We start from the raw sequence: 72,089 nt of genomic DNA, 5'->3' as shown, positions 1-72,089 counted from the left end.
GAATTAACAACACTGTTTATTATCATGTCCTTGGTTTAGGTCCACTGAAATAGATTAATGCAATGTAAGTAATAAATATACTATAGGAACACCGACTCACATAAAAGGCATTAGAACTCAGATGACATCTTACACGTGTGAACATTTAGACACAATCATTACTACCATCCATGTGTAAACTTTTAAACATAACTATTATAATTTCCATGCGAGTATATTAGAACAATCAAATTACTTTTAATACCATCAACTTTACCAAGATATGACAATATAGTTTTATATTTATATATATCCGACCACTATGCAATTATGATGAGCATACTAGAGATATTACAACATGCCAACAATTCATAAAATATGCTATAACTGGACTCGTATAAAATATTTCATCCTTAATTAAAGATCAAATTAAGCTATCCAATTTTACTCATACTATCATGCCAACCATGTTATCAACTAAGTTTTAAATTTTTGTCACTTGTTAAGATACATAATTACTGAACATGCGTGCTACTATCGCCATATGAAACATTATAAATTTACATTACTAAAGCTCATGAATTAACCAAACAATTGTATGAAATTTTAACATAGAATGCACATTTTAAATGTTTTGATTCACGTTGCAACTTTCGAAGATCACGAATAAATAACCGTTCGATTAAAACTTTATTCATTTTACTTTTATAAAACATGGTGAGTTCAAAACACATGGAAAAATAATTAGGTTTAAAGCACAAGAATTCCATTTTTAAAGAATCTTACAACTTAGTTGGTCCAAACAAACATGTGACAACAATTGGTCTAAAACTTGGGTCAGTTTGCAAAACTTATTATTTAATATTGAAACATCAAGATTTTTCGTGGCTTATGAATTTTGAAAACATATGCGACTCTTTTGATCGATGGAGTTGGAATTATGTGAAAATTATTAATACTATTTAAATGAGGATTTTTACAAAATCGTTGGTCAAACGTCACTGCACAGGAACCTCTTAACCACAACTCACTAAAATATTTATTACTCCGAGTCTGTATATCCTATAAGCGTGAAACAAACGCCAAACGATCACTAACTCCCAAGACTATCTCTCATAAAATTTCCATCCATAGGCAATAAACAGAAAAGAAATGGCAGTAAGGTCAAATTAAGAGTAACATCAACTAAACGAGTTTCAGCACTATGTTATTCATTTTCTATGTCCCAATTCTTACAACTATACTATCGATACTAATCCATCCTAACTTAAATCTCACGCGGTACTTACGTAACCATCTATCCCATAGAATCCCTTCGCATCGCGATCTACTCCGTACATCTAAATCACGATTGCTATGACTATAAATATGCAATTCAATAGTGTTGCTAACTACTATCACAAGACTATACTAGCATGGCTTCGGGATCACATAACCGCATATTACTGAGTCATAGTAGTACTATCACCACATCATTCATACAAAATACTTACCGTAGCGTTGTCCTGCATAATGGTTAGAATATATGGGTCTCAAAGTATATATCAACTCGATTATGCGATAATCAACGTATCAATCAGTTAATACTTAGGCAACGATATATGAATTTCATGTTCCACCTCAAGCAACCATTCTACCTTTTCTCTCGTATACACTCATGGTTTCCGGTCAACTGAGAGGGCCACTGGTTCGGTGTGAGGGGGCCCCTAACTCATACCTTACCTTAGTGTGCTCCACAGTTCTATCCCGGTGTTCATTTTATTTAGACTCTTCCTATTTTCATTGGGCTCATTTGTTTAGGCCTGAGGATCGTTCGCTCTGATACCACTTTGTAACACCCCGGTTTATAAAAGAGGCCTTCGTCAAGACATTCCTTAATAAACCGGATCATTACCATCTCGCTTACTAAGGTAGTGAATAACAAATTAAACTCCAAGGCAATTTATATAATATTTTAACTTAATTATTACAAATCCTCTTTTCAACTCAAATTACAAGAACTGACATAAATAAAAGTGAAAGTCTTCTAGATGATGATCTAGCTACTAAGTCGTCTGATCCAGTGTCTCACGCCCATCAAGCTCCCGTCCTATCTCTTAAACCTGTCAAGTCTGCTCCCCATAAAACGGTTCATCACAGGTGTTCACGAATACACAGGGTCAACCACGAGGTTGAGTAGGGAAAACAATAAAACAGTAAATATGATATGCATGATACTCCGACACCTCCATCTCCATCTCAACTCGTATCTCGTATTTTATATCTCATATCTCGTATCTCATAACTCGTTTATCATAACTCATTTCTCATAACGCATAACCCGGAACGCCCAGCCATACCGATCCCCGGTAGACATACCCATATCGATCGTAGCCGATCTGCCAGCTCAACAGCTGAGGACACCAGGGCAAGTCCTGCAGAACCCGCCTGGGCCTTATCACAACATCACATCGTATCTCAACATCGTCACCACCACATCCTCCTCCAACTCCAATGCATATGAAATGCTCAACAGTAATTAATGCAATGCAATATGTATATAAATCACTGAACTGATAAATCATAAAGTCATGCCAGTTACCCGATGTTGTGATATCATACTCAATACGATCAATTCAGTCAATCACTTTCCCGTATATATAAATCATAACGTAAATCAACAACCAGAAATCAAGTCAACACAATTCGATCAATAACGATAATAGGACAAGTGTATTTCCTTACCTCAAAGTGCCAGCAATTCCAATTAAGCAGTTTAAGCAGTCCCGAAAATAAAGTAATGAATTTGATCATTGATCCTTCACGAATTCGTCACCTAAAACAATTATAATATTTATAATTACTAACTACTAAATATAGAAATCTCCCAAAGTAGAAGCTTTCCCGAAATACATTCCCGACACCAATTTATGCCCAACTGGTAACTAAAATAACCCGATTAGTATTTGACCCAACTTCCCAAAATAGAAAGTTACTAAAAATAGAATTTCCTAAAATGGACTTTCCCGATATAGTGGCTTTTCCATTTAGCCATCCCAACTCAAAACCCGACTTGAATTATTTAACCGACTCGGGAATTTAAATTAAATAATTATTTAGATGACTCGGGAATAATTCATTTAAATGACTCGGGAATAAATTAAATAACTAATAAGATAATTAAAAGATTAACGAATTATACGATTAAGAAAACCCGAATCAAACATTTGAACAACTCACAACCCGACTTAAACCCGTCTTTAATTATTTAAATAACTCGGAAGCAAATTAATTAATTAAGAATACGATAACTTAAATAATAAAGAAACGAATCAAACCCGCTAAGTACCACGCCCCAACCACGGTTTCCAACCCATTTCCCGACTCCACACGCCACCTAACCACCGTGACAACCATCAGCCGTGTCCCCCACTTCGACCCAGCCACCAACGACCACCGCCAGTAGGGTCGACTCCCGTCGGCGAGTCCAACCATTGTCGCCTTTTGGTCTGGTTCACCACCACGCCTCACCAAACACCTCTCGTTCCCAACCTGCCACCACCGCAACTTTCCACAAAACACTATTCTATCACCACCATTCTGTTCGCCGCCAACCCACGCACACAGACACCACAACACCACCGTTTCGACCTCCCCCTAGTCCACGGTGGTGCCACCCAAAACTTACCCGTCTCAAACTCCCCTGAAACCCGTGTGTAAACCCGTTTGCCACCCCCTGTCAATGCCGTCTTTAACCGTCACCAACACCACCTATAACCACCCTAACCACCACCACTACACTCGTCACTTACCCCACTACTCCTATACCCCATCCACAACCACCATGAACACCTCCCTTAGACACGACACAACAAACAACCACGACATAAATACAAAAACAGAGGAAAATGGGGGTTGCTCTTACCTTTTCTGCCGCCACTACCGCCACCAGGGCCACCCTAGGTCGTCGCCAATCACCCCCTAGCTCTTCCTTGCAGTGCCCTCAATCACCCACGGCTACTCTCTCTCTCTCTCTCTATGCGTGAGGGTTGAGATTTGGGCTGATGAAAGAGGGAGGCGTGAGGGAGGCGGGTTGAGGGAAGGATTAGGGTAGTGATTAGGTTAATTAGGTTTAAGGTTAGGGTAATTAGGGTTAAATGGGCTTTAGGGTTTAATTGGGCTGAACAGTTAATGGGCCAGCTCAATGGGTCAGCTCACATTTCGAATTCCATATAAAACCCGTCTTAATTAACTTACGATAGCTCAACGTCATTATCGACTCAACAATTAACCCGATATAATTAGTAATATAAATGTATAATAATTAATATATAATAATATCCGTTTAATTTATTATATAAAAATACGGGGTATTACAGTCTTCCCCCCTTAAAATGAACTTCGTCCCGAAGTTCGCTCCTATACTCAAACCTCAAAAGGGTATTGTATATCGTACTTACGGACGTCACGCATTTCTAACATGGTTAACACACACTTTTGACACATTAATTAAACATAATAAATACGGAATGTTACACATAATGTTCACATCCTATGGGTATGTCAGGTTCGATCATACCATATTGCCCATGCTGCCATAAATACCATCTGTTTTGTAGTATTTGTAAAAATGATTCAAGTGATGTTTTTATGTACCTGAAGGATTATGACATATTCAGGTGAGATGTGACTTGAACCAGTGTATTTGTGTAGACAACGAACTCAAGGTGACAAAGCGCGTGACGTTGATGGCGCCAAAGTTGTCGGGTCCAGGCGATCGACTCAACCACAACGGGTTAGCTCCATAACGATGGCAACTTGGTCATTTTCTTGATAATTGTAATGGCGGAGCTTCGAGATATTATTTTTAGCAACAATTGTCTTCACCGGAGGCTATTATGGAGGCTGCTATATTTGGAGAGGACTATAAGAATCTTGTTATTTTTGACCAAGTAATGTAATAGTAGTAGAATTTGCAGATGAGTGATGGCATTATATATGGTGTTGCGTAATACTCCATAGAAGATAATTGAATGGTTTACAGTAAGAGTATAACAAGTCAAAAGATATAGGAATAAATGCTTGTTCACTTGTTATAGTACCATTTTTGATAAAATGAGGTCCTTTAGTCCTTAAACAATTATTGTATGATTATTGTATTTTGTATATAACATAATGTATCTAGTACTCGCTTAGACCCATATGTATTTTCCAAAATACAAAATATGTACGATTTAATGAGTAGAAATATAAATATTAAGAACCACGTATAATGATGTGTATCTAGCAAACTAAAAGAGTGCATCTATCTTACTTGTGATGTGTATCTAGCTTACATGTGATGTGTATCTAGCAAGGTAAAGGAGTGTATCTAGTTTGCTAGAGATGTGTATCTAGCAAGGTAAAGAAGTGTATCTAACTTGTTAGAGACGTGTATCTAGTAAGGTAGAGGTATGTATCTAGAAAGGTAAAGACGTGTATCTAGCTAGCTTTCAAGGTAAAGGTCGGCCAACGGAGGTGTATAAAATAGCGTATAAAAATATCGAATCTGGCTTGTCAAAGTTTTTGCTATAGTAGATAGTAAGCATTCTAAGGAGTAACTTCTATGTTAGTTTATTTGCAGCGGCTTCATTTTTGTCTAAAATTGCCGCTCACTCGTTCTTTTAGTATTGGGTATGTTACAATTTCCATTCTTCTTTAATTGTGCAGGAATCTGTCTGGACTTGTGCTGATGAATTATCTAAGGGTGTTCTCAAATTGAACATGGATTAAACCGACTATAAATTAGTATAAATTGTCATTGTTAATCGGGCTTCCTAGAAATGAATTATAAAGCAAACTGAAACTTATGGCGACACTAATATTTAACCGAAATTTTCAATAGCTCTAAAAAGCTTTATTAGTGCTAGATATAAGATCTAAGCAATTTAACATCTAAACCTTTTGAAGATTAAAAGAGAGTATTGAATAATACATTTATCGCCATCATATATACATTTCTGCATGAACTGAGATTAATACAAACTGTATGAACCACCTCACATACAAACGATATTACTACCGGATACACATTGTATTACTACCGGATACACAAATCGATTTGTGTATCCCGTAGTAATACCATGTGTATCTGGAGTGATATTTTGTGTATCTACCGCCATCAATACCATTACGACACCACAAATTCATCGCTTTCACACAACGGCCACCTCAAACGGCACCGGAGCCATTGGTGAACAACTTCAACGGCGCTGAAGATATCAGTAGACACCTCAAATGACTCCAGCAACATCTACGAGCTTCCCCATCCACAATCAGCAACCTTGTCAGAACCACAACAAACATCATCTCGTCACTGCCACCATCGCCGCCCGATCAAAATCAACACCACCTAGTCAACCGGAATCCCCACAAACACCAGTCCCGTCGAATTTCTTCTTCTCAGATGACCATTCCATTTTACCTAAATACTCACCATTAGTTCGACATTTCACCATCTATGCCACCAGATCGTCGCCTATTGACTTGTCGGGGAATGGAATGCACTAATATATGTGGTCGATGATGGCAAGCCGGAGTGGCGGCCAGATGAGGAGAATGAAAAATGGGTGAAAGAGAAAGGGATGAAGAGCCATCGCCATATCCGACGACACTCTCTTTAACTACCGTCGACAATCAGTCCTCGGTTGTCGGAGTCGCGGATGTCTGTTCATGACACGAGTAATTAGATAGCAGTGTATGGTGATGTGAGGATGAGTTTGTGTTATATGATATCTCAGTTGCTATCGGTAATAGAATTGATGTGCCGGCGACAAGTGCGGCGTGCTCCGGCAAGGTTGTGCACGCCGGCAGCCTGGGATGGGTGGGGGATGCAATAGGATAAGAGAGAAAGTTGGAGTTAGGTTGTGTGGGAGGATTAACAGAAGTAATTGGTGTGTCAAATTGGTACCGTAGATTGTCTTAATCCAAGGGTTGTTAATGAGTTCGTAAGTTCGCACCGAACTTTAGGTTCGCACAGGATCCTATTTGACTCAACTCTCATTCCGTCTCCAACAACTAGTTTCTATTCAATTGCTGCCAAATATCGAGCTGGAAAAAACGGCTACATTTGTATTTCGTAACCCTCTTGTTATTGATCGTGACATTGTAATTTCGTACCCATTTATATGATAAATGTACCCATTTATCTTTAATCATGATTTGTACCTATTTTATTATCCTTTTAAACCATCTCTCAAGAGACCTACTCTATATAGTATAGGTTATGAAGTGCTTGTAAATAATGAATTATTTCTTTTACATAAATAGTTTTTAAAAATGTAAATTGAATTTTGAAAATTAAAAGTAAAAGATTTGAAATTGATGATTTAATTTATATTTGTGAAAGGAAATTGAGATTATTACCTCGAAAGACCAAGAGAAGACGGTCCAGTAGATTCCTATGCTGCTTATTGTCGCTACGTTAATAAGGTAACAAAATGAATCCTTGTTATATGCATCATCAATTTTGTTTTATATTATGGTCGGGCATGATGATTGTGAATTTTGTTTGTTGATTTGATATATAGTAGTAAGGTAGTTAAGGTCGAACCACAAGGAAATCACGGATTAAGTACTAGTTTGATCTCAAGTTACAAGTCAGTTGCGCAAATCAAAAGATTGATTAATAATAAGTTAAGTAATTTAACTAAACTAATAACTAACTAAAGTAAACAAGTAATGAAATAGTTATTAAAATAACGGTTTTTCTAACCTATGCCCGCTAGGCATAGGATAAGAAAACAAAAAAAATGAAGGAATTAATTGATATTTTTAAATTGGAATATTCTATTTACTTTTACTTTCCTTTAAAATAAATACAATTAATTCTTTCCTTTTTTTTGTTTTCTTATCCTATGTCTAGTGGGCATTGGTTAGAAAAACCTTTAAAATTATAAAGAAAAGGCCTAGGGTCCGATTTTCTCCACCAATACACCTCGTTTACGACCGTAAATCCCGTTAAGAAGTCATTGGGTAATGTTTTGGGGGGGAACGCCTTTAAGTCGTCTAACACCTCAAATGCATCATTCCTGCATTAAACATCAAATAGCAGAAGTAACAACATTCTAACATAAAAGGCATGTAATCATCAATATATATCTATCTATATTAATAAAGAAAATTTTTTTCGAGCGATTAGAGAGAGTCCAAATTTTACGAACTACCTAATTGTTTTTAAATACAAAATATATTTAGGGATAGTTACACAAGATAAGAAATTCTTTTATTGAATCGCACCCAAATACTGCTAATACTAATCAGCGGTGGTAGAGTGTAATCTGGATAGGTTTCTCAACAATATTTTACGTAGAAAATTGTGTATGCATGAGTTCTAATTGATGTCGATTACCATGAGCTAACTCTTATCAGTTACTGTATAAATACCCATTGATGATCATTGCTACGTGCATGCACCCAAACTCAAACCAATCTTTCCTACTTTTGTATTTTATGTAAATTGATTTATTTATTTTATTTTGTATGATCTTATTTCTTTCTGTGCGTCATTTTATTCAGACAAATTATTATTATTTATTATAGCATTATTACGTTCTTTATTATCATTGATTGATTTATATTTATATTTTCTAATTAATTTGATTTGCTTTTGTTTTATCGTTTTTGTAGGATGTATTTACGGTCTATGAGGAACTACAAAGTACAGACTATTTTCAAAGACAAATCATACTGACATGAAGACATTGTATGGTAATTGGTAAACTCGAAGATAATAGTTACTACTTTCCATATACATGTAGACATTATTAGCTTTATTTTTACTTTACTTTTAGTATCACAGTACCTCTAACTTATTAGTCATTGTACCTACTTCTTAATCAATAAGTTATACGTTGAAGTTATTAGTTTTTTTTTTAAAGATTAACTCGAAGATGCGGAGTTACTATGATTTTTACATGATATATAGTAGATTTGACTATTTAGGAGTAGAATGCAAGTATAATTCAAATAAATAAGTTAGGACTATTTGATTTGTAGTAATTTTTGTGTGGGCCGACTGTTTAATGCGAAGAGTGTTTTAACGTAAATAATATGAATAATTATTCTGTATTTATTAACAGATTCTGAGATGAATTGTACCATAATATCCTAAAAGATCTTTATGCCCATATAATTAATGGGGTTTTCTATTTCTTCAAATCTCATCCCTTTGATTCTCATTTGTCGGCCCTTCGCATGGTCTCATCTCAAGTCTAAATAATTCAACGATTTATTTCCCATTATTCATTATTATTTGCATAAGGCAAGCACGAAATAGGGTTTGACTGTAAGCTTTTTTTCGGCATCTTGGTCGCTATTATTCAACAAATAAAGAACTTTCTCCGTTACCGTTGTCGATATTATTATATACCTAATGGGGTCATATTAACCCGATCGTGAAGTAGTGTTTGCGTAATCCAACGTGAAAGGCCCAGCTCATCGTCATATTGAGGTTGAAGTTGAAGTCGAGTGTATAATATGGTCATCTATTTCAAGAAGATAGTATAAGGTTAAGTCACTTAAGTGTACTTCGTATAAGATAGTCGTTGAATTCTTAACGAAAAAGCCTATTGTACTGAAAAAGTTATATGCTCAATAATGACATCATTTTACAATTTTTAAAGTTGTGGATCGTGTTTTAGTTTAACATATAGTATATATTATTAATAATTAATGTAACCTCTTACTCCATTTTTTTTTCTATCTTTTAAGTCAATTCAACTTTTAAATAATAATTTTAGATATCGCTTTTAACATTTTCAGTTTTATACCTGATAGAATAGTACAAGTAGGCCCGTGCATCGCACGGGCATTAAATCTAGTATATATATAAAAGAGGCTTTTTTTCAGGCAATTCTAGAGACTCTAATTTTTTTAAACTCAGCTGAAGATAATTATTTTAAGCTAATCAAATAAGAGATATAGTAAATTACAAAAAAGATTGAGTTTTATTTTTGAATCCTATATAAGATAAATCTCCAAAGAGTCATATACAATATATATACACATCGATAACCCCAAATTTACAACTTTTTTAAAACACAATTTTTATTTTTAATAATAAACTCAGCTGAAGATAATTATTTTGAGCTAATCAAATAAGATATATAGTAAATTACAAAAAAGATTGAGTTTTATTTTTGAATCCTATATAAGATAAATCTCCAAAGAGTCATATACAATATATATACACATCGGTAACCCCAAATTTACTAAGCCACAACGAGCTATAATTAACCCTCACAAAATTACCAGTTATTCAAGCTAACTTTTAACAGAACGACTCAGTATCTATGTAACCCCAAACTTACCAACTCATAACCAGCTATAATAACCCTAGACAGATTGCTAAGCTCTGGTTTTTAAATACAAATAGATCGGAATGAGAAGACAACGCCCCGTGCTTACATAGCAAGATACCAGAAGGCATCCCTGAGCAGCGTAATTTAATTTTTGTCCCCTGCATCTCGTCTTCAACCTGCAATCACCACCAGCACCAGCCACTCTTCACACCTGCAAATCCAACTCACAACACCGCTGCTCCTTGCTTCAACATCAACATCATCGCCTGCGTCCTCTATCCAAACTCAACCTTTACAATTTCCTGTCAATTCAATTCAACCATCAATTTGTTTCAACAAATTTTTAGAAACTGGGATCAATTTCAAGCATGAATCAGTAGAAAAAGTAATTACTTTTCGATTTTGATTTTGCAATATTTTTATTTATTTTGTTCTCCCTTATTAATCGTTTTATTCATTTATTTGGTGAACGAATTTGGGTGTTTTGAACAAATTTGGTAAATGAATTCAGATTAGAGACCACGGTTAATGTCGGAACAATATTTTAAGGGTTTACCTCAAAAATTGAATTATTATTCCTATTACTATTAGAATTAAGCAAAGTGATTGATTTATTGAAATTGGAAATGACAGATTTTTTTTAAGGGGAGGAATAATTTTACATATACCAAATTTTGAAGCTTCATTTTCAGTCTTAGAAATGTAAGAAATTGGATCTTGAAATAGGGGAGATAGATAATCAATGTGGCCTGGTTGTGTTAACAACACTTTTTACACATCTCTATATTCCCGCTCTTCTCCCAAATCCACCACTATTCATTTACCAGATTTAATTTGGGGGAAATTGAGTTTTCCAAAGATCGACTCATGTATGAAATTTGAGGAAATATTTATGGATTTTGTACATTAAAGAAATTATGAATGGGTAATGATTAGTTTTGGGGGAAACAGATTTAGGGGAAATAATCTGGATTTTGTACATTGAAGAATATAGACGAGCAATAAACATAAAACTTGGGACCTGATGAGGAGAATATGTGATAGTAGTCAGGTACCGCTGGTTTTATTTGGTGATTTTAACGAAATTCTTAGTGCAACCGAGAAGGAGGGTGGAGCAATAAGGAGGGAGAGCCAGATGGATGCCTTTCGAGAAACCCTTGACGATTGTGCTCTCTATGATTTGGGGTATAGGGGGAACATATTCACATGGCAAAGAGGACGGGAGGTGGCAACGATGGTTCGGGAAAGGCTTGATAGAGCGGTAGCAACAACTGAGTGGGGATACCTTTTCCCTCATACCATTGTGCAACATTACCCTATTTACTCATCTGATCACTCCGCTATCCTTATAAAACAAGAGGAGAGGCAGCGTGGGAGGGTGGGAAGACGGGGCTTCAAGCTTGAGCCTTTTTGGGTCGCTGATGAGCAGTGCAGAGGAGTAGTTCAGGAGGCGTGGGTGGATGAGGGTGCTGGGGAGATAACTGATAAGATAGAGATGTGTGCGGCGAGGTTGGCTAGTTGGGCTAAGGAACGGTTTGGGGATGTTAAAAAGAGAATCCGGGAGAAGGAGGCGGAACTGGAATATTGGCAACGTCAACCCCCGTCGGCGGACATGATAAATCGCTGTAGAGGTATTGTCAAGGAGGTGGATGAGCTGAGAAGACAAGTCGAAACATACTGGTACACCAGGGCCCGGAAATGCGAGTTGCGGGATGGGGACAAAAACACGAGCTACTTCCATCATAAAGCAAAGCAACGAAAAAAGAGGAATACCATTGTGGGAATTGAAAATGAAGATGGGGGTTGGTGTACGGAAGAAGAGGACATTGCGAAAGTGGTAGAGGATTATTTCAGCCGACTGTTTTGCTCCAGTAACCCGTCCAACTTCGATGACGTTTTGGGGTGTATTCCAGAGGTAATTTCTGCTAACATTAACCAGGTGTTAGACAGCCCGATTAGAGATGATGAAGTGAAGAATGCCCTTTTTGGTATGCATCCAAATAAGGCGCCGGGGCCGGATGGGATGCATGCTTTGTTTTATCAGAAATTTTGGGACATCGTGGGCACGGATGTATGCGGGTTTGCTCGTGACTGGTGGGCTGGAAGAGGAGACATGGAGCGAATTAATATGACTAACGTTGTCTTAATTCCGAAGTGCAATTCGCCAAAGAAAATTACGGAGTTTCGCCCCATTAGTCTATGCAATGTCACGTATAAAATCTTGTCAAAAATCCTTGCAAACCGACTTAAACCATTCTTGAACGGGTTTATCTCTGAGAACCAAAGTGCCTTTACACCCGGAAGACTTATCACTGACAACGCCCTTGTCGCGTTCGAAATTTTCCTGCGATGAAACGAAGTGGGGAAGGCAGACACGGGAACATTGCTCTCAAGCTTGATATGAGCAAGGCGTACGACAGGGTGGAATGGGTTTTCCTTGATGAGGTAATGAAAAGAATGGGTTTTTCCTCTAATTGGAGGAATAGGGTGATGAAGTGTGTGTCCACAGTCTCCCATTCGTTTCTCATCAATGGGAAAGCGTCGGGTCTTGTGAAACCGAGCCGAGGATTGCGTCAAGGGGATCCTATCTCCCCCTATCTATTCCTTTTGTGCGCTGATGCTTTCTCATATTTAATAAAGGATGCGGTGGATAAAGGAAAATTGCACGGGTCGAGGGCTTGCCGCGGAGCTCCGAGGATTTCTCACCTTTTCTTTGCGGATGATAGCATACTTTTTGCGAGAGAAAACATGAGGGAATGCTCGACAATAGCTGAAATTATCAGCACATACGAAAGAGCATCGGGACAAAAAATTAATTACTCCAAATCGGAAGTGGTTTTCAGCAAGAAAGTGCTACCATCAACACGGGAAAGCTTGTTGGCTGCGTTGGGGGTCCGCGAGGTCGATAGGCACGAGAAGTATTTGGGCTTGCCTACGGTAATAGGAAGGTCGAAGAAGGTGATATTTGCTAGCCTCAAAGAAAGAATTTGGAAGAAAATGCAGGGATGGAAGGAGAAAATATTGTCAAAAGCCGGGAAGGAGATTCTAATTAAGGCTGTGGTACAGGCCATTCCGACGTATATGATGAGCTTATTCGCTATCCAGACGGGCTTATAGATGAAATGCATTCGATGATGGCCAAGTTCTGGTGGGGAACTACGGAAGGAAAGAGGAAGATCCACTGGTGGCGGTGGGACAGGTTATGTAGGCCGAAGGCTATGGGAGGGATGGGATTCAGAAACCTTCGCGTCTTCAACCAGGCTTTATTGGCGAAACAGGTGTGGAGGCTCATGACCAACCCGGACTCGCTGGCATGAAGAGTGATGAAGGCACGGTATTTCAAACACACTTCAATTCTCGATGCTCGACGGGGTCACGACCCAAGTTTTGCCTGGCGTAGTTTGTGGGGGTCGAAGTCACTGCTACTTGATGGGTTACGGTGGAGAGTGGGGAATGGTGAGTCGATTAAGGTGTGGGAGGACCGCTGGCTACCGGGTGAGAGGGGTGGAAGTGTGTTGCACCCAAACATCGAGGCAAACCCGCTGATGAAAGTTGCAGATTTCATTGATGCTTCAACTGGGACATGGAGAGAGGAGGTCATGGCTCCAATTCTTTCAGAGGAGGAGATCAATTTGGTGCTTGAAATACCTTTAAGTAAGAGGATGCCGGCTGATTTGTTGTTTTGGCGGCCTTCGAGAAATGGGGAGTATTCTGTAAAGTCGGGGTATTGTTTAGGGATGGGACTCAGTGCTCAAGATAATGACCAACCTGTTATGGGAGCAGGGGAGGGATTATGGCGAGGGATCTGGAGTTTGAAAGTGCCTCCAAAGCTCATACATTTCATATGGAGGGCATGTACAGGGATGCTTGCGGTTAAATCGAATCTTTTTCGCCGCCATTGCTATGAAAGGGCGCAGTGTGATTTGTGTGAGATGGAAGAAGAAACGGAGGTTCATGCTCTGTTCAGGTGTCAGTGGACAAGGAGGTTCTAGGTTGAAAGCGGCTTTGATGAGGTTATGGAGGATGCTCCTGTGACGACCTTCGCAGAGTGGGTGATGTGGGCCTTGCAAAAGCTGGTGGGAGAGGAGAAGGGGAGGTTTCTAGCGTTGATATGGGCTTTGTGGACAATCAGAAACCCCACGACTTTTTGAGGAAGAGCCGTGCAATCCAGAGGTGGTGGTCATGGGGTTTACGAGACTGGTTGCGGACTATCAAGGCTATGTGAATGCAGGTTTGGTGAGGGAGAGCAGTGGGGAAGGGGAAAGTACAGGTTTGAACTTGTGGAAGCCACCAGAACAGGGGACGATTAAGTTCAATTCTGATGCAGCGTTTTTAGGGGACATGGATGTGGGGCTTGGCGTGGTGGGGAGAAATTCGAGAGGTGAGGTCGTAGTGGTGGCGAGTAAACGATGTCGAGCACGATGGTCTGTGGAGACGGCTGAAGCAAAGGCTATGATGTTCGGATTGGAAGTGGCGAAGCATTTAGGGGTGAACAATATTGCATTGGAGTCTGACTCTATGGTTGTTGTCCGGGCTGTTCAAAAAGCTGCAGAAATGCGTCACAGTTTTGGTCTATGTGTTAGGGATGTTTGTGAGCTTATAAAATCTTTTGTTTGCAGAGGTGTGAATCATGTAAAACGTGAGGGAAATACGGTTGCGCACTTAGTTGCTAGACTTTGTTCGGCTATAGGTGAGGAACTGATATGTGTAAGTGACTTCCCGCATTCCGTCCTCAGTTTGGCGGAATTGGATTTAATTTAATAGACACTCACGTTTTCCTTCAAAAAAAAGAATATAGATGATGAATGATGAATGATTCGTGTCACAAACTTAAAGGCAACCTACAAAAAATCTAATTTAACAGGTAATAACCAGTCACACATGAGGCCGGTGCAGTAGAAGAAAAATGATTGCCAAAATTAGATTATTATGAGTTAAACTATAGTTGAGATTATTTTGAGAAGATCAGTGATAGTTTGGATTATTCTCATCAATTAACCCTTGAAGTTATGCAAATTCTATCCGATCAAGGTGATAAAGTTATTTGAAGAACTATCACCAAACTTATGGAAATTTTATCCGATCAAGATGATAGAGTTATATTAGTATATATATAAATTTTAAAAGTAAAAAGCTAAAATGATAAGAATTTTAAAACAATTGTAGACCACTCAAACGGGCTGGATGGGTCGGCTGCTGAGGCGGTTCATACATGTTAAACTTGAATATGTGTCAGACTAAATATGGGTGGGCTTATACGGGTCACGGGTCAAGGTAGAATCAGAATACATGTCAAAATATAGATTGGTATGCTATATTTTACTCCCTCCTATTCTATATATTCTTCCCTATTTCCGTATTCGGTTATTCGGGTTTTCTTCCCTATTTCCTTTTTTAGGTTGATTTGTGTGGTTCAAATTCAATGGCATGTGGGGTAGTGTGTATTGTGTGGTCCAAATTTAATTTCTTATTTCTTGTGGCAAAATGAAAGGGGAAGAATATATAGAATATGAGGGAGTATTTGTCAAAAGCAATCATATTCATAATAATAATATTATAATTAATATTACTTACCATACTTATAGCGAAAAATTTATAAAAATTATATTAATTTAATAAAATATATAAACTTAATTTTTCAATTATTTTTGTAATTTAAAATATTTAAAATAATAATAATTTCTAATTATTCTTCAAATATAACATATAACATACTCCGTATAATATATAAGTATTAATATTGAATTAGTTAAGGCCTTTGTTTAACTCATTAATTATTTATTCTACGAAGAAAAACTTACATTTTCCAGATGCAAAAAAAACTACATTTGTACAAGCTCACTTACAAACAGAACACTATTTAGTTACTCGTGCATGACGATTATAACTTTTATATACACAAATCATAAAAAAATGTTAATTTATTTGTATATACTCATATTCTTAAAAAATTATTTCAATGTATTTGTATATACTCACATTCTCACGAGAAAACTAATGTTAAGAAAGTAAACATAGCTTCTCAATTGCGAAGATACAATTAGAGACAAATCAATATTATAACCCGTTCAACGTACGGGCACAAAATCTAGTTAATATAAATTAGCACGAAAACCGTATAAAAAGTAACTAAGGGGAGAGCATAAATATGCATATGATTATGACTCATCACCTATTATAAATGTCTGTTATCTATTTGATAATTATAATCTACTTATATTAGGATAATTTTATTAAAATATAGAGTTATTTGACAAGAATAATCCGAACTATGAGTGGTTTTCTTATAATAATCCCAACTTCATTTAATCTCATAATAAATTGTACCATTAACCTCGTCTTCTAACAATGCACTCGGTAACCTCTTACCGGTTTGTCAGGTCAAAAAAAGAAAATCATTAACACAATCTATTCCCTCAGCACCATCACAAATAAATCACACCCCAAAAACGCATTGTACATCCGATGCATCACCACTTCACAGCCCCCACATCACCGAACCACCTAAACATCACCGTCACCCTATTACATCACACCGATGTCCCTCTTGTAAGAATATTGGGTCCAATACTATTTATGTGGACACACTATTATACAGATTGTATTTGTTTGCTATCGTTTAAGTTTAGCCCAATATAGTGATCCATCTGGATAATATAACACGGGCATATTAATTACGTCTTATAAAGTATGGGCCGGATATCTTAATTGTGTAGATACCCATTAGGTTACTAATGCATGATGGGCGCATTAGATTAAGGAGACTATATATAAGTCACCTGGGTTATGGTTCCTGGTAGCACACAATAACCTAATCTCCCCGCATCCCATCGGAGAGATCCTGTCGGTATGTGTGTCTACTAGAAGACCTAATCTTAAGACCGTCCCTTCAAGGCGGTTCATCCCTACTTTTCGTCATGTAATCAGGTACGCTTCCGCATCTAGTATTTACCGAATAATTTAGTATGAAGTTTATGGTCTCTATTCGGATTAATTATAACAAGTGGTATCAGAGCCACCTTCGTATTAAATTATTTGGATCGTAAATTAGGTTTTTTTTAAGAGTTTCGGTGCCGTTGTGCATTAATCTGGTGTTCGTGTTTTGATTGTTTCCAATTATGGTGTTGGTCGGCCATGATATATTAAATTGAGTAACATGTTCTATCCTAAACTTGATTGCTACGTGTTGCTGCTACTTTAGCTGCATGAATCAAGATTGTGCTCATGGTCAGTACTCACCAATTTCAGAATTCATCATACATGTTATGCTCACCAATTTCAGAATGCATCATACATGTTATGCGCCATATAATAATCTTTATGTGATTATGATAATCTAAAGACACAATTAAGTTGAAACTCTGATTTAACATTTGTAATCAGACACATGTTGTAATTAGACACATGGCCGTAAACTGGGTTGATTTACTTTGCTCTATTCGGTAACTCGGGATAAATCGTTGGCCTGTTTTGACCTGACAATTTGTAAATTGATTGCCACACCCCCTTAATGTTTGATTGGACATATTTAAGTTTTGGTTAATATTGTGTGGGTCATCCCTACAAGTTCTTTATGCTGAAGATACGACCATGTTTGATCGCACTATTTGTATAAGATTTGTTTATGGTCAATGGGTAATTAAGGTAATTATGATTTTCTGTGTTTTGTGGATTCAAATTCCGGTATAAATTTGCAGTCAACCATGTCTTTCAGTCGTTTTGGTATCTTGGGATTGCGGCTTCGATTTGATAATTTGGGAGTTCGATATGGTTTTAATTATCAGTTTATGCCTTCTTTCTGTTTGGACTCCGCTAAATCATTTTGGTTATACGTGGTTGGACTTTATGGTTCGCTTATTAAGTACCCGTAATAATAATCTTCAGATATTATGGTGGATATGGAACTTTTGGTTTGTTTGGTTTATGAATATGGTATTTTTATGTGTCCATAATTTTATAAGGGGATATTTAGGACTTGGACAAGTGAAAATAAGGATATATACTTGTATGGTCTATCAATTTTACAGACTTATATGTCTAAGGAACTATTTTGATATAGTTTTGTATATTATCACTAAAGGTTTAAGTCACTTGTCAATTAAGTACTTGTATTTTCAGATTTAATAATTGGCCAATCGGATTTATAATAATGGGTCTACTATTTTAGGTTGTTTGATCGACACAATAAGTTGCCAAAGTAACCTCTATTGTGTAAGTTGAATGATTTAGAATATTATGACTACAGTGTGTGATTGAGTTTCATGCGGATAATGGTCGGCCCAAAGGAAGGCTATTATTTGGCCGAAATTCAGTCATGCTTGTGGTGGTAAATATGTAACAATTGTAAGGTTTCCATGTGAACTTTAAGTCGGCCCAAAGGAAGGCTTAATGTTTGACAGGAGTTTATTGTTAGTATTTGATCACTACACCAAGATGACCACTTACAAGTTAATTTTATGACCAAAGACTAAAGTTAATGTTGTGCTAGGTGTCTTGTGATGATGGGATGCCAATATTTGAATCTGAAAATCAAGTTAAGAGAGTGTCATTATGTTTATGTTTATGACACTCATAAGGATTATGCCCATAAAGCTTTTAAATTGAATAAATTCAATTCTTTGGACTAGTGTGTGTAATTCATGCGAATAATGGTCAGACCAAAGGAAGGCCATTATTTGGCCGAATCACATATACACGTTAGGTAATAAATATGTGACGATTATTCGGTATTTTCATGTGAATATTGAGTCGGCCCAAAGGAAGGCTTAGTGTTCGACGTGAGTTTATCGTCAATATTTGATTACAATTACTAAAGAGTAATGTCTTTAACTAGTTAATATTTACGTCTAATAACTAATTATTAATTTCGGAAAGACACTTTAATTATTTGAATTTATTCAAAATATAAGGATGTTGTTTTGTTCATTCAGTTTGACATTTATGGTTATTATATCTGTCATTTCAGTTACATTCTCAATTCGAATGAAACTATTTATTAAATGAATGGTATGAGAATGTGAATTTTATCCCTGGTTGCTTTGATCTTACCTTGCTTTAAGAATGTATAATTCTGCTTCTCATAAGGTAAAAGTTATCGTAAGGACTAAAGTATGTAACTTTGAGAAGTATTACATTCAAAATGCATGAGTTTAGTGATTATTCGAATTTAGGGAAATATTTAAGGGCATTGTTTCAGTTAATTCAGTTAAGTTAATTTAGTTAATTAAGAAGCTGCAAAAGTCAAACTCAAAGAAGTAACAAAAAACATAAGGTTAGACTTTTTAGTCATTAATTTGTTAAGAGTTTTGACACATAAGGAAAATCTAGTACCAGTTTTAACACTCGGCGTGTTGGTAAGGTTAATTAAGCTTCTCATTTGGGTTTGTCTAAAGTTAATCTTTGTATCCAATCATGTATGGTGGGTGTATTTGGTTTTTTTTCATCCACATAAGGATAATTATGCAAGTATAACGAAGATGCTACAAGCCAAGTGATGATGAAAGATTCATCTATTTGGGGCATGTTATCATCTGAGTTTCTGACAGTCAACTAACTTAGTTATCATTAATGACTTGTTCCTTTATTTTAATTTGGGAAATACTTTTGGTATGTACCACCTTAGGTGGAATTCAGATATTTTTCGTATGGGCAAATTTGGTTTATTGTCTATTGAGAAATAATCAATTTTGTGTTTTCCTAATTCAAATAATGGTGAATCCATCATTTTTGATAGCTTTTTATAGTTTTGATTGAAATATATTTTAAGTAAACTTGCATTAAAGTTCAGTGGATATAAAGAAGAATTAAGAAATTACAATTTCTCTTCGGTATGACACATTAAAAGGGAAATTAAAGTTTTGTGTCAAAATGAAATTGTTGTCCCCTTTTACTTCGGATATTCAAATTTAAGGGGATAGAGACAAACTAAAGGGAGATTAGATATGAAGTGATTTCAGATGTCTTACTATTAACATATATGGATAAGGTGAACCATTTTATACTTAAATATTAATGGTTTAAATTATTATGTTAATTTGTAGACGGAATTTAGGCATGGATATCTAAATCCCATTTGTGAGAAATTAAAAGTTCTTGACGTTTCAGTGAATTTGACTGAGTAATTTTACTCAGTAAAAGAATAGTTTTGTCATCTTTGATCATAAGTGTTAATACTTTGGCAATTGACTATTAAGGATAACAACGTCAAAGTTATTTTTAAGAATTGCTAGAGATGTTCGATCTTGTATATGATATTACACCATATGAGGATTTCTAATATGGATGGTGTAGTATGCAAACAAATAAGATCCTAAGGCCTGGTAAGGAGTGTGATTATTCATACTCTTTTCCGTATGATTCTAGTTATAAGTTCTTAAGATTGCAGCTATCTCTGGATAAATTTCTAACAATACCATTGACTATTTAATCATAGTGTAAATAATGTACACATCTGGTACGTCCAACTAATTAAGGTTGAGGTTTAAAAGTCATAAGGTTAATGTTGGACTTAAGGATAGTCAATGACTATGGATAATACTTAAAGTTTTAAGGGTAATAAAGTAATGATCCCACAATAAAGCTATTTAAGACGGAAATTAAGGGGTTCATTGAGAATATTGAGTTTGAGTGGAGAAAAGGTAATTGACATTGTTTTTTGTCTCTCTATGCAGGATCATAAGATAAATTCGGTAGAATAAACTCAAATATCTCAATAACCAATTCATTAGAAGATCCACATAATAAGGTATACAACTACATTAATTACATTGTTTTCCTATATGGATAAAAATGGACAACAATGTAGTGACAGACTAACTAGTTGTAATAAGAGTTAAATAATGGAATGATAAAGATGATTTAATCGCCTTTTGCCAAACCATTGAAGGTCCTAACTCATATAAGTGGATTGATGCCATAAAGAAAATAAGTCATTTGATGAATGATGATATTTGTACTTTGTTCCGTTACCTAAAGTTGTGAAATATATTGATTTCAAATATTCATTTGTTACCAAGAAGGGTGTAAAAGGTAATGTGATAATCAGGATCATCGTATCGGTATTGACTATAAGGACTTTTAGGCATATTCGGTTTTTTGGTTATATTGGATGAATGTTAAAGGTTTGTTTTGCAATGGTGACATTGACGAAACTATTCAAAGGTAAGAATAAGAACTTTGATTCATAGATTCAAAATAGAACTTCGCAATAAGGGAATTCATCCAATAAAGCTCAAGTAAGGTTTTCCGTCATAAAGATTACAAATCGCCTTCTTTGTCATCTTATTTGTTTTAGATGAATGGGTAGATGATTGTAGATACTCAAGATTCAGTGGGAGTAAGTAAATATTTCTAGTTAATACCCTTTCAGTTAAGGAGACAAATGAGTCTCAAATGCCCTAAGGAAAATATTCGGAAAAATTCATTAATGCTTAAATTCATGTGTCTCAGGAAATATTTAATGTGTTTAAGTATTTTGGTATATATTTAGCTTGTATGCGTTTGAATATTGCGTACATTCTAAAGTTTGTTGGACAGATAATAAGGCAATACGGATTAGGATCTTGGATCCACTAAGGGCAGCCAAATATATTGTTGGTCATTTATATTTGGAACAAAACATTATTTATAGGAGATCGATTCAGGTTGAGATCATTTGGTATTTCGACTCCTAGTTTGTTATGAACATTTGTCATGAGGCTGCAAATTCGATACGGTATTGAAAGACCACTTAAGTAATTCATGACAAATGTGCAGTTATTATAGTTTCTAATAACATTATAAGTGATGTACTGTTTAAGAAACAATTCATAGTGAAAAGGTGTCAATTATACATGTTGATACAAACTCCATTTCGCGGATCCGCTTATTAAGGAATTACCACCCACGGTCTTTCTTGAGCCAATTGCTCAAATGGGTGTTTCGGTTTTAAGAAAATTCAGTTTAAGTGGGAGTTTGTCATGTTAGACACATTAAAGTTTACGGTTATTAAGTTCTGCAGAAATAAGGTTTTCGGTTTACGGTTTCACTCTGTGTAATTTTGGTTGATCTCACTAAGGTGGACCAGTTGAAAATATGCATATAGGGATCACATTCGGATGCTATTTTCATGCTGCACTCCCATGCTCAATTCATGTCGTTGGTTATATTGACATATGTGACCATTGAGGGTCCTGCTACGACAAATTGGAGCAAAGGCCGCTTTGATCCTATGTTAGTATAATTGATGGACCGAATTGCATAAGACGGTTGAAATGTTGATAGCACTGTTGAGCGCGTAAGGTTATAAAATGAATACAATTTTTTCAGGTGTCACACACTATCTGTATTTGACCCAAGTGGGAGATTGTAAGAATATTGGGTCCAATACTATTTATGTGGACACACTATTATACAGATTGTATTTGTTTGCTATCGTTTAAGTTTAGCCCAATATAGTGATCCATCTGGATAATATAACACGGGCATATTAATTACGTCTTATAAAGTATGGGCCGGATATCTTAATTGTGTAGATACCCATTAGGTTACTAATGCATGATGGGCGCATTAGATTAAGGAGACTATATATAAGTCACCTGGGTTATGGTTCCTGGTAGCACACAATAACCTAATCTCCCCGCATCCCATCAGTAGAGAGATCCTGTCGGTATGTGTGTCTACTAGAAGACCTAATCCTGAAGACCGTCCCTTCAGGCGGTTCATCCCTACTTTTCGTCATGTAATCAGGTACGCTTCCGCATCTAGTATTTACCGAATAATTTAGTATGAAGTTTATGGTCTCTATTCGGATTAATTATAACACCTCTTTCATGACACCTAGGACCACCGTTAACACGACATTATCTCTCTCCCCACCTCACCCCAAACTCCTCCAAATTGAATCCCAATTCTCACCATCACACCCATGTCCCTCCTTCATCTCCAATGTCCCGTCTCCGCTGCCACCACCATCGCCTATTTCACACTCCTCGCAACAACTCTACCACACCTGAACAACAACAAAATGTACAACAAACCTCTAGATCATCAACCCATCAACTGATCAACCCGGTGCTTTCTGAGATTCTACCGTCAATGTGATTCCAGCTAAAATCAAATAAATTTATTTTTTATCTGTCAACTTTTTAATACAGCTGTGAAATAATGTCCAATTCTCAAAAAGAAATACTCCGTAGAAGTAGTTAGTCTTGCTGAAGACGGGTCGGAGCAAGTGACGGGTAATGCCACTCACAAAACGGATAGGGGGGACAAGGTGGGGCACCCCCATATGCTTCCCTCTCTCCTCTATTTGGGTCATTTGTGAGAGAAAATAGTATCCGTCATTCTAAAATGAAGGATACGTGCCGTCTTCAATGAGATTTTGCGCCTTATAAGTCCATTATTCATTCCATTATTCATGTCTTCAAAAAGGAGCCCGACATCACAAGAGAGTAATTATTCCACTTGCTACCTTTTACACTCGTTTCTATTCCTCGTATTAGAACGCGTACCAACTACCAAGCAGACCTTTATTTATGGGTAGGTCTAATGAGGTCTAGGTCTTGAATAAGGACAAAAAAAAACAAAAAAGAAAAAAGAAAAGTAAATAGAAAATGCAGACCATGGGCTAGAATGCGTTCCACCAGTTCCTCCCAAGACCTCCAAAACCACATTTCAGACCTCCTTTTTTTTGTCCACATGTAACTAATTGAGTGGAGGATGATTTTAATTAAAAGAAATCAAAATTATCAAAGTAAACTTTATTTTTTAAAATGTTTTAATTACAGTTTTACATATAATTAAATTTATGAAGTTATACCAATGCTTTTACAATTTTGTGCTTTACAAATAGAGATCACTTTTGATATATTTTGGATATCATTTAGTTACTCCTTTATTGATACATGAAGGTATGTACAAAAAAAAAATGCTAAAAAATAAATAACTTACATATAAATTTAAATCTGTATAAAAATATTGGGGCTAAACTTAATATTTTTTGATTATTTTTTATTTACATGAGATTTTATAATAAAATATATGTGATGTTAAAGTAGGTTAAGCGAGGGCTTGATAAAATAGCAAAATCAAGAACGAGGTCTTGTAAGTAGGTTAAATAATATATATTAATATTTTAATGTTGGAACTAGGTCTAGGTAGGTCTTCAAGAACAACTGATAAACATGGTCTTAGTCAAGCTGGCTTGATGAATTCATAATTTTATACCCACCAACCAAAGTGTTATAATACAAAAAGTAAAATATACTCCCACCCATTTAGATTAAAGATAACGTAAATTTACTTTTTCTCCATATAAAAAGTGGGTTTATATTATCTTTGGTGTTGATAAGAGGGAATAATATAGAAATATGGAGTATACAAATTAGGAAAATACAACTTCGTAAAGCCTAGCCAATCTTATCTATATTAATACAAAAGACAATACTCACTCCTCAGCGCGCCACGTCATTAATGCAGCCTTTTTTTTTGGAAATTCATGTTATGGTGGGACCCGTTAGTGTGTATTTATTTCTTCAGAATTCCATCTTTTCAAATATGCGATAAATTCCGTCTTAGAACAAATTCGATGAAATAATATTATGAAAAAATTCTTTGAATCAATATTATGAAATAATTTTATACATTCCGAATAAATGAAATTAGTAACATATAAGTAGAGAATGAATTACAAATCGGAATAAATGAAATTGAATTACATAATTTTAAAAAAAAAAATTAAATAATAGTAAAATTACATCATTAGGAGAAGGAATTACATTTAATTACGGGATAGAACATAAAACGCGAATGAATTATATACATAATTTTTTAAAACTACATGGTACAATAATTTTTGTTTAAAAAATAAATCATGACGGAGTATTTACTTGGAGTATAAAACTCGGCAACTTAACTAATGTAGTGTATCATGAAATTTTTCAATTTTTAGAATAATTTGCATATGTTAACGTTGATTATTAGATTATATTTCTTTTATCCGGATGTAAAGTTTTTTATGTATGCAATTTTTATTTACAAGAGTAGATTACGTTATTTTATCATAAACCAGTGCATGTGAACACGTGTTTGTAACAAATTTAAACATTAATTATGTAGATCGTTGATTTAGACCAACTGGATAAGTACAATAGAAATGAAAAAAAATATATATACATCCAAAAATATTAATACCGGCCCAAATACGTACCGTGCAATTTTACACGGGTTTAAAACTAGTTACGTTTGAATGTGGACGCTATATTGTTAGAGATATTTTGAGATATCGACACAAATAATTAGAAATATGTTTCATCATTTGTTTACTGTTTCATTTTAGGCTTTTAGATTGTTATATTTTTTTAATAAAGTTTTTATGTGTAATTAGATCATTTGTTAAATTATGTAAACAGTTCTAGACCACACCCAAATGAGAGAGAATCTGCTTCATAAGCACAACTGTACAATGAAGTTTCACTCTATAACGGACTAGAACCCTTTAGATCCGATTTTTTCTAGTGGACCAGACCGGTACTACTTTACAAGATAAATTGAGTTTATTTTTTTATTTAACATAAATACTCTAAACTATTGTCTCCCTTCTCAAAATACTCCGAACTTTAATTTAACTCACAATAAACTATAGTATTAACTCTCTCTTCTCGGATTATACTGAGGTAACCGGCTATCTGTTTAGCAAGTTCTTCCTAGTATCAAACTAAATAAAATAATACAGTACACCGTATTCTACTTGTTAGCAATACTATTATTATGATTTCTATTTGTTTTCTTTTACAGACCTTTTTTCCTGGGTTTCTTTACTTATCACTCTCACTCAATTTCCTCCATCTTCATAATAACAAAACCCTAGTTTCTCTATTTTCCCCCAATTCAATTTCATTTCTTCATCTTCATCCCCAAATCATGTTTATGTCTCCTCCATTCTAACACCATTAATTAACTAACTATCTCTAATTTCCTCAATTATTCTAATTTTCTCTCTCCTAGGATTTGGTTTACTTCACTAAAATTGATACTTGAACAACAATGTCGACAACTAGTAGTACTGTTACTTCACTAACACTCAACATCATCCTCATCCTCGTATTTCTATTACCTCCGTCGCCGGCGACGGAGTATTCCGGCGATTTTCAAGCATTACTCGAGTTCAAAAAGGGGATCTGACATGATCCGACGGGTCAAATCGTCGACTCGTGGAATTCCGCCGCCGTATCAACCGCCGGAGATCTCGATTTGTGTCCTGACGCTTTTCATGGAGTTGCTTGCGATGAGACGTCAAACGCTGTCGTTTCAATTGTACTTGATCGGCTTAATCTTCAAGTTGGGTATAGTATTAGGAGAAACAGTAATGGAGGTAAGTTTGGGGGAAGAAGATGAAGTTGTGGGTCCTACGTAAGGTTTACCTACTACTTCAGGTTTAAAAGGATGCAATTCTATTAAAAGTAGAGGTGTGTAATAGTTGGGTATATTGCTAGTTAAATCATAGGTCGGAGTATTTTGAGAAGAGGGGCAATAGTTTGGAGTATTCATGTTAAATAACCCTATTTTTTTTTTATTTTTTTTCCAATGTGAACCAGACTGGACATAGTAATAAAAAAATGACATAGTTTGACGAGTATGACAACTAGTAGTGTACTAAAATAATATTTAAAAGAATAAAAGAAAATGAATGAATTGGTAGGTACCAGTAGTAGTGGGTAAGTGGACATAGCTTAGTAATATATATAGAGTGCAGGAGTTGTAGGAGTATGAATCAAATTAAAAGTTTACAAATAAATAATAGAGTATATAGAATGTGGAAGAAAGTAGGCCTAAACAAAAGAAATGACCTGATAGTTTACCGGATTTAATAGGTCAAAAATGACTCGGGTATAATCCGAGAGAAGCAGAGTATTAGTACGGTTTATTTTGAGTTAAATTAAAAGACGGATTATTATGAGAAGATGATCATTAGTTTGGATTATTCATGTAAAATAACTCTAAAATATATTTGAACTACTTATATTAAAATAGTTTTATGAAATTTTATTTTAAATATTAATATGTAACTACGTACTACATCATCTTAACATAACACTATAATCAAATAAATTTTTTTTTTTATCTGTCAACTTTTTAATACGGTTGTGAAATAATGTCCAATTCTCAAAAAGAAATAGTACTCCGTAGAAGTCCATTATTCATGTCTTTAAAAAAGAGCCCGACATCACAAAAGAGTAATTATTCCACTTGCTACCTTTTACACTCGTTTCTATTCCTCGTATTAGAACGCGTACCAATCAGACCTTTAGTCAAGCCGGCTTGATGAATTCATAATTTTATACCCACCAACCAAAGTGTTATAATACAAAAAGTAAAATATACTCCCACCCATTTAGATTAAAGATAACATAAATTTACTTTTTCTCCTTATAAAAAGTGGGTTCATATTATTTTTGGTGTTGATAAGAGGGAATAATATGGAAATATGGAGTATACAAATTACGAAAATACAACTTCGTAGAGCCTAGCCAATTACGTTTGAATGTGGACGCTATATTGTTAGAGATATTTTGAGATATCGACACAAATAATTAGAAATATGTTTCATCATTTGTTTACTATTCCATTTTAGGCTTTTAGACTGTTATATTTTTTAATAAAGTTTTTATGTGTAATTAGATCATTTGTTAAATCATGTAAACAGTTCTAGACCACACACAAATGAGAGAGAATCTGCTTCATAAGCACAACTGCACAATGAAGTTTCACTCTATAACCGACCAGAACCCTTTAGATCCGATTTTTTCTGGTGGACCAGACCGCTACTACTTTACAAGGTAAATTGAGTTTATTATTTTTTTTTTTCCAATGTGAACCAGACCGGACATAGTAATAAAAAAATGACAGTTTGACGACTAGTAGTGTACTAAAATAATATTTAAAAGAATAAAAGAAAATGAACGAATTGTTAGGTACCAGTAGTAGTGGGGTAAGTGGACATAGCTTAGTAATATATATAGAGTGCAGGAGTTGTAGGAGTATGAATCAAATTAAGAGTTTACAAATAAATCAATCCAACTTAAGAAGTTATGAATTTCAACCCAAATTTCAACCCCATGAATTTCAACACTAACACTAATTTCAACCCCATGAATTTCAACACTAACACTAATTTCAACCCCATGAATTTCAACCCTAACCTCCCCCTAAGGATGGATTTCCAGTTGGAGAAAGCGGCGAGTGAGGGAAATGTGGTGTTTTTGAAAAACGCGTTCGACTCTGAACTACCTCCCGTATATTTCCTGGCTCAAGCTGATGGGAATGGGTCCATCTTAGACATTGCCGCAGAGAATATGAGGGTGGAGTTTATGAAGGAAGCTGTGAATATTCTGCCGCAATCTATAATTAAAAAACTCCTCCGGATGAGATCCTTTCCAGGCAATACCCTCCTACTTCACCGTGCGGCTTGCAGTAACAACATCGCGGTGATCAAGTGTATTACAGAAATGTACGCATCATTCTCGTGGGATAACGAGGGGGATCATTTCAAGCCGTGGTTAGCGTTAACTGATAATAATCAGACACCGCTGGACTTTGCCATGCATAAACATAGCGCGCATCAGGAATGTATGATTGAGATACTCTTAGCGGATCCCCAACTAGAAAGGTGCACCTTTCGTGATAGACAGGGACACACCCCGATATACTATGCGCTCATAAAAGGTTTGAATCTTGTTGCTGAGAAGATCGTCATGTCTCCCGTCGGTCCCGCTTCTCTTCTCTCCCAACCAGATTTCTCAACCCTTTTTACCAAACACTCAGGTCACTACTATATTCTCCCCTCGGATTTGTTTTTTTTTTTTTTTTTTGGTTCTTGATTATTTAAAAACTTCTTAAATAGGCGAATTTCACCGTACAACTCTAGTATGGGGAAACATTGAAAATAATAAAGAAAATGTGAAACTAAACTACATAAATCTGCCGAGTTAAAGATGTGTGTCAAAAATCAAGATGTGTAGGTAATAATTGGACATTGGTTATTGTAAGATAGTATAATACAATATAATGACTTGATCAATATTGATGAAATAGGATACAATATATAGTAGAGTGTCTTGGAGATCACTCTAACAATCTTCCTAAATATCTTATAGAATATTATGATACCTCATAATATTCACCTAATTAATATATTATTCTAATATACTATACAGCATTTTGGCTCCTCCTTCTCTCTAAAATTTTAGAGATAGAGAAAGTCATTTAATATTTTTAAAAATCTTAGAAAATAAGATTGAGATTTCTTTCTCTCCTTTCTAGGCTTTTTCTGGAAAATGGAAAGCCCAATTTCTATTAGAAAATATTCCCTCATATTCACTATAATCTTCCCTTTCTTAGTGGGTACGAGACTACGAGTATTAAGGCGATAAATAAAATATGAGTAAAAGAACTGGGTGGGGTTTCGGTGATATGAGAGATGAATGAAAAAAAATAAGAGTAAAAGTTTCAAAAAATAAAAAGGTGAAGAAAAATTGAATAAATCATTTTAGGAAATAGGGAAGATTTTGGTGAATAGGAGGGAGTATTATATTGAAAATATTATTATTAGGAAAATATATAGGTAGAATATTATTATTAGAGAATATCGTTAGGAATATTCTTGGAGTATTTCCCAAGATAGTCTCCTAGAAAATGTAATCAGTTTATTAATAATAATTATCTCATTCTATTGTGGCATTGTATCAAAACTCACCTCATTCAGTTCGTTATACCGTCTTACATGGCATCAGACTAAAGTTGATTCTTTCACAAAACTCTTACAATCTCATGTTTACTCCACCGGCTGAAGATGATCGTCTTATTCCATCTCCGACGGGTATCCCGTTTTTAACTACGCCATATGCCCTTTCATTAATTATAGTTCTAAGTATTGTTTTCTTTTTTTCCTTAATAAAGTTAATCTAAGGCAAACCCTTCATTTACCCGTAGCCCCTTTCTTTTGCCCTGCCAATCCCAACTATCATCAGAGCATCCACAATAGAGAGAATGATTTCATCCTCTTATTTTTTTTTCTTTCTATTTTTTGACACCCTATTCCCTCTTTCAGCCACCTTATTTCCCACTATTTACATCCTCTTCATTTCCACTACATCTTTTTTCTTCCACAATAGAGAGGATCGTCTTATATTACTTTTCTTATTATTATATTTATTTTATTTATATTTAATATTATGTGTTACTTTATATTGTTTTAATAATTTACAAATTAATAAAACTAATTTTAAAAAAAGTTTGTGTTGTTAAATTTAATAACCTATAAAATTTATAAAACAAAATATATCAAATTCATAATACAAAGTAAGTTATAAAATTCATAAAACAAAATATATGAAAATTAATACTAAATTGTGATACATATTTTTAATTTATGTTTAAGCCTTGAAATATAGCTATATATGTATAATAACAATTAAAAGTATATTGATTAATTTTGTTTCCATAATAAATAAAAATTATAAATTAAAATATTATCCATATGACAAATAAACATTAGTTTGTGGACACAAGGACCTATATATGTTTCCCTTTCCTATACTTTTCTCTAAAAGTAAAGGAAGCACCCATCTTCCTCTATACAAGAGGACACCCAACATAGTTCGCACAATAGAAAAGATGTCCTCTTAAAGAAAAGAGATGGTTAAGAGAAGACTCAATCCTCTTTATTGTGGGTGCTCTCATTAACCTCTACCAAATCCAATGTCCAACAAAGCCCTCAAACAACCAATCACCGTTCCCATGCCAAACAACACAGTAGGGTTGGTCATTTCGGGTTCGGGTCATGTCGAGTCAACAAACTCTTCGGGACCCATTGGTCAATTTCGGGTCATTATCGGGTCGGGTCGGGTTTGGGTCCGGATACTTTCGGGTATATCGATTTTATTGCATTACATCTATTTTTGACCGTTAAAATTATTTTTTGACCATTGTTTGGTGTAATTACTTCACTAGTAAGTGAAAGGTATCAAACTAAACAGTAAATCACTTTCAATTTGATCAATATTAAACTAAATAATTTCCAGATCATCATTTTGATCAGGTCGGGTAGGTCAATATCGGGTTGGGCCTGGGTCGGTTTCGGGTCACTCATAATCGGGTTGTGTCGGGTTACAGGTCGTCATTCGGTCGGGTCGGTTTCGGGTCGTAAATTTTTCGGGTATTATCAGGTTGGGTTTGCCCGGGCTCGGGTCGAGCCAGACTTGTCGGCTCTACAAATAGGTAAATGAGTAGGATAATGAATGAAATGAAATGGTTAAGGAGCTATTTAATAAATCAACTAATAAACCAATTTAATGGATTTAATTAGTAAGGTCATGATGTAGACTAATCCCCCCTACTACTAAGAGAATAAAAATTCTCTTAGTTTTCCCGCCTAAAGAAACTTCTTAATTGGGCCTATTTTTCTGGATACTACTAACACAACAAGATTTGATGGATTGTAAATTGTGGACCTTATACGTAGCCCACTTTTTCTATCTCATCTATCAAAGTAAAAGTTATTAATAGCCCATAATTTTGGACTCTACATGTTATATTATAAGCTAGATGAGTGAACTTGATTTCGTATAAATTTAAATTTATATTATATTTATATGTTACCTCTTTTGTAAGAAATCATCATTATTTATTATGTAAATTTTTGTCTTAGTAATATGGACTATTTTTTGAAGGATGTAAAAACACTTATGTATTTTCTATTAGAAATAAAAAAGTAAAAACATTATTTTAATAATTCGTAAATTGTCTTTTTCGACGCGAGGAATAGTTTTTACTGCTTTTTGTTTAAAGGTCAATACGCTTTTTAATAAAATTATACAACTAACTTAATAATTGCACTATTAATGTCATAAATTAGTTGCATGTAACGGTATAAAATTATTGTGTTATTTTTAATAGTAAAAAAAAAACTTAACTTAAAATGTCTTCTTATGGTAGTAAACTTTTTTTTTTAAACCTCTTATTAATATTATATTTAGTAGATTATAACATTAAATTAAAAATATACTTCATTTATGCAAATAATTTAATTTATAATATCTCTTTATAAAATAAATCTAAAAAGTACCGTGCTATAGCACGGGAACTACACTAGTGTACAGAATTAATAGGTACAATATCATACTCCCTCCTATTCTACATAACTGTCCCATTGTGAAAATGGCACAAGAATTAAGAAAGTGAGTTTAGACCACACAAAACGGACAATGGGACAGTTATGTGAATAGACGGAAATGGAATTGAATTTGGACCACACAACACTTACCAAAAATAGACAATGGGACAGTTACCCGACTAGACGGAAATGGACAATGGGACGATTATCTGGAATAGGAGGGAGTATAATTTTAACAAAGGAAGGGTAAAAGTGCTACGTGCGGAAGTAGGTCATGAATCATTGATAGGCTATCGCACACTTATGCAAAAATAAATACCCTATACACAATTGAATGTAGTACGTAGGGGTCGAATCCACAGAGAGACGGTAGTTGTTAGTTAATTGTTATGGGGTGAATTTTATCAAGATCGGTTGTCGTATGATCAGTTGGTTGCATAATGGAAGAAAACAATAATGATAAAGAAAAAGTCTAGGGAGGTCGGGTCACACATGCAAATTATGTAAATGCTCAAATTAAACACAGGAGATGATACATCTTTAATTGTTTAGGCTTAAAGACACCCACCTCTCGATATTAGTGTCAACCATAGACCGGGTCCTAGCTAGAGAAACTCTCGTTTATGACTAGGTCGTCCTACTACACATGCTTAGTCTAATCCGACTCCGTGACTCTCGAATTATAGAACGAATTAAAAAATTTAATCTAAAATAGTGATCAATTATCAAAGACTAACAAAATAATGCAAACATGTAAAAGAAACAATGAAACGATATTATAACATCCTAGTTCAACAATTGCAAGAACTACTTAGGCATAGTTTCCCTTATTCCCCAGACAATTAATTACTTATGCATAATGCCATATAATGAAAACTAATCTAACGACATATGCAATGATAAAGATAAACATACTAACTAGTGATGTAAATGGCAAATGAATAACAAAACAATATTGGAAATAAGATTACCTTAACAATTGGGAATGAACTTGGAAATGAAGAACAAAATAGAACAAATGGAAATAACTTGAAATGTAAATTGTATATAACTTGAATTAAAATTGTTTACAACGTAATGGAAATGCTAAAGGGAAATCTAATCTAACCTAAACTAAGAACTAAAATGAGAGTATAAAAGTGGTGTAGAAGGTGTGTAAGAAGTGTGTTTTAGGTCCTGGATCAACACCCTTTATATAGGGGTGAAGGGAGTAACGTAAACATCATAAAAAGAGGTAACCCCGATCGGGGTCGTGGCTTTCTAGCATTTCTCAAGGAATCCAAAGTTGATGTTTAATGCCTTGTTTAATCACCCGGTTAAACTCTTCAACTAGCATCCTAAGTTTCACTAAGCATCCAATGTTCTCACCTTAGTTGGACTTCAAATCTTGGGCTTGACTTTGCATAAGACTTCATTTTGCATTTCTCATTTTAATCCATATCTTTATGCATGCAAATCATGTAACAATTCAAAGTTGGTGCAATGTTTGCTTCACACATAGCCTCGCTTCTAGTTTCTTGCACAAGTGATGGAATAAGTTTCGAAAAGCACAACTTCCTATAAAATGTGACAAAACATGCAAAGACAACTAGAATACAATATTAGCTCATAAAAACACTAAGGTTAGTGCAATAATCATAAATATTAGAGCTAAAGTAGGGGGTCAAAATGTATACAAAATGGACTTATCAATCGTGCTGGCTCACCGTGCCAAAAGAAGAAAATGGCACGGGCCAAGTACGGCAAAGTAGGTTTCGTGTCGTGTCGATAAAATGAAAATGAAGGCTTATGCACGTCCAATGGCCTGTCGTGTCGTGCCGTGCTTATTTCTTTGTACTTTGGGCGTGTCTGGATGACTGGATAGGCCATACCACGTCCGTTTGTTTGAGCTATGCACGGGCTTCGTTCCTTCTTGACACAAGGACGATCAACGACTCATGGCTTGATGTATCATGCTGGGTCGTGTCAATTTCGTGTCATGCTAAAATGAGGCATGTGCCATGGCGGTGCGTGTTAGCCAAGGCCATCGTTTCATGTGGCAATCATATAATTAGATAAAACTTGCGAAAATCGAAAAATTTAGAGGTATATCATCATCGAATTTTGCAAAAAAAAGAATGAAAGTTGACGGTTTAATGACTTCACTAACTAGTAACACTAAACTTGGAAGAGACGGTCTTTCAATAAGTTATTTAGACATCAGTCTTATGTACCTTTTTATTGGTATTTTGTGTTTTTTTTTGTTTTTAATCGCGACATAGTAATTTCGTACCTATTTACATAATAAATGTTCTCATTTTATCTTTAATTATGATTTGTACCTATTTTATTACCTTTAGTAGTACTTTTTCTTAAAATTATAAAATAATCTCTCAATAAACTCAATTTGTGCTCTTATTGAGAGGTCTCTTGAGTCTTGAGGAGACCTACTAAGTAACCGTAATTCACTTGGTCATCCTCTCTTTAGACTTTAGTCCATTGCGGCTGTTTCCATTCACTTTTCTCTTTTTTTTTTTTTTTCCCATTCATTCCTTGTGTAACTACCTCTAGCTCTATATTCCCATGTCATTGGAATTATTTGAGACGCCCTTGTAATGCATCATATGCGTCATTGCCCAATCAATTTAACTGATTTCTTACAAGTCTAAAAATAACGGATTCATCAGATATCTAACTCTATAATAATTGTAAAAACAGATAATGTAGTGAGTTTGTTGAAAAAATGTGGCTATTTGGACAATGATGGAAATACACCATTGCATTCCGTCTTACAATCAACGTCAACACAAGAACTTGCACTACAAAAACTGTTAGCCTATCCTGGCTTGTGTAAGTTTTGCAACAATAGAGGTGAAAGTCCCTTCTTCCTCGCGGTCAAATGTGGCTACGAACAAGTTGTGGATGAGATAATGAGAATTGACGAGCCGCGTTTCCAAATGCTTCGTCGCAATGACGGAACTACTGTGCTTCATAATTTATCCGCCTGCCCAGGTACGTGTTTTTAATTTTATATTGAAGGAGAATTGCTAGTTAACAAAGGAAAACTATAAATGCAATTAGAATTTTATGTTACATGTACAAACCAGGTTCATCTACCTTGCTTCTTGCTCAGTTTAAGATGAGTATTTAATCCGGTGATGGTTGAGACTCAACTATTATATTTATTCCTATTACGCCCCCTCACTCGAATGTCCATTGGGTTTGAAGAGTGGTTAGTGCACATGCCCTCTCATACCATGTGTTGAATATGAATTTCCACTTCGTGAGTTATTGGAGGCTGACAGAATTTAAACCCGTGACATATTGGTCACACTGACTCTGATATCATAATAGATGAACCATATCAACCAAAATCTTAAAATGATGGTTGAGGTTCAACTATTATATTTATTCCTATTATATCTTGCATGCAGAGACAACTGGCGTAATGGTGCTTGAAAAGTATTGGTGGCTTATGAACTTGCAAGATGATAAAAAAAAGACAGCCCTTGACTATGCCAAACAAAAAAACGCTGATTGGCTAGTAAATTTGTTGGCAAACCCTTCTCTTATAAAAAATAAACAAGACTTTGATTGGATGGAGGCATGTAAAAAAGATGAGAGTGAAGCTCTTCTTGCCTTTATTCATAACTGTCAAGACTTACACAGAGTTTGTCTCAAAGGAAAAGACACTCTTCTTCACCATGTGAAACTACCCACTTATGAAGATTACCAATATTTTCTCAAAATTCCGTCGATTGCGAAGCTTAAGAATATGACCGATGATCAGGGTGCAACACCGTTGCACTGTGCACTGAAGAGAAAAGATATGCAGTTTGCTAAGGCACTTCTCTCTGATAATCATGTCAATCGTACCGTTCGAGACCATTTTGATGAAACTACCTCCATGGATTTGCTTGCCAAACTTTGCACGGAACATGCTGACTGGGTATGCTTAACCATCTCACTTACTCCTATTTGTTAAGGGAAAAATGAGGTTAACATTTTTGTATCTAGAATTTAAAGTTTATAGCTAAAAATGTGAATAAATTTTTAAAAAGATGGCGCCGTCTTTACATATATAAGCATTTTAAGTTGACACGAGACTTTACGGCAAGAAACGGAATTGATAAAACAATTTGTCTCATTATAGACGAATTGGCGGCCGAGCCCAGTTCGTGTGGTTTACACGAGCAGTCGTCGTTGATTTTTGTAAACCACATGAAACCAGTCAAGGCCAGTTCACGTTTTCACACGAATGAGAAACTAATCAATTTTTACTGCAAACAATTTGTTGTCTATTTTTGTAAACATTGAAAAGAACTTAGAGTTTTACTCTTGTAGTATCACGATATTATTTGAGCGGAAGTGACAATAATGTCTTCATTCATTTATGATCACTGAATTTGAAACAAATACTTGTAGGAGGGTATGTGCAAGCAAATCAACGTGAATCCATACGTGAGAACAATATATATTCAACCTGGGACTAATCTGGAGCAAATGAGAAACACTCTTTCTGTTATTGCGGCACTTTTAGCAACGATTACATTTGCGGCAGGATTCGCTCTACCAGGTGGCATTAACAGTAATAATGGAGAAGCCCTTCTTTCGAAGAAAGCAGCTTTCTTAGTATTTTTACTGGCAGATGCATATGCTATGTGTACTTCCATGTTAGTCCTCTTCTTCTTGGTATGGTCTATGGTTTCTAAACTCGACATGGCTCAAGTATTGGTCGATAGAAGTGTGTTTATATTGACACAGTCCTTATATGGCACCTTGTTAGCGTTTATAACCGGCGTCTACACTGTAATAGAACACAGTTCCTTGTGGGCAGCTATAGTTATCTTCGTCATGTGTTCGATCATTGGAATCTTGGCAAATAAAACCATTTTGCATCTGGTGATTTCCCTGATAATTTCTGGAACGGACAGAGAATAACAGCATCTTGGACAGGTAAGAAGATCTAACAACTAACAAGAATCGTTTTAACTACCTGACAGCTTTTCATATTTTTTTGTTAATTTTTCATTATACAAGCAACATTTTACCTGTGTTTAATACTTTAATACAAACAAACAAACATTTATACAGTCCAAACAGACAAACATTTATCTATATATCGGATTCCAAACTTTACAAATGCTAAGTTTTTTTTTCCTTAGATATATTCATATATATATTTCCACCGCCACAGCTTCCAATTATTTGTTTACTTTTTATTAAAATATCTATCATAAAAGAAAAAAATATATTATAATTGAGACGGAGGGACAATGAAGATCATATTTTTTCTTTTTATTTGAAGGAACTACTGGAGGATGATGAGAAGACAATGAAGTAGATTACTATACTTGTCATTTTCTCTCTGTCAATAAGGTAACAATCCTTTTCAAGTTTTAAATTTCTTGTTTTATATTGTACTTGGTAGTTGGTTATTATGATTGTGAATCATCGGGGTCTTTTATTAAAGTAGTCATTTTTATCAAAATATTCGCCAAAATAGCAATTTTATCAAAATATTGTCCAAACTAAATATGGTCATTCTAATTACTAAAATAATCATTAAATTATTAAATTGCCTAAGAAAATAATATCAGCCAAAATAATAAGTTGCCATTTTAAGTATACTTTAGTATTTACCATATATATAAATATGTATGTTTAATCGTTTTTTTCTACTAGCAATCCCCCTATTTACTAAATGAATAGGAGTCTCTACATTTTTTCCCGCCTAACATTATAACCTAGCAATTTTTTCATGATACTATTTTTTAATTAATACCCATTTTTATAATATTAGACTATGAATATGTATTTTATTGTATGGTTTTATAATGTTACAAGTAACATAAAAGATCACAAATTGTGTTAATAAACACAATTTGACAAAAGTTGAAAATAATTGACGCTTCTGTTTTTTTGGGTGAAAAAGTGGATTTGAGCTCTAGAAAGACTGCTTCTATTTTTTTTAAAACTGGGTGTTTGGCACAGCTTCTAGTTTTGGGAAGCAAAAACATTTTTTTAATCTTGGCCAAACATGTACTAAGTGTGTGTTTAGCCTGATTTTTAAAAGTATTTTTGAATTAAAAAATACTTTTTGATCAAACACATCATCATTTAAAAGTTAAAGAAAAATTTCTCAAAAGGCAAAAAAACATCTTTTTGACCATAAAAATAGAAGCAACAATTTGATATTTCTGCTTTTGAAAAACACTTTTAGAAAATTAAGCTTCAAAAACAAAAAATCATTTTCAACAAGTTAGGCTCTAAATCTCTCTCGGAAAAAAATCAATTCATTAATAAAACACCAAACGGCACTTGAAAAATATAGGTATAATCGAAAACAATTCTAATATAAACCAAAGGACAAATTTCTCCTGTAAAACTATGGATCTCAAAGTCTTTGTATCGCTCTCTTCATGTAGTTTTTAAGGGGATCCTTCGTTTGATTCATCGATGGAGAAAATTTATCTTCTACTGGCACCATAGATCGCTGACGAATAACGCATATCCATTGTAGAGTCGTATGATGAATCATCAACAAACCACTCTTATCTTAATTCGAATAATAATACTAAACCCTAGAAAGACAGAGACTGGAAAAAACTCCGAAAATAGAGACGGAAAAAAAGATCTCACCAAAAGGGAGACTTTTATTGATTAATTCATAATATTTCATACTAGTAATTGATAAATGAAACTATTTAAGGGCTTACGATATTTATGTTTGTTAACATAAATATGTAAAGCTCCTTCATAGTGTGATATTTACATATTTATGTTTGTTATTAAAGCTCTTTCATAAAAAAAGTTTATTTTCATGCAATAGGTAAAAGTGTAAAACGATGATTAAAATACCGCCTAATAAAAGACCGTGTATAAAATAAATGAGAGGAATAATGTGAATTACACTAAACTGTACTGTTAATTAGACTGTTAGTGTTCTCCTGACTTACTTCGATGTAACACTCTCCTGAACTGGAACATTGTTTTTAAGCATATTAACTAGTTTTTCTATCCGTGAAAATCACGGGTGCGTTTAAAATTAATTATTTAAGGTTATTTATAAGTGTAACTTCATTAATCATTAGTATGAAACATGTTGATATTTTTATTACTGACATCGACACACACAAAATTTTCATCTTAATTATAATTCATGTAGTTTGATGAGAAGCATAACAAAATTTTTAATATCTATTTTTATATAAATTAAGATATTATATGAGTAACAGGGTAAGTAGACGTAATAGTACATGAAGGTAATGTGGAACTACTTAATTGAACATTGAGAAATGTGATATAAAATTAACCGTGTTAATTGAATAGACTATAAGTCAGTTGGCCTATATTTTTTTTACTTTTAATTTGTTTCTCATATATTTTCATTACTATCCGTGTCAGTTTCACATGAACTCCACTTATTGCGAGCCGCCTAATTTTGTTTTGTATTAATTTGTTTTTTTTATTTCATTGCAATGTAATTTTTGTTGTTTCATAGGATAACGTGGTTTTAGAAGAGTATCTTTGATGCTCTTTATGTTATCCTTGTACTATGGTATTTTAATTTACTACGTTATTTGAAAAACTTATGTTTTTTTTTTTTTTTTTACTTTTTAAGCTCTTTTTATATGTAACCAATTCATTGAAACTAACGGGTAAAATTATACAACAATATTGCACAATTAAATTAATATAATGTTGTAACAATAAAATAGTAAAAACTTATTTATATGTTCAATTGTTTTTTTTTTTTTTTTGCTAGATAACTTATTTTAATATAAAATCTTAAAATTAAAATTTAGAATTTACATTGATGTTTAGTTTTTATTTAAGTCTTTAGTTTACTTAAGTTTTTTTTAATGTTTGTGGTGTTCGAGTCTGTATTTAGTTCTACAAATTGTTTAAACCTTTACTTTTTTTTTATTTTTTTAAATAACAAACACTGTGACAGCTAAAATTATGGTGTTATTTAGTATTTTATTTTATTATTTTTCTGTTATTAATTATTTTTCCCTCTTATTAATAATAAATGACTTGGTGATGTAGAGGAGGGTTGTGTAGATAATTGAAAATGTTTATGTGGCATAAAGATAGGTGATTAGTTTACCTTTTTATTATTATATATAGATTAACTACGGAGTAACATGCATCAATGCATTATATTATGCAGGTTGTTCCTAAGTCCAGCTCTTGAATTGGTGGATGTTTGCTTTGATTGAGATTTCAAGTGATGATTATAGTTTAATAACATTATAAAGTTTTCGTGGGTGTGTATCGACATTCCAAATTGTATCAAATTGTTTTGTTTAAAATCCTTTGGTTTTTAGTAACGATTTGGGTTTTCATAGTGTTTTCGCCACCATGACTTTAAATCATAATGAAACTTCATGTTTTGATATATTGAATATATAGATTGGTACTTCACTTTCAAAAGTTACATTGTTATTCATAAGAAATTTTGGTTGTAACCCCCCACATTAAAAAAAGACTTTTATTGTAACGCCCCCGAAAAGCAGACAGGCAGCTCAAAATAGCTCTTTTTATTAATAATAGGCAGCAGCGGAATTACAAGGGCGTCACCGCCGTATTCCCCCTTCGGAGAATACAAGGCTTATACAAAAATAAAGATAAATACATTTTTTAAAGATAAAAACTGATAACTCGATTACATTATTCATCCTATTAGGTCATCTGAAAACCTCACACTTGACCTTCCCCCTTACTTGTACCTGAAAAAGAATGAAAGTAACGGAATCAGCCAACCACAGGCTGAGTATGACTCCGGTCACCTCCACCGGCCCTACTTACCTCCATTTTAATAATTTACTCAATTCACGTCTCACAAGTATAGAAAATAGGTCACATGAATACAGTCGGATAATTTATTAAATAGACATGCACAACCTGTCATTTTATCATAATATGCAAAATATAGATTACCGGTCTACTATTACTGAAATGAGACACATTACGGAGTAAAAACTCCCCGGGCTAAGCCCTCCTCCATGTACACAGGATCCCGAGTCTAAGACCCGTGTAAACCCCCTGGCATTTTTACCAGTAATAATCAGAACCGTAGTTCACATGAGGCAGTGCCCCCTTCCATGTACATAGGTCAAATTTGTAATGTTGTCCCCCTCCCGTAATCGTATCCCGAATGTAACAAATGGCCAAATGAACATTATATAAATAAATGAGCATGAAAACACTATTGTATAAAGGACATAAAATTAACATGTGAATGGTATAACAATAATAACATGGACTCTATTCTCATTATTTCTATAAATATTTACTTATAATATTATCTTATTTCGAAGAAATTACTAATTTCTACGATAAAGGGTCCTGAAATCATACCTTATTATGTATATATGAAATAGTAGAAAAGGCTAGGCGTAGATGAGAAATATATACATACACTCTTGAGTTGACTTCTCTCATTTTATCACATCCTAAGGCATGGTTAATGGCTATTTATAGGCATGCCATGTCGGTTTATCTTCTAGTAATCAAATACAAATTTGCTTCTTGTATCTTACTTGCTAAGAAACACATAAGTTACGAAATCCTACCATAATTGTATCAAGTGGGCACTAGTCATCAACCTTATCTATATATTATTATTATTATTATTATTATTATTATTATTATTATTATTATTATTATTCGGGTTATTACATTCTACCCTCCTTAAAATAAGTTTCGTCCCGAAACTTGAAAATAGAAAATGAAAAAGTTAAAATTTCGTTTTCTCAAAACTAAAGAAAGTTATAAGAATTTCCTTAAATAAAAGTATTTCAATCACATATATGAAACTAGTAAAAAACGTACGTCTTATATAATGGAGCACAAGAATTCCCGCCGCGAACAAGAATTCGAGTAATCCAATTCAAAGACAAACTCAATTAATCTGTTAGTAGGCGCTGAACCTGTTATTAGATATCTTTAATAACAAGTAATAACATCCCAATAACCAGACAAAGGTAAAGAAAACAAAAATTGAAATTTTATTTCAAAGTTTTAGTAAAGGTAAATTTTTTTTTAAATATACAACATAAAATTTTGAAAATATTCCAATGACTGACTCGAACAAAATTGAACTTTTCTAATACGAAAAATAGCTTGAGTATTAAAACTTCGAAAATTTCAAAACAATATTAAAATATAATGAGTGGAAGGATAGAGTAAAATCTTAAAGGTAAAATATCCCGATATTTGTAACGTATAGCACACAAATAAATATGCATATATCTCATGAGACTCTCAAGTAGCAACTTCATGCAAATATGTAAAGTACGCAGAAGAAAAACAATTAGAACACTCAAACTATACATTATTAAAGCAATAAAAGAATTAGTAACAAATCACTTAAACAAGTGATCTGAGACACTTTATATCTACCCCACTCTCTTTTAGTCGGTTTCTATATATGTGTTTGATACGAGTTTTATACTAGACCCAAAAATCTATTACCCCGCTAGACGTATGGCCGAAGGCTCAACACGCGGTCGCAAGGTGGCTCTGATACCATTTTGTAACGCCCCCGAAAAGCAGACAGGCAGCTCAAAATAGCTCTTTTTATTAATAATAGGCAGCAGCGGAATTACAAGGGCGTCACCGCCGTATTCCCCCTTCGGAGAATACAAGGCTTATACAAAAATAAAGATAAATACATTTTTTAAAGATAAAAACTGATAACTCGATTACATTATTCATCCTATTAGGTCATCTGAAAACCTCACACTTGACCTTCCCCCTTACTTGTACCTGAAAAAGAATGAAAGTAACGGAATCGACCAACCACAGTGAGTATGACTCCGGTCACCTCCACCGGCCCTACTTACCTCCATTTTAATAATTTACTCAATTCACGTCTCACAAGTATAGAAAATAGGTCACATGAATACAGTCGGATAATTTATTAAATAGACATGCACAACCTGTCATTTTATCATAATATGCAAAATATAGATTACCGGTCTACTATTACTGAAATGAGACACATTACGGAGTAAAAACTCCCCGGGCTAAGCCCTCCTCCATGTACACGGGATCCCGAGTCTAAGACCCGTGTAAACCCCCGCATTTTTACCGGTAATAATCGAACCGTAGTTCACATGAGGCAGTGCCCCCTTCCATGTACATAGGTCAAATTTGTAATGTTGTCCCCCTCCCGTAATCGTATCCCGAATGTAACAAATGGCCAAATGAACATTATATAAATAAATGAGCATGAAAACACTATTGTATAAAGGACATAAAATTAACATGTGAATGGTATAACAATAATAACATGGACTCTATTCTCATTATTTCTATAAATATTTACTTATAATATTATCTTATTTCGAAGAAATTACTAATTTCTACGATAAAGGGTCCTGAAATCATACCTTATTATGTATATATGAAATAGTAGAAAAGGCTAGGCGTAGATGAGAAATATATACATACACTCTTGAGTTGACTTCTCTCATTTTATCACATCCTAAGGCATGGTTAATGGCTATTTATAGGCATGCCATGTCGGTTTATCTTCTAGTAATCAAATACAAATTTGCTTCTTGTATCTTACTTGCTAAGAAACACATAAGTTACGAAATCCTACCATAATTGTATCAAGTGGGCACTAGTCATCAACCTTATCTATATATTATTATTATTATTATTATTATTATTATTATTATTATTATTCGGGTTATTACATTTATAGAGCAGTTTTTTTGTTTATACCCTCAACAAAACCTCAAATTACCTCAAATTACCCTCAAGTTCCCAAGAATATCGTGTGGAGTATTTTTGGCTTGAGTCCATATTTTATAGACTTTGAGTCTGTCATCCTCGGGTGACTTACTTGGTATACGTGGTTTGAAGGCTATCTCATATACCCGATGGTTTACCTAGAGCGCACCGAAGGTAAGGCTGCGGGTTCCCTCATCACCAAAAAAAAAAAAAAAAAAAAGATCTTAAGCTTAATAACAATTGCTCAAAAAAAAAAACACTTAATAACAAAAATAAGTACTCCGTACAAGGGAATTACTATGATGTCTTAATCTTACATTTTATTACAAACCTAACCTTACTTTTCCTATAGGGAGTCAGGATCTGTCCCACTTTTGTGTCTCACTCCATACACATCTTGACCCTCACTTGTTCAAGGTCACCCAAATTACATTCTTAACAAGTCACGACCCGGTTGATGGCCTTGCTTGGGCATGGTCTAACTAGTACCATAATATTCTTGTTTTAGATTAGAAAAAAAACGATAGGTTTAAAGACACATTTTTTTTTTTTAATTGAGTACTCCGTACTTAGTTAGGAAAACGTTAGTAAACGAATTCAAAGGCTATCACTACTACAGAATTCATCAAGGACATCAGTGGATGGACATCGTATTTTTGAAAAAACAGATGTAATAAGTTTGCACATCGGATTTTTATAAAAGTCTGATGTAATTATATTATATGGACATCGGTTGTTATTTTCAACCCATGTCCATTATAATGGACATCGGATTAAATTAAAACCCATGTCCATATAATCCTTAATTTTGGGCGCAAAATGAAAACAATTCCCCCCGCCCCATATTATTTTCACTATCAGTCTTTTTTTTAGACAAACCCAAACCCAAACACTGTATAGCTTACTCGTTCATCCCTTTCTTCCCTATCTCATGTTCATCCCTTAGCTTCTTCACCCCGATCAAAAACCCAAAATCGTAGCTGCTTCACCGTTCATCCCTTGTTCTCTCATCACCGGCGACATCATCCTTCTTCTCTTCACCGGCGATATCATCAGTCTTCGTTCTCATCACCTCGCGACATCAAACCCTAGCTGCTGCTGCTTCGTTCTTCGCTCTTTATTATTAGGTAATTAATCTTCCCCTATCATTTATATATTTATTCTCGATCATTTTATGGTTTATTTGAATATTTTACTGAAATTGATTTTGATTTGTTTGTAATTTTGACTGAAGAATGAATTATAGGGTTATAATTTAATTGATAATCTAATTGGGGGTTTATTATTATACATTGCTATTATTGTATTACATGCATTTATATTCCTGGTTTATATATGAATGATACTCGTTGTTAGTTGAATTGCTTTGTTTGTTTAAGTGATGAATTTGTGTATAAGCGGATGAGCCATTGTATTAATTATTTTGGCACCGCTTGCTTGAATTTTGCCATTTAGTTTTTTAATAATCATTCGAAAGTTTCAAACTTGACTATTAGATTATCAAACTTATCATTCTAATGTTTAGTTGAATTGGGTCTCTTTTGATGTGGTTGTACGAGCAGATTAGTTGGTAGTTGTGTGAATGTATGGTCTGTGAAAGAATGTATGTGAATGTATGCTCAAATTGGGGGTTTCTATGGTCCAGTGATTAGCATGTGTGATTGTGTAGTGAATGTATGGTCTGTGATTAGCATGTTTGAAAATCAAGCTTACTATTTTCAATCAATACTGTTGTAGCATAAAAAGCATGTAAATAAACAAAGTAAGGAGTAAAAGTAAGGTAGAATGTTAATTAAGGAGTAGAGAGTTAAGTAATTAGGTGAAGTGATGAACTCGAAAATAGTAAGCGATTTTAACCCTCTTCCCCAATATTGCAAGAAATTTTGAAGATGGATATGGATCGCGAATGGATGTTTGTTGATCGTTTGGATTCTAGATATAGGGAAGGGGTGGAATATTTTGTTAGACATGCTATGAATAATGCAGAGAATGTGGAACAACTTTTCTGTCCATGTGTTAAATGTGGGAATAATGGTATGTTGATGCGGTAGAATTGGAAAGTCACCTCCTAATTAATGGTATTGACAAGAGTTATACAAGGTGGATTTGGCATGGGGAGGATGTGCTGCCCACTTTGTGTAGTAATTTAGGGGATGATAGCGACTTTGAGGGAGAGGATTTTGATGAAAATGTTGATCGAGTAGACAATCTTATAAATGATTTGAAAAAATCCGTTGTAGACCCAAGTGAAATTGAGATGTTTGATAGGCTGTTTGGCGATGCAATAAAACCCTTGTACCCTGGTTCAACTTTCACACGCCTATCAGCAACTTTAAAATTGTATAGTTTAAAGGCTAAAAATGGATGGAGTGATAAAAGTTTCACAACTTTGCTTGAGTTTTTGGGTCAGATGTTACCGGAAGGCAATGAACTCCCTAGGCGTACGTATGATGCTAAGAAAATTTGAATGTGAGCTAGCTGTGCAAGATACTGATGACTTCACTAAGGTGGCACTTGGACGAGTATTCAAGACCACAAGTCAGGCATCAGTTTGTCACGGCCAAAAAATTGGAGCAGAAACGTTAAGGGTATGCATTTACGTTCTCATGGAAGGTAAGGATGACACACCATTACCTATACCAACCGAGGAATTTGCTCTCGTTATTCGATGCCCTTGGTTCCTTTGTACTTTGGCCGAAAAATGGAATCACTTTACGCTACGTAAAGGTATGAAAGCCATACAGTTAACCGTCTTTTTTTAGTTCTTGCCACTGAAAGCAAGCTCTAATTATAGGTGTAATTCTTTTTTCCCAGGAATGTCAGAAAAACCTGGAATCAGAGAGAGGGGAGAAGACAGGGGAGAAGATGGGGGAAAAGACTGCGACGACACCTAAACCCAAAAGACGAAAGACATCTGGAACTTCTAATTCCCAGAAAGTTGAAAGTGGTCAAAGTAAGATAAGCGGTGGTGGATCAGTGACAAGATCAAACAACCAGTTGAAAGCGCTTTTGGACCAAAATTACGATTCTAGACGATTACTGGCAAGGGTAGTTAGTGTGATGCGCGATAATCAAGTGACCGATGTTAATTTGAGCGAGACTGTCCTAGGATCCAAGAAAAGGTTGCGCCTCGCCAAGGAAGACATAGCTTCATTGTTGAACATGAATAAGATCTCCCTTGGAGTCATTGACACTTTTCTTGGGTATGTATACTACAATTATTGCATCTCATTATTTAGTTTTGCATTGGTTATTCAATCAGCAACATCTACTGCATTGGTTATTCAATCAGCAACATCCTTTAACTTTTAATCTGCTTCCATGGAAAAGGTTGATTATTTACCGTAAATGTTGGTTATACTTATACGTATATTGTTATAGGTACTTGGATAGCATCTGTGACCAGCAAATGTACGGGTTCTTATGTCCGAGAAATTATTTCACAAATAGGCTATGCCTCGGATAAAGCAAGAACCATACTTTCTAAAAGGATGAAAGACTTGAAAAAGAAATTTTACATCGCTCCATATTACGATGAGTAAGTGCTGATCAACCTTGCCTTTTAAATAAACAAAACTGTCACCATTTATTATTGATTATCATGTAAATAAGTTACAAATTATTTACAGTGATCATTGGATGCTCGTTGTGACTGATGTTGCTGATCATAATCAAGTGCATTGGTTCGACTCACTAGGAAAGTCGAGTCTTAGTCAAAGTTGAGATCTTTAATTAATGCGTAAGTTCATCTTAATAGTTCATTTATTGATATGCACATAAATAAATGTTCAACTGATTAGAACATTAAAAATGACAACTATTATTGGCTGACAATCATTTATTTGAAACCATGTTTATATTTAGATCGGTAAGAGTATACGGCTACAATGGTGGGGAAAGAATGCGTTCTCAAGCACCGCAATGGCTGCAACATAATGTAAGTTGTTGCTTATTATGACGACAAATTCAATGTCCGATCATCAATCACTTTTAATTGACAAAGTCATGTTATTGGTTTAATTCTTGCCGAGTTGTTGTTTTAGTGTGCTCGTCAACAAGGTGTTGTAGAATGCGGGTACTACGTCATGAGGTACATGCTGGAAATCGTCACGCGTTCTAATCCAACAAAAGCTATCAATGAGGTCAGTTTCTACATTATAGCAAAACTCGGTATTTTTTCAAGTAATTATCCTACTTTGACCTGCTGCCTATACGCATTGTGGGCGAACCTGCTGCCAATTCAGTGAGCTAGCTGCTGCACCCTCTTCCCTTAATTATTAGCTTATATGAAGCTGCCCTTGTGAGGCCATGTCTGACTTGCCCATTGTCATTAATATGGATTACAGGTTTTTCAAGACACCGCGCCATATTCACAAGAAGAATTAGATGAGGTTCGGGACTTGTGGGCGAACTATTTTCTCAATATCTAGCCGTAGATAGCTAGCTAGCGTAGTAATGTATTAGGTAGTTGCATTTTCAAAAACTGATTACATGATCTGCAAGACCATATGTTATGTTGGCTGGGATTTGTTATACCCTTTGTTGTTGTTCGTTAGTTGTTGAATTCGGATGACGGAGACGGTTGCGTTGTATGTTGATTGGGATCGGTTTTTATTAATTGAAATCGATCCTTTTGGTTGAATGGCAGTTGGAACGTTTTGTATTAATGTTTTGGCATTCAAATTGGTGTAATGCAATATGAATAGGCCTGCTCTTTTCAAATTTTTTTTTAAAAAAAAAAATAAATATAAAGGACAGCGGATTTATAAAAGTTCGATGTAATTCTAGCTTCAAAGGACATGGGCTTTCTATAAAAATCTGATGTACATCAAACATATGGACATCGGATTAATGTTAAAATCTGATGTTCATTACTCATATGGACATCGGATATTTAAAAATCCGATGTGCATATATTAATGGACATCGGTTTAAAGTCCCATGTCCATTACACCCCATATGGACGGGACTGAACTCTACATCGGCCTATAATCCGATGTCCATGTGTCTAGAAGTCCGATGTCCTTGATGAATTCTGTAGTAGTGTATATCGTAAGGAAAATGAGTTAGCGGCACCCGGTGGCGCCAAATCTCGGCTCCTAGGGCTGTAAATGATCTGAGCTGGCTCGTAGAGCCCTCGGAATCAGCTCGGTCAAAGCTCGGCTCGAAATCGGTCAAAACTGATTTTGAGCCGATTCCGAGCTTAGTAGAGCTCGGAATCGGAAGCTCGTTTAGGCTAGTTTTATTTTTTTATTAGTATTTATTTTGGCTTTTACAATTAGCTTTATTCTCAATAAAATGTTATTTTAGCATTTATAATTATATTTTTGTTATATTCGATCATTATTTTGTATTTGTATTTTCCTGAAAATATTTGTATTTTTAATTTGAATTAAAAGTTTAAGAAATTAAAGAAAATATTGATTGAATAGAGCTCGAGTTGGGCTCGAGTTGAGCTCGAGCCTTATCTGAGCTGATTTCGAGCTTTGATTTTTTAAGCTCGGAAAATTCCGACCCCATTCCGAGCTCAAGCTCAAGTTTCCGAGCCGATTCCGAGCCCACTAGAGCTCGAGCTAACTGAAAATGTAACTGATTTGATAAAATGACGTAAAAGGATATGATAATTATTTAATAGTATAGATTTAAAGGTAAAAATAGAAAATCAAACCAAATTAGGTACCTGAAATCTCAAATGCTACTCTAGGTAGCATTTCATTTCACGTAGCTTATTTGGTCAAATAAGCTACTCGCCAAACGCTTACAGAAAAATAAGGTACCTGAAATTTTGGTCAAATAAGCTACTTTGACTAAATCAGGAACCTGAAATGCCTTGACAAACGGAGCCTTAGAAAAAAAGTTGGAAAATTGTTGAGTGAATAATAATACGAGTAATTGAGATGGTTATTGATTACCTTCTTAATTCATATTGTGAATTAGGAAAAAAATTAACAGATACGTTAATTATAGACCTCATACACATCTAGTAGGTAGCGAGGTATGTAATTATAAATCGTAGTATAACTAGAATAAAAAAAAATGTACTCCTTGACATCCTTCGAGCCTTCGTTTTAAGCAACATCAGTTTGATAGCTTTATGAACAAACGATTACCCAATTACCTCTTCGGGTTTATCAACTAAGTTTATACTATTAGCCCAATCGCTATAGTCCATTTAACGTTTCTACTAGTGGTCCGAATACAAATGAGGACAATACCGTCAACAACTGAAGTACTGGATGTGTTATGTTACAGGTTCAGTTTAACACATACAAACTACGGAGTACATGACAATCTTTTTCATTCGTCTGGTGATAGCGGTCTGCTCGCAGCGGATGTCATATAGAACTATAGAAGTAATAGAACTGAACACGAATGAGAACGATGTCAACAATATTCTATAACCAGACGTGTCCTCGTGATAATAAGGACCTGACTGTCAATTAGTAGATTATACAACTGGTTGTATGTAATTTATATACAACCTTTTCAATGTTGTCGAGTTTTGTTATAAAATTGTCGAGCTTTACTAACAAAATTGTCGAGTTACAATACAAAGTTATTGAGCTTAAGAGGAATAATTATTAAACTCAATAACTTTTTAAATTAGCTCAATAACTTATAAAATAGCTCGACAACTTTGTGTAAATAACTCAACAACTTTGAGGCGGTTGTACAATACTAATATACAACTGGTTGTAAGATAGTATTTGTGCCTGACTGTAAAGCATCCAAACAATGAACAATACCTAATTGCTAGTTTCTAACACCAATTAAGATAAGTGATTAGCACCCGACTGATGAAAATTCGGAATGATGAACATACTTTAATTGCTACGTTTCTAGCACCAATAGAGCTAAACTATTAGCACCCAACCCATGAGGCATTAAACCAACTTCAATTGAGCTACATGATTAGCGCCCGACCCATGAAGGATTCAAACGATCACCATAATCTAATTGCGAGTTTTTAGCACCAATTGGGCTAAATGGTTAGCACCCACCATGAAGCTTCCGAAAGATAAACTTTAATAATGCTTTTTTAACTTAATAACTTGCTAGTTCCTCTCCCAACTATATTATGAATATATAACATAGTATAAAGATCTAAAATGCAAACTTAATTTACTGAAACATGAGCACAGAGATGAACACAAACGGAACAATTTATTCACAAACGAACATGAAACTTACACAGATAAAGCACCAGTCATTGCTGATGCACACATTAAAATAAACCAGCCATAGTTCACAGATTATAAAAAACAAACACTACCAACATCAACCAGCTTCCCAAAACACAGAACCAAACACCGGTACAACAACAAGCTTAGCAACCGCCACGAAGACGGAGGACAAGGTGGAGGGTAGATTCCTTCTGAATATTATAATCAGCCAAAGTGCGCCCATCCTCCAACTGTTTCCCAGCAAAGATCAACCTCTGCTGATCTGGTGGGATTCCCTCCTTGTCCTGAATCTTTGTCTTCACATTGTCAATCGTGTCGCTGCTCTCCACCTCCAAGGTGATGGTCTTGCCAGTCAATGTCTTGACGAAGATCTGCATCCCACCCCTGAGACGCAACACCAGGTGGAGTGTCGACTCCTTCTGAATGTTGTAATCAGCGAGGGTTCGACCGTCCTCTAGCTGCTTTCCTGCGAAGATCAATCTCTGCTGGTCTGGGGGAATTCCTTCCTTATCCTGGATCTTCGTCTTGACATTGTCAATTGTGTCCGAACTCTCGACCTCAAGGGTAATAGTCTTTCCTGTCAACGTCTTGACGAAAATCTGCATACCACCACGCAGACGGAGAACCAAATGCAAGGTAGACTCCTTCTGGATATTGTAGTCTGCAAGAGTGCGACCGTCTTCTAGCTGCTTTCCAGCGAAGATCAATCTCTGCTGGTCTGGGGGAATTCCTTCCTTGTCCTGGATTTTAGTCTTGACATTGTCAATGGTGTCGGAACTTTCGACCTCGAGGGTGATGGTCTTTCCAGTTAGGGTCTTGACGAAGATTTGCATACCACCACGGAGACGGAGGACCAAGTGGAGGGTGGACTCCTTCTGGATATTGTAGTCGGCGAGGGTTCGGCCGTCTTCGAGTTGTTTACCAGCGAAGATCAAACGTTGCTGGTCTGGGGGAATCCCTTCCTTGTCTTGGATTTTGGTTTTGACATTGTCGATTGTGTCGGAGCTCTCGACTTCGAGAGTGATGGTCTTTCCGGTAAGAGTCTTAACGAAGATTTGCATCTGATCATACAAATACAAAAAGCCGTTCAGCAATCGTACCCAACGATGTAGTTAATTAATGAAAATAAAATCAGTTGCAGGAAATTCAACAATCAAACCCTAAACACTACCGTAATTATGCGATTAGGGCGAAATCATCAGCATCTCAAATACAAATCAAATGAAATATAAAATTGAATCTAAATAATCTAGCTATTGCCTTGAGAGATTAATCCTAAACAGATGAAAATTGGCTCAAACACGAAGAGGCGATTAATCAAATAGTTCGAGAATCTAATTCACTAATCTACAAATTAACAACGAAATCTTTTCGATTAGCTCGCTTATTAACAAAACTAGTAACAAAATTTGTTCACTAATACGCTATTGTGCTAATCAATAACGAAAAAAACTCATAATCGGAACATAATGATAAAAATCTCAATCAAAACAATTAACAAACCGTGCGATCAGATGTTATACCGATTAACATAAACCCTAGATCAATACAAAATTAACCGATTCAATTGAACAATAAATTCATATGCCTCAAAATAAATCAATTACCGAATCAGAACACACGATAGAAAAACCGATAATATAATTAGTGATTAAGGTTATACCTTGAATGAGGAAGAGGGGAATAAGCAATTGATTTGAAGAAGACGATTATCTTGTGTTGATGAGAAATAATCAAATTGTGAGGGATGAAATATTTGGAGGAGAAATTGCGAGTATTTAAAGAGATTATATTAGACCTAGTTGTGCTAAGAAACACGTCGCTTTAACCAATTAGAGATTGACACGTCACGGTCCGTAGGACGTGGCTTGACCTGGCCCTCGCGTCTTTCCGATACTTTTCTTGACTCTTGAGTGGTTGATTGATGGAGAGTTTGAGACGGTCGAACAAGTTAACGGAGATGCTCACGGTGTTAATTTGTTCAAAGAGTCAAACTTATAACGGGTTAATTCCGTCACAAACTGAAGACATCTCACAAAAAGATAGAGGGGACAAGGTGGGGCTCCCCCATATGCTCCCTCACTCACCTCTTATGGATATTTTGTGAGAAAAAATGGTATCCGTCACAAACTTGTGACGGATATCGCCGTCTTCAATGAGATTTTGCGTAATTTGTTTGGTGGAAATTAAAAGAATTATCTTTTTTGTGTGTTGAGATTTTATTTTATTTTTTAAAAAAAAAATCTTAAAAATTGAGCCGTGAAACAAGTGTTTCTAGTTAGGAATTTGGTATGGGATCATATTTGTTTGGATAACAGACATGGGTCAGACCGAACATGTAAACTACCAAATGAGTACTTTACATACCAACTTTAAATAATTCAATTGTTTATATATGCATACTTTACCTACCAACTTTTTGGATAAAAATAAAAAAGAGGATTGTTGTAATATTTATATAAGAAAATTTATATAATTAATTATCTAATTAATTTCAACAATTTATTTGAGAGAAGAAGAATGTTTTGTGAACTAAGGGGGAGATAAAAAAATTATGGTGAAATAAATACAAAGTATAATAATTGTGAGGAAAAACCAAAAGACCATTTATTAAATAAAAGAAATAAAAATTAAATGAATAGGTAGATTGATACAAATTTATGAAAGGAAAATAAAGAGTTTGTATTAATTTATTTTTTGTGTTTGCAACTAATTATAATATTTTTTATTTTGTTTGTATTTTATAAGTATGTAACACATGGTATTTAGAGATTACTTTTAGTTAGATAATCAAGTAATTAATATAATTAAATTATTATTAACCAATAGAAAAATTACACGTGGATTAAAAATTAAATGCTTTAAGTAGGCTTTTAACTATATTGTATAGAGATTGACACGTCACGGTTAGTAGGACGGCGTGGCTTGACCTGACCCTCACGTCTTTCCGATACTTTTCTTGAGTGGTTGATTGATGGAGAGTTTGAGACGGTCGAACAAGTTAACGGAGATGCTCACGGTGTTAATTTGTTCAAAGCGTCTTGCTTGTGACGGGCTAATTCTGTCACAAACTGAAAACATCTCACAAAAAGAGAGAGGGGAAAAGGTGGGGCTCCCTCCATATGCTCCCCCACTCACCTCCACCAAATAACATTATACCTCAAGTGGTACAATAACATCATACAACCAAGTTATATCTTATCGAGCTTATGTGTAATTTTTTTGAGCTTTCTTAAAGTTAATTTCTTTTATGTTTAAGTGAGTGAGTTCAGAAATTTTATGGTATAGCTCGACTTCTTTAAGACAAAACTCGAAAACTTTATAATATAGCTCAAGTTCTAGAGCATACAACTGGTTGTAGGATCTATTAATTGCACTCACCTCCTATGGGTATTTTATGAGAAGAAACGGTATCCGTCACAAACTTGTGACGGATATCGCCGTCTTCAATGAGATTTTGTGTAATTTGTTCGGTGGAAATTAAAAGAATTATCTTTTTTGTGTGTTGAGATTTTATTTTATTTTTTACAAAAAAATCTTAAAAATTGAGCCGTCAAGCAAGTGTTTCTAGTTAGGAATTGGGTATGGGATCATATTTGTTTGGACAACAGACACGGGTCAGACCGAACATGTAAACTACCAAATGAGTACTTTACCTACCAACTTTAAATAATTCAATTGTTTATATATGCATACTTTACCTACCAACTTTTTGGATAAAAATAAAAAAGAGGATTGTTGTAATATTTATATAAGAAAATTTATATAATTAATTATCTAATTAATTTCAACAATTTATTTGAGAGAAGAAGAATGTTTTGTGAACTAAGGGGGAGATAAAAAATTTATGGTGAAATAAATACAAAGTATAATAATAATTGTGAGGAAAAACCAAAAGACCATTTATTAAATATAAGAAATAAAAATTAGATGAATAGGTAGATTGATACAAATTTATAAGAGGAAAATAAAGAGTTTGTATTAATTTATTTTTTGTGTTTGCAATTAATTATAATATTTTTTATTTTGTTTGTATTTTATAAGTATGTAACACATGGTATTTAGAGATTACTTTTAGTTAGATAATCAAGTAATTAATATAATTAAATTATTATTAACCAATAGAAAAATTACACGTGGATTAAAAATTAAATGCTTTAAGTAGGCTTTTAACTATATTTTATAGATTGTGCATCATTATTTCTTTGGAATTCATTGGGATAGCGTTAAAGATTCTCACATAAAAGTTCACCAAGAATAAGAGATATAGAGATGACTCTAATTGACAAGAGATATAGAAATGAAATTAGAATGATATCATTGTTGAACAAATACATTTTCTCGTGTATCCTCCCAAAAATTGCTTAAATAAAATTTATTTTAAAAAATATTGAATGCGTATTTATTCTAAAATTTTATTTGTTTAAGTCACATGTCAACTCCTTGCTAATTTGTTGTCAAAAAAAAAAAAAAAAACTTCTTGCTAATAATTTAAGTATATCACTTAGGTGTTTCGTTATACAAAAATCATTCAATAATATTTTTCCCAATACGCTGGAAATCAATTGAATTTACATGGACGATGTTGCAAGATCAACAAATCGACAAGAATTATAAATGTATTATTTGCTGAAAAAGTTTAATAAACTCCTTTGCATTTAAGACAATAAACTTGTAATTTTAGCCTAATTAGTAAGATAAACATAAGTTGTATTTTAACAGAACGCTTTCTACGCATTTTTCATATCGTCTCTAATTGATTAAAGACAATATGTAAAATTCAGTTATAAAATATCATTATTATCCATTCATTTATATATTTTACATGTTTACTTTATTTTATATTTCTTTTTTCATTAGAATATGTTAGGTAATAAGGAATAGAATTAGATGTTCAAGTGTCCAACCTTTTGTTTCTTTGCCGGATAAAAATGGGACCAAGGTTCTTAGAACGCACCAAAACAACACTAAAAACAATATATCAAGTACTGGAATATAAACATATGACATGAAAAAAACAATGAAAATTTGAAGTTACTAAACCAACTTTTAGTTAAAATATATCAAAACAATATCCACAATATAGAAAACTGGTAAGCTAGATGGATACAATTTTATAATTCCTTGACTTCAAAATTGAAGTGAAAATATTTCGTATTATCCTTGCTATTATGTTGAATAAACAAGACCAATAAGGAGAGTTAATCTTATTCTCTAACAGAGTACAACATACGAGTAGAACAAAAGTGACATCTAATAGGAGGTGACCAACAAGAAAAATGAGGCACTATCTACCACTGTAATTTATCGGAATAGTACTCACTCCTATTCTTAGGAATTTTCCAATTTCATTAAAATATCCTCACAAATCTGTAAAAAATAAAAATAAAAATGGGCCAATTCAAAAGAATCGGATACATTTTGTTAAGTTCATTTTCAGATTTCTCATGTATAAAGTACGAACATAATTGTTTCTTATATTTTAGAACTAAATCGACATTCTTCTCCATTTGAACACTTTTTTTTTTTAATTTTTGGATTTGTAACTAAATCAACATCTTTATTAATTTCAATGGGACAACGGTAAGTGACAATAGTATAATTTTAAACTCTGAATCATTTCATAAGTTTTAAGCATACCCTTTAATGCTAAAAATTACTTAGTTTTTCACGGGTTATAACCTAGTTTCACGAGTATAACCTTTTAATTAAACATAATTATAACAGACCCGTGAATTTCACGGGTTATAACCTAGTTTTTTCTTAATCCTCCCAAATGACAGCCCAACTCCGTCAAACTACCAGGCTCCCCCACCTTCGCCTTCAGCACCAAACCACCCTTCTAACCGGACCACCCATCTCACCGGATTGATGTTTGGTTTCCTGAAAAAATCTCACCGGGAAATTTTCTTGACATTGCAAGACCTTCGGGAATCTATCTGATTCCAAAATGCCCCCTAATTAATTGGATATGTCAATGTTCTAAACTCACTAACATTTGTTCTCCTAAACCGAGTATGGAGGAACTTTGATGATCAACTTGTCCAGGTTCATTATCTAGCATGTTCTTACCTTATCACAAGCCCTAACTTCATTAATCTAAATGAATTAATCTCCCTAATTTGATATAACATCATTAATAAATTAAATAAATTAGAATTATTACTTATTGACATGAGAATTAGCGTCCATAAATTAATTTAACCGATTTGATTTAACTTTGTGGATTTGATTAATTTTGTGAGGGAGAGAATTTGTGTAGAGAGAATTAGACAAAGGACATACTATGGAAAAATAATGAAAAAAAGTTCATAAATGAGTAAAACCCGTACATGAATGAGCAACCATGTTTGCATTTAAGCGAAAAAATTTGTACTGAGTTATATTCCCTTCTATTAAATCTAACCTTTTTCTTTTATTTTGACACAAAGATTAAGTAAACATAATACCCATCATATAATTAAATTTGGACCATATAAACACACTAACTCACCATATAGTTAAATTTGACTCACACAAACACTTCTCAAAAATAGAAATAAGAAAGATATTGTAAATAGACGAAAAAGTAAATAGAAAAGGTTATTTAAAATAGAAGGGAGTATTAAACATTTGTTTCACCATCATTTGTAGTTTGTATAGGGGTAGAGTACTCATATAATTTGTACTGAGTTATACCTAGTACAGTAATACCTACTCATATTATTTCCTTTGTTAAACATAATAAGTTAGACGTATCATAGTATGGAGTTATAACTCATAATTAACACTCATCTACAATAGATGGATAGCATTATAACCAAATTTAAGGAAAACCATAACTCATAATTGATCCAGCTCATACCTTGAAAAAATTGCTTAACAAGAGTAGAAGATAATTTTTTTAATACGACCAGATATAAAAACTGAGTTAATAGACCACTAAAATAGTGTTAAAACAAAATTTAAAACAATAAAATAAAATGAATGGGGAGGTAGTAGTGGGCAAGTGGACATAGTAAGGTATACTTCCTCCATATAATTTCCCTATAACATTCACAAATGAACATTTAATTTCAATTTTCTCTCGATATATAAGTGAAAATATATGAATGTGAAATATTGTTTGATTCGTCTTTACGAGTACATTAAAATATATCACTTTTATAATTTTTGCAAATACGTAGCTAACGATATTTACCGTGTAAAACATGCGTTGACAAACGTGAAAAAGTTAAGTGATAGAGTGAAGTTGAATGGAGGAAATAGTTTGCAAGAATAGTAAACAAATTAGAGTTGACAACTAAATCAACCATTTTAAAAAAACAAGTCTGAATGCAGATGGATCGGTAGTTGTATTATCCAGTTTACTCTGGATTCGAGTCGGATAAGACTATTAATGGGAAAACTCTCTCTTAAGTTTTAACGCTACTGTATTCCAAAAGTTCGAAACAAAAGATATCTAGTTAAGTTAGAACAACTCTTTACCAAAATCCTCTATTTACTAAAAGAATAGGTGAAATTATGAATTTTCCTACTCAAATCACTCTCAACTATAAATTGGGCCCTAATAGTAAATAGGTTTGGTTATTCTCAAATATTGGATTTAAATTTTTGTTTATTCTATGCAAATGTTGACCTGCTTTATAATTCTTTTTTCTCAATATTTGTAGAGAAATATATTACACTTAAATACTTTTTAAACTACCATATATTTTACATATGCTATATTCCATGATATACATGTCAGTTTGTAAAATTACTATATATTTTACTCATATTATTATTAATCACATTTTAACCATAAATATAAATAATTATTATATTAAAGAATTTTCTCCATCACAATCATCTTCGATTTCTTATTTGAAAAATACATCGCCGAAATACTAATTAGTGTAATTTTATAAAATACGAAAATCTCCCTAAAATACAACACCAAATACACAATATTTATTAAAATTAATAAATGTAATGATATTTTGATTTTTCTTATGTAAAATTGTTCTCAAATTTTCCTTTTTTCTATCTTAATAATTAATAGAACACATCAATAATGTAGACTTTAACAGTAAATTTGAAGTGTAATTATTAATAATGCTAATTTCTCTATATACTACAATCTAAAATACTGTGCATTTGCACGAGATCTAAACTAGTTTGGTATTAATTTAGAAGTTATGAATAAATTACACATGATTTAATGCAATTAATGAAATTAATGCATGTATTAAGTATTTATTCCTTTTGTAGTTGCTAAAATACAACCCATTGAATTATATTTATCATTACCCTTGATTTAATGCTCATGGTTTATTTCCTTCGTTAATACATAGTGACGACTGACGACAAATAATCTGTTAACCAAACATAGTAGGCAATATTTTATTACGACTAGAAATTAAAAAATTGATTAGGTAGACAACTAGTAGCCTAGTAGTTCTTAGATCGTACATGGGCCTGGACTGCGCCCGTAAAAAAGGAGAGATGATCTACTTTATAAGTCGAAGAAGGTTGTATCTCAAATCAATTGGTAATAGAAAGAGTAGTTCATTAATTTATAAACTAGATTACACTTCTCTTTTTCTGTAATGTGAAAGAAGGGAGACCTAACATGTGAGTAGTCACGATAATGTTAAAACAAAATTTCGTCCGTCCCACTAGTGTGAAAAATCTTATTTTTCGAGCTTACATTTTAATATTACCCCTACGTTTAGGTTGAAATTTTTTGTCCCCATTGACTTGAAAATTGGCTCGGCCAGTGTCCAGCTCATACCTTGAACAAATCGTTTACCATCCAAGCCTATAAGACAAATTTTTATGAGGTACGACCAGATATTAAAAAAATGGCTTAGGTAGACGAGTAATAGTGTTAAAATAATATTTAAAACAATAAAAGAAAATAATACTCACTCTGTCCCGGTCATTTATTGTCTTTTTTCATTTTGGGTGTGTCAGTCATTTGTTGTCCTTTCTATTTTAGGAATGCATTTGATGAACAATTTGCTCATTCACACTCAATTTGATCCACATGTCATTTAGTAATTGACTCTCTCCTCTTTTCTTGGTCTTTGTACCAAAACAAAAGGATAACAAATGACCGGGACGGAGAGAGTACTTCATATAGTGCAGACTGCAGGAGATGTAGGACTTACGAGTGTGAAACAAATTAGAGTTGACAAAAAATCAATCACCATTTTGAAAAAGAAGATCGAATAGAGATGGATCGGCAGTTGGAGACAGCGGCTTGGGGTGGAGATGTAGGGTTTCTAAGAGAAGCAGTCGCCGTACAACCTCCCGAATACTTCATCGCTCAAAACGACGTGGGAAGGTCCATCCTCCACATAGCTGCAGGTGAAGGCAAGTTTGAGTTTATGAAAGAAGCTATGAATATTCTGCCTAAAAATATCCTAAAACAACTCCTCGTCCAGACCCTAACGTCAGATTTGTATACTCTGCTTCACGGAGCAGCTTTAAGTACCGACATCTCGGCCGTCAAGTGTATTAGAGAAATGTACGAATCATTGTCGTGGGATGATGACGAGGATCATCTCAAGCCGTGGTTAGCGTTAACTACTAATAATGAGACGCCGTTGAACCTCGCTTTGGGGAAATATAACAAGGATAATGAGGAATGTGCGATGGAGATATTGTTGATGGATTCCGAACTAGTGAGCTGCACCATTCCTGATAAAGATGGTAACACCCCGCTATATTATGCGCTCAAAAAGGGTATGAATATTGTTGCTGAGAACATCTTGATGTCTTCCCTCCCTTTCACTTCTATTGTCGGCTCCTCAGATCTCTCGTTGCTTGTTAGTCTTGCTACTAATTGCACAGGTCACTACTATTCTTTTTTTTTTTTTTTTTTTTTGTGTGTTGACGAGGGATCCGCAGCCGGTATTTTTGGTGTGCACTGGGTAAATCCTCGAGGCCGTCTAGGACATATTCGGGGGCCCTGTTCAAATGAACGGGTTGAACCCCCTTATAGACGGCCTTGCCTCGGGAGTACGTGATAGGCTATCAGCCTACAAACCACGTATATCAAGTAAGTTACCTACTTTTATCTTATTCATATCACCCAACACGTCTTAAGATTAAGACAATTATACTCGTCTTAAAATGGGTTATCGATGAAAAATCATTTATAAATGTTAGACCACGGTGAAGTAAACCTACAAATAAGGTCCTGTTTGGTAAACAACGAATTAATTTCAGTATAAGCAGATTGAAAAAATAGATTATAAATGATAGATTTTATCAGAAGGTTGGCTAGCATATTATAATTAGCAGAATTAATTTGAGTGTTTGGTAATTGGCAGATTACGATTAGTAGATTGTCAGTTTTGTTTGTAAAATGGAGAAACATTTTCTATTTTACAATATGTTAACCAATATGACAAGGTAAGCAACATATTGACCCCAAATATGCTGTTTACCCAACACTAAAATTATTATATTGATTACTCAAACATGCTAAGAGTCTAAGACCCTTGAATATGCTAAAAATGACCAATATGTCGTTTACCAAACAACGTCATAGTATAAGTTACAAATATTAGAGAAATATGTAAGTGATACTTAAATTTTATGTCAAGAACATTTGAGTAAGACTACTAAAAAAACTCTATCATGTAAGATGATGAACATGATCGTATTTCAAACTTAATTTAAAGTAAATTCCAAAATATGGGTATCCTGGATATCCGCATTCGATCCGATTAGTTTGAATATCCGAATATTGAATATCCAAAATATTTGGTTTGGATATGGATATTGACTTCAGGAGTTTTTAATATGGCACTAAAACTTGGGAGAGACGGTCTCTCACTAAGTTATTGGGAAACCAATATTTCGTACCCTTTTATTTGTATTCCGTACCCCTTTTGTTGTTGATCGTAACATAATAATTTTGTACCTATTTACATAATAAATGTACCAATTTTATCATTAATCATGATTTGTACTTATTTTATTAGCTGTAGATTTCAATAATTTTAATTTAAAATACAAAAAATATATAGCAATTAACGAATATCATGAAAACGAAGCCAACTTAATGATAAAGTGGCTTGAAAATGTGTACATTTAGACATTAAATTTGATCATAACTTTTACGGAGTAGTATTTTAATGTGTGTTGTTGACTATAATTTTTATCATATATAGATAGACATTACATTTTTCAACATTTTAAAGGAAAGTGGGAAGAACTTAGTGAAAGGAATGGGGCTAACTTTTAATTTTGAATTTATTTTTCGGGTAGTTTTCTTATTACTACTACCATTGCACTCTCTGTTACCTTTCCTGTAATCAATTAAATTTTCATATAATATAACCAAATAAAGCCTAAACCCGATTCGTGCATAATATGTACCATGACCCAGTCATGTTAGCTGACGTTTTATCAGCCCAAAAAATGTTGGATTCACTAGATGATTAAGTCTTAACATCTGTAAACAGAGAAAGTAGTGAGGCTGTTGTGGGAAAAATATGGTGGCTGTTTAGACAAAGATGGAAATTCCACCTTGCATTCCGCCTTGCAAAAAACGTCAACACAAGAACTTGCACTAGAGACTCTGTCAACCTATCCTGGCTTGTGTATGATTTGTAACAATAAGGGCGAAAGTCCCTTCTTTCTTGCTGTCAACTCTGGCTTCGAACTAGTTGTCGATGAGATTATGAGAATTGTCGAGCTGCATTTTTACATGCTTCGTCGCAATGATGGGACTACTGTTCTTCATAGTTTATCCTCCTGTCCAGGTACGTTTCTTTTATTTATTTTAAATGGTTGATTGAGAATTGTTAATTAGTTGAAAAAATAATAGATGATTGGATTAAATCTATGAAGAGTATGGATTTTAGGTAGCTGAGAGGGGAAAGGACAAATTAGGTACCTTTTTAAAATTTTAACTTAAAATTTATTGATTAAAGTAACTTGTTAAATTCAACAACGGGCCTAAGCCGTACCTAAACGGGGGAGAAAAAGTCTACAATGCAGACCTAAGAGAGTTCCACTCTAAAACCAATTGGCAATAGAGGGAGTATGCTATTGACTTACAAAGTGGTAAATCTTCTCCTCTTTTATCAATGTGGACAACCCTTACATGTGGAACGTTGGGTGCGGCTCAGGCCCGTTGTTGAATTTAAGTGGTAATTCATCTCCTCTTTTTCGTCTTTCTAAATAAAGTACACATTAAGGTATTAAGTTTTAAAAAACTTTTCATAAGGTGTTAAGTTTTAAAGAGTACAACATTAAATTGTGTTTTCATCAATTAATCCTTATTAACGATAAAGTTGTATCAGCTAGATGAGATTGGAGCAACTAAATGTTTAATGAAACAATAAGTTTGACTGTTACTTGTTTATCTTAGCGGAAAACATAAAATGGCTATAGAACGAAACTGATAGTCACAGTATGTTGAACTGCTGTGTTTTTTGAACAGAATTACAAACTAAGATAAATTGCAGCGGAAAAATAATCAATATGGAATTCATATTTCAATATAATCATTTTTGTTTGAAACCTTATGAAGAAAGATCAGAACTAGGATCGATGCACACATTAGATGGAAGGACTTGTCATCGTCAACACGAAACCTAACATTTTCTAATTAATTTTATCATGAACGCAGAGAAAACTGGCACAATGTTGCTAGAAAAGTATTGGTGGATGATTAACATGCGTGATGAACATGGAAAGACAGCACTCGACTATGCCAAACTAGCAAATGTTCGTTGGCTAGTAAATTTATTGACCAAACCTTCTCTTATCCATAAAGAAGACTTCGATTTTACCGGAGCTTGTAAAAGAGAAGAGAACGTCGCTGTTATTGCCTTTGTCGAAACATGCGAAGACCTTCAATGGGCTTGTCGCCTAAAAAATGATAGCCCTTTACATCACATCAAATTACCGTCTTATAAAGATTACCTTAACTTTCTTAAAAATCCAGCGATCACCGAGCTTAAGAACATGACAGATCATGATGGTGCAACTCCGTTACACCGTGCACTGGAGAGGGAGGATATAGATTTCGTTAAGGCACTTCTACTTGATGATGAGGTCAAGAAGACCATCCAAGACTATCATGGCACCACTCCTATGGACTTACTCGCAAAGCTTTGTAAGAAAAATGACGAATGGGTATGTTTAAACAACTTCATTTCTGTGATTACTCGCAAAACTTTGAAAAGAAATGACGGCCAGTGTTTGAAACAACTTGCAGGACAAAATGTGCAAACTAATTAAAGTAAATCCAGATCTGAAAACTTCGTATATTCAAGAAGGGGCCAATTTGGAGCAAATTAGAAACACCCTCTCCGTTGTTGCTGCGCTTTTAGCAACAATTACTTTTGCTACAGCATTCACTCTACCGGGTGGTCTTAAAGGTGATACTGGGGATGCGCTTCTTGCTAAGAAACCAAGTTTCTTAGTATTTTTATTGGCAGATGTATACGCAATGTGCACTTCTATGCTGGTCCTATTCTGCTTGATTTGGTCTATGGTTTCAGAACGAGACATGGCTAGGTTATTGGTCGATCGAAGTGTGTTCTTACTAATGCAATCCTTATATGGCACCTTGTTAGCATTTATGACCGCCGTCTACACTGTAATAGCAGACAGTTCTTTATGGGCAGCCATAATTATCTTTGTCATGTGTTCAATCATCGGAATCTCAGCAAATCGAACCATTTTGCATAAGGTGATTGCCAAGTTAGTTCCTGCAGCAAATACAGAAAAGCAAGATCAAACGCGGTTGCTTGAAGAGGTAAGAAAATAATATAATGTTACATGACCATTTTTGTTATTTTTCATCACATAATCGTAGAGTTACAGCGATGACCATGATAATATCGTTTTAATTGGATTTACTATTTTCAGGGAAGGCTGGTGCATCTTGAATGGAAAACGATATGTATACCTTGCGTAAAATTTAAACGGTCCGTGCTAGAGAAGATGCAGTAATCTGTATTGATTTGATTACTTCTCTCAATGACTATCTATGTACATGTTACACTGTATAGGGGGAGATGGAAGATGTCTTAGTTTAGTAGTTAAGACGGAGGTATTATGGATAATAGGTCCCAGGTTCGAATCCCCTTCCTTTTATTGTAATGCGACTATGTGCGCGCATCGTGAGACCAAAAAAAAAACACTGTATAGGGGGTTTATGTTTCTTTGTATTTGTGTTTGTACGAAGTATTTTGTATGGGTGAACGACATATCATTCGGATGCTATTATTCTAATGGGAGTTACGAGGATAAAATTTCTTGACGTGATAAGATCTTCTATATAATAAGATTGCTATAATACTATTCCTAATTCATAAAAAAGCATAAAAAAGCATACTGATTCTGTTGTAATGGAGGCGTTTCATTATCCAATGATAAGTTAATTAAGGTGATATGAACAAATATAGGGAATAGTTGAATAACAATTAAATTGACACAGGATAAACATGGTTCGATCACTAGTAAAATCACTGGCCACATCCAGCCAAAGAAGAAAAAAGAATTCCGTGAAATTTGGAATCCCTCCTTTTTTTTCTTCCTGTTTTGTTTGATGTGTTTCTCAAGAAGTTAGTTGATTTTTTTTTTTTTTTTTTTTTTTTTCTGATTTCTCTCTTAGTATAATATTGGAGAGATAGTCGACTTTAGTATGCTCAATGGTGTTTTTTCTAAAAATCAATTGGAAATCGGAGGAATAAGTCATTGGTTTACGAAGTGGATAGTAATCTGATTTGAGACTGATATGTGACTATTTTGTGATGTTTTACCACTTATATAATGCCTTATCACATGTCATTTTCGCTTTTTAGAGCGATTTTTGGTACAAATTGCTTCCCTTTAGTTCATTTGGCTTTAGACAAAGCTTTGTATGTGAACAAGGTAAAATGAGACGGAATTCATGCATTTTGGAGCCATTTGGATGGAGCAAGGACTTGAGTGCAGAATCCTAGCTTAGGAGCGGTCTCGGCTCACTTGAAGACCCTTTGGATGAGCTCTCAAGACTCCTTGACCCTTAAGGAGAAGTTATGAAGCAAGTAGAGTCGTCCCTATAGCCATATGGAAGAAGGGCAACCAGAGGCAAGAGCTGGAAGCCGTCCCTAACCTCGTCCCACCGGGACAGACCATCTGCACCAGTCGGGACAAATGTCGTCCCACCGGGACGATTCATTTCGCCTATTTTTTTCTTTCGGTTCACCTCTATTTGTTTTGCAAACACTATATATACCCTCACTTTGTAATGTTTAGGACACAAAACCCTAGATCTAGTTTTTCATTTCCAAGTTTTGAACTTTGTTAATCTTTCCTTAATCATTTCATAATCAACCTTTAATTTCTCTCTAAAATTAGCCTAGTTTTAGATCTAGTTTTAGGTTGTAAGAAGATTGAAGTGATTCACTTTTCTAATCAATACAAGTTTCTTACTTTAGCAATCTAGTTGGTATACTTTTCTTCTCTTGTTCATTTGTTTACATTTGTCTTTCATTTTAGTTTTGCATATTAGTTTAATTGTTGGAAATTATCTTGTTTGTTGCTCGAATAGAGTAATTCTCTCTCTTGTTTGTTTTTTCATGCTTGCGAGTTATAAGTTCGTCTGATAAAAATTGAATTCTTAGTTTACTTAGCTTGTTATCAAAGCCTCTTCCTTTTTCTATTAATCTATCGTAATATTTGTTTAATTAGTTTATTATCATAATCTTAGTCACCAATTGCATGATTAGATATAGGAATCAAATTAATAACATGTCAATTGCTAAAGTATCAAACTTTATCATTTGTTTAGTTTTAAGCAACATGATTACTGAGTAGTCCTCCTTTAACAGTTAGGACTCGATGTAACCCCAACATGAGTGGTTTATTTAATTGATTCCCATTAAAAAATTGTTGTTGGGGAGGATTAGTAAGGGTAGCTAGGCTAGAGGATTGATATGATGAATTGGTCAATTATGGGTAATGTTGGTTTGTGACCCTTGTCCAGCAACGAAAGTTGGTTAGGTCAGGAATCGGGTACCCAAAAATTGGACCTATCGCTAACCTAGGTTGAGACCGAAATGGAGAACCAATGAAAGGGAGGGCACCTTGTGGACGCGGGCCCACGGGGGTCGCTCGGGTAGAAAGCGAGCAAGCTTTTGCATTTGTGGAGTCGCCACCAATTTATTGTGGAAAATTGGAAACCGTTCGAATACTTCGCGTCATGTCAAGACACAAAGTAGTGACATGAACACCAAGAACTCGTTACTCTTAGCATTCTATGTCTAGAATGAGTCTCGTGGATGCCAATGAACACGGATGTTCACAGAGATCTGGAGTAAGGGGTGAGGGTACGTATTAGGAAGCTCTTTTGATCGAACACCTAATCCCGCCCGCCTCGATAGCGGCCTCTACTAATGATTAGGGAAAATCGTCTATACTTGATATGTTGAAGGTTATATGCATGCTATGCAACATCCATTAGATTAATCCTAGCATGTGAGAATTAACTAAGTCGGTGAACACGTAATTTAACATGCATTAATGTCGAGGTAGAGATTTAGGTTAATTGCATGTGAGAGCATACAAACAATAATAAAGAAATACAATACAAATACAATAATTGAAAATTACAATAATTACAACGAATTAATTGATTTACGTCGAAAATACATTTGAAACGGACGATTTGAGAAAAGAAAGAATAAACAAATTAACGAACGGATTATTAGTGATAATACGAATAATAGTTAATTAATACGTAATTAATAAACTAGGTCAAGGCAGAAACGGGAGTTCAGAGACAGAACTCAACCCGAAACAAAGCAAATGAGTCCGCGTCCTTTGGAAGAGGCGCAGCAAACGCCGCGTCGTCTCCTTCTGAGTTCGATTCCGTCGTGAAGCGGAATTGCAAATTGTTAATATTCATTGGTGATTTAAGGATCGATTATGGACATTTGACTCGGATAGAAGTGATTTAACAAATTATTTACATATGATTGGGTCATAAAAACAATAAAACATGGATAAAATTAATTAGGACAAATCAATAAAGAGGTTGATTACGGGATTAATGATACAAATTAACAAACTAATCAAATTAATTAGGTTATTAATGACGAACTAATGATGGCAATGATAATAAACAGATGAAAATATATCAATGAATGAATTTCAGAGACTCAATATTGATGAATCAAACCTCTAAAAACCCGAATTAATTTCAATGACGAAAACCCGCAAATATGAATTATGAGGGATTTAAGTCGGGACTTATTTTAATCACCCCACCAACAATACATTCCCCATTTCTTTATTTACTAAAGTTTTATACTTATTTTAATCACCTCACCCCATAACAATACCCCACCTCACCCCACAACAACACTTATTTTAATCAACTTACCCCCAAAACAATACTTATTTTAATCACCCACCAACAATAATACCCCACAATACATTCTCTCTCTCCAATTACCTAACCCACTACAATATTTTACCTTATTTTAATCTATCTCCTTAATTCTAGTACCCCCCATGAATAGGGAGGTTTGTCTAGAATAGGAGGGAGTATAAATTAAGAAGGTTAAAATTAGTAACTTTATGTATTATTAGTTGTATAATAATATAAATATAAAATAAATTTTTGATGAAATTTAAGTGAAAAAATAAAAATTGGGGTTGAATTTCACTTTTTGTTAAAGTTATGGGGCTTGATTGTTACAATTGAAAGTTAAGGGGCCTAATTTTACCATTGAATAAAGTTAAGGGGGTAAATTGCTACTTTCGCGCAAATCCTACTATAACTCTAATTGTATAATAAGCAATGTACAACCACTATATATTTATTCGAGCTTATGTGTAATTTTTCTAAACTTTTCCTTGTTTTTTTTTTCCTCCACATCAATGATTTCGTTGTAATGGGGTTCTTGTTTCCCTAATTATATATTGTTTCATTACCAAATTCCATAATTTACATTTGTTGAGACGGATGTAGTACTTGCTAATTACTTTCCATCTTAACAGATTCTTTACATTTCACTTGTGAGGGGTATATTTAATAAAACGTAAAGAATTTGTTGAGACGGATGTAGTACTTGTTAATTACTTCCTTTCCAATCACTCACAAACGATGGATAATAAGGACAATTAAAATTTTTTGGTTAAAAATTACAAATTGTGTCACTTCTGTCAGTAACACTTAATCGTATATATATGAATCATTCACTAATAGGTCCTAAACTACTAGGGCCCTAGGGCTCAGCCGCAAAAAAACACCTCAAAGCAATAAGCAAGAAAATAACATCGGCAAAAGATTGCTTGAGAAATATTGGTGGATAATCAACTTACGCGATGATAAAGGAAACACGGCCCTTGACTATGCCAAACAAGCAAATGCTCTTTGGCTAGTAAATTTATTGACCAACCCTTCTCAAATACGAAAAGAAGACTTTGATTGGATTGAAGCATGTAAAATAGAAGAGACCGCGGCTGTGTTTGCCTTCGTTGATAATTGTCAGGACCTGCAAAGGTTGTGTCGTGAAAAAAATGACACTCCACTCCACCATATAAAACTACCTACTTACAAAGATTACCTTAATTTCCTTAAAATTCCGTCAATAGCAGAGCTCAAAAACACAATTGATGCGAAGAACGTAGTTTGATTTCTCTTTTGAAAGTAATTAGGTTTTAAAAGTGTTTAAAGAAAAGTGACGGAAGTGATTATATACTTAATCGCATTATTAACAAAACCCGACAAATTATCCCCTGTAAACCGGCTACTCGATCGAGTAACTGACCTACTCGATCGAGTGCCGGCTACTCTATCGAGTACCTAAGGCTACTCGATAGAGTACCCTACAGGTCAGAAACTATTTTAAAATGCAAAACACCCTTACTCGACAGAGTAAGGCCTACTCGATAGAGTACCCAGAGACTCATAAAACTGTAGTATTACATGGATTGTTGAAGAGGTTGGAAATTTTGTTGGAAAGGCGGGTTGGTTGGTGGATTGAGCGGTTGGAATTGTTGTCTTGGTTGGAAGGATCTCCCTTGGAAACCCGGTGGACCTTGGTTGAAGGTTGTGTTTTGTTTTTGATCTTGAAAGTTTGGTTGTTGTGATTTTTGTTGGAAGGTTGGGTTTTGGACATTTTGAGAACCATAAAAGAAGTTTGGATGGGCTCTCATTCCGGGCTGATATTGGTTGTTGTTAAATGCTTGCTTGGCCGGACTAGACTCTCATATCCCGTTCACTTGCTCCATGGAATTTCCATCTCCTACCATCAAAGGACACTCATTGGGTGGGTGTCCTTGGTCTCCACAAATCTCACAACTATAAACTTGGTTCCTCATAGAAGAATTGCTAGATGTGTTGCTTGAACTCATCAAGGCAACTTGTTGCTTAAGCTCTTCAATCAACCCTTTAACTTCAACATTATTGGCCGATTCAACCGTGGACTTTCCTTTCCTCTTGTGCCTATCATGGTTCCAATGAAAGGTACGAGAAGCCAACTCCTCAATGAGCTCTTTCACCGTCTTGTGATCTATTTTATCCAATGCTCCCTTTCCCGACCCGGAATCAAGGTTCATCTTCATTTCATTGTTCAACCCTTCATAGAAATTGTTGATGAGCTCATCATCCCCAATCCCGTGGTGAGGACATAGCCTTTGGAGGCCCTTGTATCTCTCTCATGCTTCATAAAGGATCTCATCTTCTTTTTGGGTGAAGCCTTGAAGCTCACTCTTGATTCTTGCGGTTCGTTGGGGTGGGAAATACTTGTTTAGGAAAGCCTTAGAGACATCATCCCAAGTCCGAAGAGAGTCGGGTTCACAACTTTTAAGCCATTCCTTGGCACTTCCCCTCAAGGAGTAAGGGAAAAGCCAGGCGTAAGGCATCCTCCGACACTCCGTTGGCCTTGAACATGTCACAACTATCCAAGAAATCGTTGAGGTGCTCGTTGGGGTTTTCGGTGGCTCCCCCTCCGAATTGATTCCCTTGGACAAGTTGTAGCAAGGTGGCTTTCACATCAAAATTGTTGGCTTGAATAGGTGGCTTGGAAATACTCGGATTCACCACCTTTTTCGGAGCCAAGTTATCTCGCATAGGAACCGCGGCCATTGTCACTTCTTCTCCCGGATTTGCAAAGGGATTCTCAAAAGTTTCAAAGGTACTTGGTCCTTCTTGAAAGTCTTCAACTACTAAATTTTCATCGGAAATTGGTGTTTCTATAAGCCCTCTTCTACGTAGTGAATTTAGTCTTCTTGCGGTAACTTCAATCTCGTGATCAATCGGATCAATCGGTTGACCTCTTCGAGTTCTCCTACTCATGCAAAAAGTCCTACACACTCAAAAGAAGGATTAGTAACACAAAAGACTTAGTCTAAACTAGAACGAAAACAATTAATATCTAGCCGAACTCCCCGGCAACGACGCCAAAAACTTGATGGTTATCAAATTATACCTCGCAAGTGCACGATTTTATCGTTGTACACTATTAAGGGTCGATCCCACAAGGAGTTGAAAAGATTACTAATTGTTCTAATTCACGAGCTTAGCTAAGTCAAACTAAAATTGAGAGGTGGTAACAATCTAGCACTAAACTAGCAAATCGAAAGGCTAAAAAACTAGACAAAGAACAAGCAAGAACAAGCCAACAAGGATTAAGAGTTTATCAAATAATAGGAAAGGCTAGAACTCGGTTCTTCCACGAATATGCGTAATTCCATATGTTAATTCTCTCGGCTAATCTCAAGGGGTAGAAAGGTAAGGGG

The 72,089-nt window shown here is 34.6% G+C and overlaps 4 protein-coding genes, 1 long non-coding RNA gene and 1 other non-coding gene across 6 annotated transcripts; 5 read left to right on the top strand and 1 right to left on the bottom strand.

Annotated features, from left to right (window-relative positions):
• Window positions 1-11,322: 11,322 nt before the first annotated feature.
• Window positions 11,323-12,494, top strand: LOC141654709 (uncharacterized). The gene is made up of 2 exons (XM_074461830.1): window positions 11,323-12,286; window positions 12,454-12,494. Exons 1-2 carry the CDS (start codon window positions 11,323-11,325, stop codon window positions 12,492-12,494), a joined length of 1,005 nt encoding a protein of 334 aa, XP_074317931.1.
• Window positions 12,495-28,346: 15,852 nt separating this feature from the next.
• LOC141655823 (protein ACCELERATED CELL DEATH 6-like) lies at window positions 28,347-40,838 on the top strand. The gene is made up of 6 exons (XM_074462859.1): window positions 28,347-29,099; window positions 35,146-35,439; window positions 35,862-36,376; window positions 36,853-37,383; window positions 37,736-37,806; window positions 40,604-40,838. Exons 1-4 carry the CDS (start codon window positions 28,367-28,369, stop codon window positions 37,366-37,368), a joined length of 2,058 nt encoding a protein of 685 aa, XP_074318960.1. The 5' UTR covers window positions 28,347-28,366; the 3' UTR covers window positions 37,369-37,383; window positions 37,736-37,806; window positions 40,604-40,838.
• Window positions 40,839-47,890: 7,052 nt separating this feature from the next.
• Window positions 47,891-48,820, top strand: LOC141655822 (uncharacterized). Its single transcript, XR_012548197.1, has 4 exons — window positions 47,891-47,917; window positions 48,043-48,115; window positions 48,222-48,320; window positions 48,525-48,820. It is a non-coding gene; the product is annotated as an uncharacterized LOC141655822 (long non-coding RNA).
• A 2,503-nt stretch (window positions 48,821-51,323) lies between these two features.
• Window positions 51,324-53,110, bottom strand: LOC141656486 (polyubiquitin-like). Its single transcript, XM_074463395.1, has 2 exons — window positions 53,026-53,110; window positions 51,324-52,423 (listed from the first exon to the last, which is right to left on the bottom strand). Exon 2 carries the CDS (start codon window positions 52,421-52,423, stop codon window positions 51,506-51,508), a length of 918 nt encoding a protein of 305 aa, XP_074319496.1. The 5' UTR covers window positions 53,026-53,110; the 3' UTR covers window positions 51,324-51,505.
• A 10,233-nt stretch (window positions 53,111-63,343) lies between these two features.
• On the top strand, window positions 63,344-65,355 carry LOC141655821 (uncharacterized). Its single transcript, XM_074462858.1, has 3 exons — window positions 63,344-64,484; window positions 64,567-65,109; window positions 65,223-65,355. The coding sequence occupies exons 1-3, from the start codon at window positions 63,966-63,968 to the stop codon at window positions 65,304-65,306; spliced, it is 1,146 nt and encodes a 381-aa protein (XP_074318959.1). The 5' UTR covers window positions 63,344-63,965; the 3' UTR covers window positions 65,307-65,355.
• Window positions 65,356-70,962: 5,607 nt separating this feature from the next.
• On the top strand, window positions 70,963-71,069 carry LOC141658078 (small nucleolar RNA R71). Its single transcript, XR_012548987.1, has one exon. It is a non-coding gene; the product is annotated as a small nucleolar RNA R71 (small nucleolar RNA).
• The last annotated feature ends 1,020 nt before the right edge of the window (window positions 71,070-72,089 follow it).

The sequence above is a fragment of the Silene latifolia genome, chromosome 5 (genome assembly GCF_048544455.1).
Source record: "Silene latifolia isolate original U9 population chromosome 5, ASM4854445v1, whole genome shotgun sequence".
In the NCBI taxonomy this organism is placed as follows: domain Eukaryota; kingdom Viridiplantae; phylum Streptophyta; class Magnoliopsida; order Caryophyllales; family Caryophyllaceae; genus Silene; species Silene latifolia.
This window is presented reverse-complemented; position numbering and strand designations above follow the sequence as displayed.

Excerpts from the sequence above, each read along its gene's own strand:
- LOC141656486 (XM_074463395.1), bottom strand. The coding sequence starts at position 52,423 with ATGCAAATCTTCGTTAAGACTCTTACCGGAAAGACCATCACTCTCGAA.
- LOC141654709 (XM_074461830.1), top strand. The coding sequence starts at position 11,323 with ATGAGGAGAATATGTGATAGTAGTCAGGTACCGCTGGTTTTATTTGGT. Across the intron at positions 12,287-12,453 it reads AGTGAAGAATGCCCTTTTTG|TGCAATTCGCCAAAGAAAAT; the intron begins GTATGCATCCAA and ends TTAATTCCGAAG.
- LOC141655823 (XM_074462859.1), top strand. The coding sequence starts at position 28,367 with ATGAATTTCAACCCAAATTTCAACCCCATGAATTTCAACACTAACACT. Across the intron at positions 29,100-35,145 it reads CCTTTTTACCAAACACTCAG|ATAATGTAGTGAGTTTGTTG; the intron begins GTCACTACTATA and ends TTGTAAAAACAG. Across the intron at positions 35,440-35,861 it reads TAATTTATCCGCCTGCCCAG|AGACAACTGGCGTAATGGTG; the intron begins GTACGTGTTTTT and ends TCTTGCATGCAG.
- LOC141655821 (XM_074462858.1), top strand. The coding sequence starts at position 63,966 with ATGAACGCAGAGAAAACTGGCACAATGTTGCTAGAAAAGTATTGGTGG. Across the intron at positions 64,485-64,566 it reads GTAAGAAAAATGACGAATGG|GACAAAATGTGCAAACTAAT; the intron begins GTATGTTTAAAC and ends AACAACTTGCAG. Across the intron at positions 65,110-65,222 it reads AAACGCGGTTGCTTGAAGAG|GGAAGGCTGGTGCATCTTGA; the intron begins GTAAGAAAATAA and ends TACTATTTTCAG.